This window comes from Phyllostomus hastatus, unplaced genomic scaffold (assembly GCF_019186645.2).
Source record: "Phyllostomus hastatus isolate PE091 unplaced genomic scaffold, TTU_PhHast_1.1 phas_scaffold_585, whole genome shotgun sequence".
NCBI lineage: Eukaryota > Metazoa > Chordata > Mammalia > Chiroptera > Phyllostomidae > Phyllostomus > Phyllostomus hastatus.
This window is the reverse complement of record NW_025334037.1, coordinates 1,331,988-1,392,209: the sequence shown is the minus strand read 5'-3', so window position 1 is coordinate 1,392,209 and position 60,222 is coordinate 1,331,988. Positions and strand designations below refer to the sequence as shown.

The 60,222-nt window shown below is 40.8% G+C and overlaps 1 protein-coding gene, 1 long non-coding RNA gene and 2 pseudogenes across 2 annotated transcripts; 2 read left to right on the top strand and 2 right to left on the bottom strand.

Annotated features, from left to right (window-relative positions):
- Positions 1–2,773: 2,773 nt before the first annotated feature.
- On the bottom strand, positions 2,774–5,587 carry LOC123810157. Its single transcript, XR_006784187.1, has 2 exons — positions 5,532–5,587; positions 2,774–3,452 (listed from the first exon to the last, which is right to left on the bottom strand). It is a non-coding gene; the product is annotated as an uncharacterized LOC123810157 (long non-coding RNA).
- A 241-nt stretch (positions 5,588–5,828) lies between these two features.
- Positions 5,829–30,588, bottom strand: WEE1 (WEE1 G2 checkpoint kinase). The gene is made up of 11 exons (XM_045825393.1): positions 29,865–30,588; positions 28,255–28,460; positions 27,275–27,338; positions 26,908–27,080; positions 26,314–26,435; positions 21,605–21,751; positions 11,891–11,986; positions 11,703–11,788; positions 8,680–8,850; positions 8,444–8,589; positions 5,829–7,151 (listed from the first exon to the last, which is right to left on the bottom strand). Exons 1-11 carry the CDS (start codon positions 30,438–30,440, stop codon positions 6,998–7,000), a joined length of 1,941 nt encoding a protein of 646 aa, XP_045681349.1. The 5' UTR covers positions 30,441–30,588; the 3' UTR covers positions 5,829–6,997.
- Positions 30,589–32,094: 1,506 nt separating this feature from the next.
- LOC123810037 lies at positions 32,095–53,627 on the top strand (annotated as a pseudogene).
- Positions 39,065–40,072, top strand: LOC123810036 (annotated as a pseudogene).
- Positions 53,628–60,222: the final 6,595 nt, after the last annotated feature.

Here is a 60,222-nt window from a genome sequence, read left to right as displayed (position 1 = left end):
CTGCAGCCCCCCAAGTCCTTCTTTTGGGGGGCCTCCCAAAGTGATCGTGCCTGGCTTAGGTTGTTCCCCCTGTGGGGAATCTTACCCGTCTTTGGCTAACCGACCAAGCTTTTTGGGGTTCAGTCATGAATAAAGCAGCAGAAGCAGCATTCCTGCCAGGAAGATAAGCTTTTGTCTCCTTGCTGGCTTATGGTTCCAAGGGCGTTCCCTTAGCCTTAGCCTAGGCGGGGGTTTCAGCTTCTGATACCAGTCAGGGCGGTTCCCAACAATAACCCAATGGATATTGCCACCAGCAGTGCCCCTCAGGGACTTAAACACAGCATGCCCAAATCTGAACTCTGTTCTGTAATCTGAACACCCCTTCTCTTCACTAGAACACTATATACCCTGCGTGAGGAGCAGAGACCATATGAAGACCAGCAGATACTGCCTCTCCTCTGGATAGGAAAGGAAACTTGAGCAGTACTCATTATTATGAATTTAAGATGCATTAAATTGCCCCAAACATTCTTTTCCTTCAGCAAGTTGGTAAACGTAAAAACATTTACGATGCTATTTGGCCTTAAAGTCCTGAGTTGCTCCACTGTGAATTCTTCCCCTACAGATGGTTTCAGGAAGAAATGCTGGGCCTTGGTCAGCTGCTCATTTGGGGCAGGCAGCTGACATGAGTCATGGAGTCTGGAGCTGAGTCTAGGTAAGCGTGTGTAGTGCATATGTCTGCATATTCATAAATGAGTTCTGCTTTATTGCAGATATTAAGCTTTCTTTGAGAAGAATCTAGGTCACATGTAAAGTTAATAATTGATGTCTTCCCCCTGGTTGGGTAGGTCAGTTGGTTAGTGTCACTCCAACACGCCAGGCTGGGGGGTTCAGTGCCTGACCAGGGCTTGTACAGGAAGAAACCGGTTAATGCATGAACAAATGGGTGGAGCAGCAAATCGGTTTCTCTCTCTCCCTTCCTCTGTCTCCCTCCCTCTTGCTAAAATCAATGAAAAAATTAAAAATAAAAATCAATGTCCTCTGAGGATACTCCAGGAAAGTCCGAGGTTTCCGGGTCTCATATCATCTCCTGAACCAGTTCTCCGACACAGGTGTCACGCCTTACATAAGGAGAGCTTTGTAGAAAGGCAGATGCCAGCTCTGGCAATGGAGTTTCTAAAGCTGGCTGGGGGCAGAACAGTCCCTATTGACACAGCTCCCCTTGGGTACCACTGTGACTGAGGAATGCAGAATAATCTGAGGTCTGAGGATAAAGAGAGCTTTGGATAACATTAATTTAAACTACTCAGTTCATCATCAGTGTGAGATCTTTTTTTTCAATTAAAAAAATTAAAATTTATTTTTAGACAGAGGGGAAGGGAGGGAGGGAAGGAGAGAAACATCTATGTGTGGTTGCCTCTTGTACTCGCCCCCCTACTGGGGACCTGGCCCATAATCCAGGCATGTGCCCTGACTGGGAATCCAACCGGCGACCCTTTGGTTTATAGGCTGGCACTCAATCCACTGAGCCACACCAACCAGGGCTATTTTTTTTTTCCAATTACAAAATAAAGACTCGTGTAAAGTGTAGAAAGTTCAGAAAAGAAAAAGTAGAAAATATCTCATAATCCCACTACTCAAACAATAGCCATTGTTAGCCTTCCTTCTGTTTTGTAAAAAAATGTACAATTTTGCTTACTGACTTTTCCACTTTAACATTTTAACACATGTATTTCCCCAAATCATACAACTTCCTGCAACACTGCTTTAAATAGCTATACAGTGTGCTCTGAAAACTTTTAAACCACCTCACTCAGAAAGGCAGTGGAGAGAGATGGCATTTTCAGTTCAGGCGACTCAATTCCAGCTTCCGATGAGAGGCCATCAGCCTGGGATTCTCTTCCCCCATCTCCTGCGTTCCTCCACACTTCCAAACTTGTCTCACCCACACTCATTCTCCCTCTGCTCCAGGCTGAGAGGACTTGCTATGAATTTGGCTCATGGCTCAGCCAAACACTTTAGGTTTGAATACTGACACTTTGTAGCTATGTAGTCTGTGAAGTTTGTCTTACCTATCATGTGCAAAGTGGGGATTTTGTCATAGCTCTCAATAGGATTAAATTTTATTATGTATGTAAAACATGTAGCACATAATAGGCGATCAATAAGTGATAGTAAAACACACAGATTTTCCCTCTTGTTATATAGCCCTCTCCTCCCTGGCTCTCCTTTTCAGCAATTTCTTGAAAATGACTTATACTTGCTGTCTCTGTTTGCTCATCTTCCGTTTACACCCCAACTCAGTGTAACCTGGCTTTTCCTCCCCTGCTGAGGTTGCTCACCAAAGGTCTCCTAGTGCCATAGTGGAGCTTTGAGTCAATTCTTAATCTTTTTTTATGTATAGACACAGTTCATTTCTCCTTCAAACCTCTCCTAGTCTCCATGCAGTCAGTCTTCCCAATCTTCCTCGATCTGCCTAAACTCTGTTCTTTAATTGGTCCCCGTCCTCAACTTTTGAGTGTCTGGAAAAAGCGATTCTTATCAGACTGAAGTCAGAATTCTGCCTCTTCTACTTGCCATGCTGAGTTCCTGAGTTATTTAACTCACCTCAGCCTCTGCAGTCTCAGCTACGAAGGGGTGACTCCCCTCCTGGTTGAGCATCCTAAATGGAGTCACTGTACACTGAACCAGGGTTTCTCATTGGTGTAATGGATTAGCAGTGGGCATAAATTGGAATTCCAGGCTGGAAACCCATTTCATAGCGTAAGAATGTCAAAACTCAAAGCAAATAACATACATTTCAAAATATTTATTAACCATATAAAACTAAGCAATATGAAATATGATAGAAATATTCCTTTGAGGTATTTTTCTTCAAAGGCTGGATTGGCTGAGGTTTCTTAGACTCTTAGTTTAATGAGGTTTGGACAGAACATGCCATCTTTTCCTGGTAAATCTTCCCACAGTATACGCACAGATATTTTTCCTTACTCCAAGAGACCTTCAAACTGCACTGAAAATTAGTGCCATCTGCCACAAAGGAAATAAAAGTTCAATGACGTTCAGATGAATGCCTCTCAAAGTTTTTAAAAGCTAAATGTTGGGAGAGAAAGTTTCAATATCTTACTTTTCCACTTTTATAAAAATCTACTTTACTGAGCTTCTGAGAAATTCCTAACAATACAACCAGGTTTGCAGGAGAAACTTCTGGATCCACTCACTCAGCAATGTCAATCAGTTTCAGTGATGCTCCTTACAGTCATACAAATTCCTTCAAATTACTGATGAGGCAGTTTCCTCCAAATTCCTAGTTCCAGGCTTCACTTAAAATTCTCACAATAGCCAAAACACTTCCAAAATTCCTTTTTGATCCATCCTCCTTGATTGCTTTGACCTTTAAAAATTTCACAAATAAAAATACCTTAAGGATGCAACAACTTATTTGATCTGTTGGCTAAAGTCAATGAGATGCTCTGTGGAGATAAATGGGGAGGAAGAAAAACTAATGTCAGGATATTGCTACTTAAGAATTAGGAGACAGCCTGAAACACTACCCAAACCCAGTTGTTACCAGTTTAAAATTTTTTTCCTAATCCTCACCTGAGGAACGTTTGTTTTTGTTTTTTTTTCTGACAGAGGAAGGGGGAGCGAGCAAGGGAGCAAGAAACATTGAATAGTTGCCTCCTGTACATGCCCCGACTAGGGATTGAACCCACAACCTAGGTATGTGCCCTGACCAGGGATTCAACCTGCAAACTTTTTGGCCTATGGGGCGATGTTCCAACTAATTGAGCCACCCATCCAGGGCTGTTTTTTAAATGTCATTATCTCTTGACCTCTGGAATAAAGCAAAGTAAAAAATCAAAGCTTAAGGACCTTGGATTCTTGGCAAAATAAAGGCAACAGTTTTAATATATAGTCAATTGTAATATGTGGTTCCTCCTACCCAACTACATAGTCAGTATTTAAAAATCTTCCTAATGTCAGTTTTCCCCAAAAAAAAAGGTAGTTTTATAAATGTTAAATTATTTGTCTCAAAGAGTACCAGGCCTCTGCATTTTAATTAAGTTTTCTGGGAAATTCTTCAATGCCTCAGTATTAGCACTTGTAGCTTCTGCCAGATGTTATGCTAACAAGTTCTCTCACTCCATTATAAAAACAAACAAAAGCTGTTCAATGTGCAGCATTCTCATCTAAGGAAATCTACATCCACAGGGTGTCCCAATTCAGGCCCTCCTTACTCTTATCCCAAGTTAGTACAATGGTGGCTTTGAAACCAGTCTGACAAAATTCCCCAAATCAAGTCTCTAATGTACTACCAGCATCCTCCCAAGGTAACTGTGCTTTGAGCCATCAGTCTACTTTGCAGAATCCCTCCAACATTGCACTCATTTTATTGCCATTTCATTTTTACGTGGATCTCCTCTATTTCATCCTTAGTCCCTGGTGGGCAAAGCCTATTTCTTTGGTTTGCAGGCCAGCACTCAATTCACTGAGCCACACCAGCCAGGGTCAAAGCTTATTTCTTACTGGTCTTTGGTCTACGAGTTGGCACATGGAAAGGCACTCAATCTAAGTATTCTGTTGGGGATGACCCCAGCTCTCGTAACAGCTTTCAGATGGCTTAAGAACTCCCTCTTTGGCCCTGGCTGGGTTAGTTCCGTTGGTCAGAGTATTGTCCAAATAAGCCAAAGTTGTGAGTTCAAGCCCCAGTGAGGATACAAAAATAAGTGGAACAACAAATCGATGTTTCTCCCTTTCTCTCAAAAACCAATAAAATTTAAAAAATCATTTTAAAGAGACAAAAAAATTCCCTTTGAAAACCAGATAGTTTTCTAATACTAAACAATGTGAAAAACGTACTGCAAATTTTGATGAAAAATAACACCTGATTTTTTTCTATGAAGCTAGTACACTAGGAAAAAATGAACCTTAATAACTTAAAAAGAGTGATCCTACAAACACCAATTTATAGCTGTCTTTTGTGGCTACTGAAACGTGCAACCAACCTGCTCCAACCTCCAGCATTTTAGGTTTTCTGTCACCCATACCTATGAGCTTTTCTGTATAATTTACCTGTCTACACTAGTTCCTCTCACACCTCAAATTCTGCTTTTTAGCATGCCATAGGCTAGAAAACTTGTTAGAAATGTTTATGGCAGGAAGAAATAGGCCCTAATCAAGAGGAATTATATACCTATGTTAAAAAACACAATGATCTTGCGACATCCACTTTATCTGTTCAAAGGTCTCCACTATTTACCTCTGGCTCTTATCTACACCAGAAAAAGATGTCACAGATTTAATGCTGTTCATCACTTAAATTTGTACTCTCAATTAAAATCTAGCCTAGGTTAGTGAGTTAAAACCCTCCCCACTTGAATGCTCTCTTCTGTGACTCAATTCACATTAGAAAGTTGAGTTGTATAATATTCACTTAAAAAGCTAAGGCTATTTTAAACTACCTTGTTCTACATTTCTAGCAGATCAAAACCATAATATATCCCATATACTAAAACACTGTGGGTTTGATTTCTGGTAAGGGCACATACCTAGGTTGTGGGTTCATTCCCCAGTCAGAGCACGTACAGGAGGCAACCAATCGAAGTTTCTCTCTCTCTCCCCCTTTCTCTCTCTCTAAAATTGGGTGAGGATAAAAAAACATGTTTCTTTAAAAAATTAAAAATTTTTTAAGATTGATGTGTATATTTTTCTTAAATCCCAAAATGTAACTAATATAGACTAAAGGTTAACATTAAATAATCAATGTATCACATTCTATCAAAAATGTGTCCTCTGCATTTAGTACTCTACATCATGGAGACAATAGAAAATAGGCATCACAAAGATTTAAACAATTAAGCTCAGAGTGACTTTTAATATGCCAATCAATGTTAATAAAACACAAGTCAAACAAATACAAACATGTTTTAAACCAAAATCAATAAGAAAATGAACAACAGACAAATTCTTTTTTTTCAACATCTGTTAGCCAGTACTATTAGTCAAATGGCTAATCACAGATAAAATATATTTTATGAGAAGCTTGGAATAGTCAGAAGTCATTCTGGCATTTGAAACAGCTATGTACAGTATCACCAAGATTAGTTTATATACACATATATTGAAGAGAAACTGGGCAAAACAGTTAAAAACAGACTAACGATACAATCAAGTACAAAACAGGTGGAAAAAGAAAACATTTTTTAAAAGTTAGGGAAGGGTATTACCAGAAAGAATTACAAATCCAGTAACAATTACACTACATTAATACAGCATTCCAAAGGGGGAAAAGGGTGCATTTTTCCAATGCACTAGCTTCAATGTTCAAAGGGAAAAAAGGCAAATAGCTGCTTTTTATCAAGAGCAGCTTTGTATTTCACATAATTGTTTTCAAAAGAAAGCCTATTAACAACAATGATTGTTTAATGCTACAATTATACAGCAAAGACAAAACTAAAATAGCAGCAAATTCACAAGGCAATACTTCCACAGAATTATTCTATGGTTCATACAGTGCCTAAAAGTGCTCCCAGTTGGATATACAAGTATAATTCACAATTAAAAAAAGACTGACACACAGTTACATTGATGCCTGGGTAGTAACTGATTCTCTTAGCACTCCCCTTTTCCAAGGGAGAATGCTTGTAATAAGGCCCTTGAGCCCTTTTTCAGGTCACTAAAGGGAAGGATACCTTTCATCACAATGCAACAGCAAACTATAAGCAGCACACCACCACAGTAGTTAAAACCCTGGAAAGGCCGATGTGACATCCAACAGTGACTGACACCCTACAGAAGACAAACTGGTAAAACTAGACGAAAGCCTGATAGAGCACTGGTGAAAATACAGCTTTTAACTGCAGTTCACAAAAAAAAGTCCTAAAAAGTATTTCAGTAAAACTACTGACACCGATTTTGAGAAAGTAATTTGCAAACTACATTCTAGAAGTGATTTCAACCTAGCTTAGCCTCCTCTTGTCACAGTTTTGGGGGAAGGTGGGAAATTGAGTAGAGTTCAGTATATGGTAAGGCTGACAGAGCGGTTCATTTTCTTTCCAATAAGTCGAGATGTTCTATTACTCTGGGTGGTGGACCTAGTGGCCATTCGGTCAGTGAAGAATGCTCTTTCTTCAGCTGCAGCTTTTGCCATCTGGGCTTTCTTGAGTTCTCTACAAACATAAAAATAGGAAACAAGACTTTTCACTTACTATGTTAATCCTAGGAAGGGATCCTAAGAAGCCAAACACAAACTATATTATCAGCTGTGAGATCTTTTCATGTCATCATTATTCTAAGGAAAAATACAGTACGAAACTTTAGGTTCTGCTTAAACAACTTAAATTTATAAAATAATCTTATCTTGTGCTACAAAAATTAAAATATTATATACACTTAGATACAAGTAATAAAGGCACTAGTAATGACTGGGTTTTAATAAAACGTCAAACAGAACTCTAATTTATGTTGTGAAAATATCTTTACAAAACAGATGAAAGGAAAATTCTACTTCCTATTTGTACAGCAATGATATCTATCAATGTAGTGGCAAATAAGACTTTCATTTTTTAAAAGATTTTATTTTTAGAGAAAGAGGAAAGAGAGGGAGAGAAACATCAATGTGTGGTTGCCTCTTGCACGCCTGCAATCTGGTCATGTGCCCTGACTGGAAATCGAACCAGTGACCCTTTGATTTGCAGTCCGGCACTCAATCCACTGAGCACACTATCCAAGGCCAAACCTTTCCATCTTTTAAGTCAGATCAGGTTTGGACCAAAATGGTAGAAATAAAGTAAATGAATTAGAATTGTTATTCCATTCAGTTCTAAAACTATCAAAGGTCACTCACATTAAACATGACAATCAGCTACTAACCTAAATGACATTAATTTCATCACTTCATAAAAATCAGTACAACAGAATATTTCAAGGAATGTTAATTTTGGCTGACAGTTTGGATAGGGGAAAACCATAGAGGCTCATTTAGCTTTTGCTATGATTTAGGGCTTGGGTATTATCACCACTTGCAAATACAGGCTAGTTTTAAAAAACTTTAAAGTCAATAATTTCAAAGTTCAGAAACAACACAAATTTATAGGTCAAATATGAATTTAAGGCAGAAGTCCCCAAATTAACTGTATAACATGCCAAACCACTATATCCTTCACTGACAGAAAGCATAAATCATCTCACTAAAATTTGTGAAATAGCCCTGGCCAGTGTGGCTCAGTGAATTGAGTTCCGCACTGCAAATCGAAAGGTTGTTCCTTCAATTCCCAGCCAGGGTACATACCTATGCTACAGGCCAGGTCCCCCAGTTGAGGGGCATGTGAGAGGTAACTGATGGATGTTTCCTGCCCTCTCTCCCTCCCTTCCCAACTCTCTAAATCTTTTAAAAATAAAATAAAATAAAATTTGTGAATTAAGGAAAAGAAAGTAAAAACAAAACAAACCCCTCACTTACTTCTGCAAAAGTGAATTTTTGAACTTTTCAGCATTCAATTCTATTCGTAATTGTTCTGCACTTTTCCTAGAAGCAGACAGCAATACTGAATGCTTCACCAGTGCCATTGCTGAAGGTCTTCTCTCTGGATCTGGATGAATCATAACCTTAAAAAGAAGTAAAATTAAAGTAAAAACATGCAACTTAATAAAATATTGAACCATGTCAATAAAGTGCTTCATATGTAAAATACTCACTTTTAGCAACTCTGTGAATTCTTGGGAAAGCACTTGTGGAATCCGAGGTAACCTACCCTGTCTGATTTCATGCCACTGGTCTCCATTTCTGGGAAGAGGCTCAGCACCAGCAGCACAGACCACTGTGAGGGCAAGGGCAAAAATATCTGCTTTTGGCAGATGGGAATAGTTCTATAAAATGTAAAAAAAAAAAAAAAAAAAAGGTTAAGTGAATATAAAAATGATCAAAATAAAATACAATTATACCTCATAATGATTTAGATGAAAAGACAGGACTAAATTAAAATGTTCAATGCCACATTCAAGTATAGGATCTATTTAGAGAAAAAGTAAATTTGGGGAAATTATTCTAATTACAAAGCAATACACTGTTCTCCGCCCCACACCCCAAAAACCAAATGCTTCCTCTATCACTAGCCCAATCCAACTCTTAGAAGAAACTCCTAACCCCCTAGAGCATTCATATGAAAACACAAAACATACACACGATAACAAGTTACAAATATACATATACATGTAAGATACAAATATACATAAAAATAATGATCATACAATTTATTTGTTCTACTCATTCAAAACTCCTGAGAAATATTTCATTGCACCCTTTTTGCAACAGTAATGAACTATGAGCCGTAATTTACATAATCATTTCTGTGTTGCTAAATATGTATTTACATTGTTCTTGGTTTATTTGTAAAGGATTACTTCTGTAGGAGACTCTCAGAAATGAAAATTCTGAGTTAAAGGGTACTTGATTTCAAAATGTTGACATATACTAATACTTGACTCTCCAAACATGCTGAATCATTTTAAAGTTCCATCAGTAGTGTATGGGAACTTCTCTTTTACCATACCTCCACCATGCTGAATATTATTAATCTTTGTCTTTACCAACTTTTTCTAAATTAAATACCCCAGCTGATGGTTTAGACTTGCTATTCTGCATTAATACTCTACTACTTACTGGCTTAAAATTTTAATACATCTGCATTTGTATTATTCTATCAAATGGTAAGTGTTGCAAACAAATGGCATGACTAAAGAAAAACTAGCCTTCCCACCAACATGGAGGCATAGGTAGACACACTGTGCCTCCTCGCACAACCAAGACAGGGACAATAACAATTTAGAAACAGAGTAACAACCAGAACTGACAGAAATTGAACTGTATGGAAGTCAGACAACGAAAGAGTTAAAATAGACACGTTCATCCAGACAGGTAGGAGGGGCGGAGTCTGGAAGCCAGGCTGGAGAGGGGTCGCATGGCACAAAGAGAGTTGGGACCGGGTGTGTAAGACCGCAGCGGGCAGACCCTGGTTGCGGGTGACAACTGGCAGACCCAGTGCCTCCTATGAGGTGGTGACTATGAAGCAAGGCACTGCATGCAACCCAGGATCCCAGTGCTGGGAAATAGAGCCTCAGGGCACTGACTGAAAAGACCTGTGGGGGCTGAGGCAAAGGGAGAGACTCCCAGCCTCATAGGAGAGGTCACTGGGAAGACCCATGGGGTGCACAAGCCCACCCACATGGAAATCAGCACCAGAAAGGCCCAGTTTGATTAGGGGAAGCAGCGGAAGGGACTGAGAGCGGCAGAGAGCGGAGCAAGCACCATTGTTCCCTCTTAGACCCCGTCCCCACATAGAGCGTCACAAACCAGTGACTGGGCTACCCACCGTCTGGTGAACACCTAAGGCTCCGCCCCTCATATGTAACAGGCACATCAAGACAAAAAAAAAAAAATGGCCCAAACGAAAGAACATCCAAGATCCAGAAAAAATACGACTAAGCAAAAGGAGATACCCAACCTATCAGATGCTCAGTTCAAAGCACTGGTGATCAGGATGCTCACGGAATTGATTGAATATGGTCACAAATTAGATAAAAAAATGAAGGCTACAATAAGTAAAATGAAGAAAAATACACAGGGAACCAATAGTGATGGGAAGGAAATGGGGACTCAGATCATTGGAGTGGACCAGAAGGAAGAAAGAAACAACCACACAGAAAAGAATGACGAAAGAAGAATTCAAAAAAATGAGGAGAGGCTTAGGAACCTCCAGGACATCTTTAAATGTTCCAACATCCTAACTGTAAGGGTACCAGAAAGAGAAGAGGAAGAGCAACAAGTGGAAAACTTACTTGAACAAATAATAAAGGAGAACTTCCCCAATCTGGGAAAAGAACTAGACTTCCAGGAAGCTCAGAGAGTCCCAAAGAAGTTGCACCCAAGGAGGAACACACCAAGGCACATCATAATTACATTAGCCAAGGTAAAAAACAAAGGAGAGAATCCTAGAAGCAGCAAGAGATAAAGAGACAGTCACCTACAAAGGAGTTCCCATCAGACTGTCAGCTGATTTCTCAAAAGAGACCTTGCAGGCAAGAAGGGGCTGGAAGGAAGTATTCTAAGTCAGGAAGGGCAAGGACCTACACCCCAGATTGCTCTACCCAGCAAAGCTTTCATTTAGAATGGAAGGGCAGATAAAGTGCTTTCCAGATAAGGTCAAGTTAAAGGAGTTCATCATCACCAAGCCCTTATTATATGAAATGTTAGAAACTTATTGAAGAAAAAGAAGATAAAAACATGTATAGTAAAATGACAGCAAACTCACAATTATTAACAACCACACCTAAAACAAAAACAAAAACAAAAACAAACTAAGCAAACAACTAGAACAGTAGCAGAACCACAGAAATGGAGGTCACATGGAGGGTTATCAACAGGGGAGTGGGAGGAGGAGAGAGGGGAAAGGTACAGAGAATAAGTAGCATAGATGGTAGGTAGAATATAGACAGGGGAGGGCAAGAATAGCATGGGAAATGTAGAAGCTAAAGAACTTATGACACATGGACATGAACTAAAAGGGGGGAATGTGGGTGGGAGAGGGTGTGCAGGGTGGAGGGGGATAAAGGGGGTAATGGAACAGCATATATAATAGCATAATCAATAAAATACTTTAAAAGAAAATGCAATCACTTACTATCAAAAAAAAAAAAAAGAAAGAAAGAAAAAGAAAAACTACCTCCTGTAAAACTTCATTTGCAAGAAAACGGCTATCACCCTCTTCAACTTGTGGACTAGAGATCCTTGTTACATGCCCCAGATCACCTACAAGTAATGGGGGAAAAAAAAAAAACCCAGCCAAGAGTTAAAATACAACAGCCCATTTCTTTATTTTAAGGTAATAATCTGGTTATCTTTCCCTCTTACCTATTTTATAGATAACTTTATTGGATACACAGTCATCTTCATCTCCGTCTTCAGAGGCAGCATTTGGGATTGAGGTTCGAGATATGAAAATATTACCTGTCAAACATTTATTTATGTAAGCGATACTAACAATTAATAGTACAACCTAAGTTCACAAACAGGCATATGTCAGAATCATCTAGAAAACTTTTAAGCACACAGAGTCTTTCTTACATGTTCTACCCCAAATCCAATGAAAGTAACAGTCACAGGATGAAAACTGGGGCTTTATTTTCTAAGAATATATTTTCTGGCCTAGCACTGGTCCTTGAATACTTAGAAACCACTACCATTAGTCCCTTCACATTTACACATTGATCTTTGGCGGTTTTAATTACTTAGAAACATACAAAAGGCAATAGCATGTAATTTGTAATGCTGCCAAAGCACAACTTTTTTTTAAAAATAAAGATTTTATCTATTTATTTTTAGAGAGAGAGGAGGGAAGGAGAAAGAGAGGGAGAGAAATGCTAATGTGTGGTTGCCTCTTGCACATCCCCTTTTGGGTACCCAGCCTGCAACCCAGGCATGTGCCCTGGTTGGGAATTGAACCGGTGACCCTTTGGTTCACAGCCCATGCTCAATCCACTGAGCTACACCAGCCAGGGCTTTTAAAGCACAACTTTTCATCTAATGCTACAGGCCGGTGTGAAAAGAATGAATCACACAGCTATTGAGCCTGGCTGACCATACAGCATCTTTATTCTAATGTGACTTTTGGTTCATATCTCAGCTGAACAAACTCTTTTCCTCTTCACATTTGAGTAAGCTCCTGATAAACATAAGTTTCAGTGGCAGATTTTATTTTAATAGTTTTATCAATATAGTACTGAATTTATAAGTGTTATTATAGTCACTGCAGTCATCTCTCAGTTTTGTTTTATTTATAGGACCACTTATTTTGTGGTGGTATTTATAAACCTTAAATTTTAAAACTTAGTATTTTCAATTTTTATACTTACAACATAAGGGTCTAACTATGTTTGACACTTAATACAAGATATGTGTGATTATAGGCAAACCTTACTAATTCACATTTATTGCCATCAGTTCAAATATTTTTTCTTTGAAAATAAAAATTTTAGTAAGCTGTTAATGTATAAATTCTACATACTCCAGAATTAAAACAAATTGTGTGAAAGGACTTAAATTCCCATGAACCACATACATTTCCATAGGTTAAAAAAAAACCCCAAACCTTATTAAATTCAACTTAACAACACCTATTCTAAAATGTTTAACAGGAATCCATCAACCTATTAGTTATAACTTAAAATTTATAGAAAAATATAAGGGGCAAAAAGAATAAGTTAAATAATACAAAAAAACAACCAGTCAAAGCCAGAAGAAAGGACATCTTGCACAAGGTCTACACTATTTTAATTCTCACCCAAGGAAATGCTTATTGATTTTAAAGAGAAGTGGGTGGGGGTGGAAAAAGAAACACTGATGTGAGAGACAAACTTGGATCAGTTGCTCCTGTCCATGGCCTGAGCAGGGGCTGAATCTGCAATCTTTTTTAGTGTATGGGACAACGCTCTAACCAACTGAGCCACTGACCAAAGCTATACTATTGTTTTCAGGAGTAGGACAAAGTAAAACCTAAAAAGAAAAATGTGATGTCATGTATGGTCCTGAAATGGGCGCTAGTTGGGACAAATCAACTTAAGAACCTGGGTTAAGACTTTCTTTAGAAGGTTCTTGAGGGAGTCCTGGCAGCCTCAAGGCAGAGAAGCCAACATGTAGAAGGCAGACCTGGAGATACCTAGGGCCTTTTACTGATCTGTCCTGGCTCAGAGCTGGTGGAAACCAAGAGAACCTTTCTATACAGCTTGGCCCCTCCCACATGTACCAGGCCCGATAGAGGCAGTCACAAACTGCAGACCACTTGGTAGCTCCATACAGGTACCCCAAGGCCAGTCAGTCACTGACAGTGTCTGACAACAACCTGAACTGGAGTCCCTCCCAATTGGACCCAGAAACAACACAACCAGTGGTGGGCTTCAAGCCACAGCAGAGCATGACCCAACTAGCTACACAAGTGGCAAACCCAAAGGAGATCCTAGCAGGCACCAGACCCTGCTGGAGCCAACTCTTCTTGCCAGGTATAGGGCAGCTTTCACAAAGCAGATCATATACTGTGATCCATGTCAACCCACATAGTCAAGCAGCCTGAGGGATAATCCCACACACGGATGGACCAACGACATTCAAGACTCAACTACAACAGGAAGGCTCACATAACCGACACAAAAGACATTCCTGGAACACCTAGGTCAGGTGATCAGGAAGATGAGCCACTGAGCCCCACAGGATACCTATTAGATAAGACCATTATAACAAGCTTTAGAGATATAGCAGATCTACCTAATACACAGAAACAAACACAAAAAGGCAGGCAAAATGGGAAGACAAAATAACATGCCTCAAATAAAAAAAAATTCCTCCAAAGGACTAAATGAAATTGGAGGCAACCATGTTACCAGAGGCAGAGTTCAAAACAATGGTTACAAGGATGCTCAAGGTACTTAGGAGAAGAAGGGATGATCTCAGTGAGAACTTAAGAGATAGTCAGCATTAAAAAGAACACAGAACCCATAAAAAAGAACCAATCAGAAATAAGGAATACAGTAGAAGGAATCTCAATAGCAGGTTAGATGAAGCAGAGGATCAAACCAGGAATTTAGAGGACAAGATAACAGAAAACACCCAAGTAAAGCAACAAGAATAACAAAAACTTTATTTTTTAATATATTTGTTATTACAGTCATTCCATTGTTCCCTTCACTCCCCTCCACTCTGCAACCCTCTCCCAACCATATTCCCCACCTTTTGTTCATGTCCATGTGTCATACTTTTAAGTTCTTTAGCTTCCACATTTCCTATACTACTCTTGCCCTCCCCCTATTTTCTACCTACCATCTATGCTACTTATTCTCTGTACCTTTCCCCTCTCTCCTCCTCCCACTCCCCTGTTGATAACCCTCCATGTGACCTCCATTTCTGTGGTTCTGCTACTGTTCTAGTTGTTTGCTTAGTTTGTTTTTGTTTTTGTTTTAGGTGTGGTTGTTAATAATTGTGAGTTTGCTGTCATTTTACTATACATGTTTTTATCTTTTTCTTCAATAAGTTTCTAACATTTCATATAATAAGGGCTTGGTGATGATGAACTCCTTTAACTTGACCTTATCTGGAAAGCACTTTATCTGCCCTTCCATTCTAAATGAAAGCTTTGCTGGGTAGAGCAATCTGGGGTGTAGGTCCTTGCCCTTCCTGACTTAGAATACTTCCTTCCAGCCCCTTCTTGCCTGCAAGGTCTCTTTTGAGAAATCAGCTGACAGTCTGATGGGAACTCCTTTGTAGGTGACTGTCTCTTTATCTCTTGCTGCTTCTAGGATTCTCTCCTTTGTTTTTACCTTGGCTAATGTAATTATGATGTGCCTTGGTGTGTTCCTCCTTGGGTGCAACTTCTTTGGGACTCTCTGAGCTTCCTGGAAGTCTAGTTCTTTTCCCAGATTGGGGAAGTTCTCCTTTATTATTTGTTCAAGTAAGTTTTCCACTTGTTGCTCTTCCTCTTCTCTTTCTGGTACCCTTACAGTTAGGATGTTGGAACATTTAAAGATGTCCTGGAGGTTCCTAAGCCTCTCCTCATTTTTTTGAATTCTTCTTTCGTCATTCTTTTCTGTGTGGTTGTTTCTTTCTTCCTTCTGGTCCACTCCAATGATCTGAGTCTCCCATTTCCTTCCCATCACTATTGGTTCCCTGTGTATTTTTTCTTCATTTTACTTATTGTAGCCTTCATTTTTTTATCTAATTTGTGACCATATTCAATCAATTCCGTGAGCATCCTGATCACCAGTGCTTTGAACTGAGCATCTGATAGGTTGGATATCTCTTTTTGCTTAGTTATATTTGTTCTAGAGCTTTGATGTTCTTTCATTTGGGCCATTTTTTTTGTCTTGATGTGCCTGTTACATATGAGGGATGGAGCCTTAGGTGTTCACTAGGGCAGGTAGGCATCCTAGTCTCTGGGTTGTGACCCTGTATGTGGGGGTGGGGTCCAAAAGAGAACAATGGCGCTTGCTTCGCTCTTTCTGATTTCAGTTCCTTCCGCCGCTTCCCCCAATCAAATTGGGCCCTTCTGGTGCTGACTCCGGTGTGGGTGGGCTTGTGTACATTCTCAGACCCTGTGGGTCTCTCCAACATACTCTCCTGTGAGGCTGGGAGTCTCTCCTGGCACAGGTGTTTTCTCAACCCCACAGGTGTCTCAACCCCCACAGGTGTTTTCAATAGGTGTTTTGAGGCTTTATTTCCCTGTGCTGGGGCCCTGGGTTGCGAGGTCTGTCTCACTCCTCAGTTTCACTTGGTTTATCTGTGCAGGAATGTGGGACCACGTGGTCCTCCAGCTGTCTTGAGCTCCACGCCTGTCCAAAATCTACTGCCTCACTGGATCTGCCCGCTGCCACCCTGTGCCTGGGGTCCGCCTGCTTTCGTCTTGCGCTCCCAGGGTCTGCCAGCCACCACTTTTTTTAACCACGACCTCTCTCCTCCTGGCCGCCCAACTCTGCCCCTCCTACTGGTCAGGATGAGTGTGTCTATTTTAACTCTTTGGTTGTCGGACTTCCATACAGTTCAATTTTCTGTCAGTACTGGTTGGTTTTTTTTTTGTTTGTTTCTAAATCTTTGTTGTCCTTATTTTGGTTGTGCGAGGAGGCACAGTGTGTCTACCTATGCCTCCATCTTGGCCGGAAGTCAAAAATTTTCTTTAAACGAGTAAAGTCTGCCTTGGCCGGGTGGCTCAGTTGGTTGGAGCATTGCCCAGCACACCAAAAAGGTTGCGGTACAATCCCCAGGCAGGGTGTGCAGAGGAGGCAGGTGATCAACGTTTTCCTTTCTTTTCTTCCTTCTCCTTCCACTCCCCTTACTCTCTTCTAAAAATTAATAAACATATCCTCGGGTGAGGATTAAAAATAAAGGAAAGTTTAAGGGTCCTCTGATACAACATCATACATAACATCTCCATCATCAAGGTACAAGGAGAGAGAAATCAGGGGGCAGGGGTCTAAGAACCTGTTTGAAGAAAATGATGACTGAAAACTTCCCTAACATGGTAAAGGAAAAAGACATACCTGTCTAGAAAGCACAAGAGTCCTAATCAAGATGGACCTAAAGAAGCCCACACATAAGGCCTGGCTGGCATAGCTCAGTGGATTGAGTGCGGGCTGCGAACCAAAGTGTCGCAGGTTCGATTCCCAGTCAGGGCACACGCCTGGGTTGCAGGCCATGACCACCAGCAACCGCACATTGATGTTTCTCTCTCTCTCTTCCTCCCTTCCCTCTTTAAAAATAAATAAATAAAATCTTAAAAAAAAAAAAAAAGAAGCCCACACCAAGACACATCATAATTAAAATGGCAAAGGTTAAAAACAAAGAGTCTTTAGAGCTGCAAAAGAAACAGTTACCTACACAGGAGCTTCAGTCAGTCTAGTTTCTCAACAAAAATACTTTAGCCCAGAAGGGATTGGCATGAAATATTAAAAATGATGAACTGCAAGGACCTACAACCAAGACTAATCTACCCAGCAAGGCTATCATTTAAAATTGAAGACAAAATAAATAACTTCCCAAACAAGAAAAAATTAAAAGATGTCATTACCACCGAACCAGAACTTTAAGAACAATAAAGGGTCTTCATTCAGATAAAGAGGAACATAGTTATAAAGAATAAAATGCCAATAAATACATACCTATTGCTAATGACTTTAAATGTAAACAGATTAAATGCTCCAATGAAAAGACTTCAAGTAGTTAAATAGATAAGAAAACAAGACCTGTATATATGATGTCTACAAGAGACATACCTCAGAACAAAAGACACACAAACTGAGGAAAAAGATATTTCATACAAATAGTAACAAAACAAAGGCTGGGGTAACAAGCTTATATCAGTAAAAATAGACTTTAAAACAAAGGCTATATATAATAAGAGACTAAAAAGAACATTACATAATGATAAAGGAGTCAATTCAATAAGATATAAACCTTGTAAACATCTGTGCACTTGACATAGGAGCACCCATCGGGGTGTCCAATTTTCTGGCATGTCTGGGGTACACCAGAAGAAGAGTTGTCTTGGGCCACCCACACATTGAATACATTGCAACACACATCATCACAAAAAAATCTCATAATGTTTTAAGTGGGCCACATTCATAGCCATCCTGAGCTGCATGCAGCCTGCGAGCTGCAGGTTAGACACCCTTAATAAATATATAAAGCAAATCTTGAAAGACATGGAGAGAGCGACAGAAATAAGTTAGAGTAAAGTATTTTAACACCCCATTGACATAAATGGATAGATCTTCCAGATAAAAAAATCAGCAAGGAAACAGTGGCCTTAAACGACACACTAGACTAAATGGATTTATAATCGATAGTTTTAGAGGATATAACCTCAAAGTAGAATATATGTTCTTTTCAAGTGCATGTGGAACTTTCACTATAAATACTCCACATTAGGACAAAACCAGTCGATAAATTCAAGAAGACTGAAATCATATCAGGCATGTTCTCCAACCACAATGGTATGAAACTACAAATCAATTACAAGAAAAAAAACCCGGAAAAACAAACACACGGAGGCTAAATATGTTACTGAACAATGAATGGGTTAACAATAAGATCAAGGAAGAAATCAAAAGTTACCTTGAGAAAAATGAAAATGAACACACAATAGAAAACCGGAGACACAGTGAAAGCAGTCCCTAAGAGGGAAATTTATAGCAATACAGGCCTACCTCAAAAAGCAAGAAAAATCACAAATCAACAATCTAACCTTATACCTAAACAACCTAGAAAAAGAGCAAAGCCCAAAGTGAGTAGAAGGAAATAATAAAGAACAGAGCAGAAATAAATAAAAGAGAATCTAAAAAAATATATTCAAAAGATCAATGAAACCAAGAGCTGATTCTTTCAAAGGATAAACAAGATCAATAAACCTTTAACCAGATTCATCAGGTATGACTCTGTTGGTTGGAGCTTGCCCCTGTACACTGAAAGGTCATGGGTTTGGTTCCTGGGCAGGGCACATATCTAGGTTGCAGGTTCAATCCCGTCGGGGCACATATGGGAGGCAACTGACTAATGCTTCTCTCACATCAATGTTTCTCTCTCAATAAATGTATCCTCTGGTGAAGATTTAAAAAAAGAGAGAGAATCAAAGGGAGGAACCAAATAAAGAACATCAGAAATAAATGGGGGAGGAGTAACAACTGAAATACAGCTTTAAAAAATATTACTAATAACTATAGTCAACAAATTAAGACAAAATGGAAGAAATAGATAAATTCCTAGAAACACCCAATCTTCCAAAATTGAATCAAGAAACAGTCAATCTGCCCTGACTGGTGTGGCTCAGTGGACTGAGCCTGCAAACCGAACGTTCACAGGTTCAATTCCTAGTCAGGGCACATGCCTGGGCTGCAGGCCAGGTTCCTGGCTGGGGTCATGCCAACAGGCAAATGACTGATGTTTCTCTCACACATTGATGTGTCTCTTCCTCTCCTTCTCCCTCCCTTCTCCTCTCTAAAAATAAATGTAATTTTTATTTTTAAAAAAAGAAGAAACAGAAAATCTGAACAGACTGACTACAACAAATAAAATCAAAATAGTAATCAAGACTCCCAGCACACAGAAGTTCTGGACCAGAAGGCTTCACAGGTGAATTTTACCAAAGATCCAATGAAAAACTAAACACCTACCCTTCTCAAACTCTGCCAAAATACTTTAAGAGGAAGACTCCCAAGCTCATTTTATGAGGCCAGCATTATCCTAATTTGAAAACCAGAAAAAAAAAAAAAAACACTACAAAGAAAGAAAATTATAGACCAATATCTCTGATGAATATCGACACAGTAATCCTCAAAACATTAGCAAACCAAATCCAGCAATACATTAAAAAGATCATACACCATGATCAAGTGGGATTTATCCTGGGGATGCAAGGCTGGTCCAATATTTGCAAATAAACATGCCACACCATGTCAACAAAATGAACGACAAAAACCACACAATCATATCCATAGAAGCAGAAAAAACATTTGATGAAATCCAGCACCCATTTATGATGCTCACCAAAGTGGGAATAGAGGGAATATACCTCAATGTAATAAAGGACATATATGACAAACCCACAGCCATCATCATACTCAATGGGCAAAAACTATACAAGCAGCCGTGGCATTATTTTAACTGTACTTCCAAAGATTAATAGAAAAGTGGGTATTTAATTTATTTTTTAGTCTGGCTTGTCTACATTAAAAAAAGTTTTATGTTCTGGCTGGTGTGGCTCAGTGGATTGGGCACTGGCATATGAATGGAAAGGTCACCAGTTTGATGCCAGTCAGGGCACAGGCCTAGGCTGCAGGCCAGGTCCCCAGTTGGGAGTGTGCAAGAGGCAACCAATCAATGTTTCTCTCACATATCAATGTTTCTCTCCCTCTCTGTAAAAATAAATAAATAAATAATTTAAAAATAATAATTTTATAATGTACTTATCACCACTTCTATAATAAAAATGTTTCAAATTAAGCTAAGATTATTTAAGTTTATACACTGATTAGTACCACGGCACCGTGAATGTGAAATCTCACAAGGCTTTGAAAGAATACTCTGATGCTGGTCTAAGTAACAGTACAGTAAAATCTACTGCACCCACATATATAGAAAAATCTATTTTTTAGCTGAAAAGTAGTCTAACAGTAAAGAGAAAAAGAATAAAACCACAATATTTCTATACTCTCCAGCCCTGATTTACTTGCAACCTTTTCTTATCAAGTAGTAATCATAATACATGTTGTTTTGTTGAGTAATGTAATAACAAATTATTCTTTCTTTTATAGACTAAAAATACCACATTTGTATAGCACGTGTTTTCAAAACATTGTCACACTTCTCATTTTATTCTAATAATCCCAATAGCAGCACCAGCATTAACTTATAATTATGGTTCTATAGTCTAGTGGAAGGGGCTTTAAACATAGGTTTTAGTCTCCCTTGGTCAGTCCTACATCAAGACTATGTAGTTTGCACAAGATATCCCATGTTTTTTCCAGCTCTTAAAAATGAGTTCATTAACTCCAACCTTTTGGGGTAACAAGAGATGAACAGAAATCATAAAACAATATTAGGTCTTTTAAACTAACAGTGACCCCTGACCAGGTAGCTCAGTTGGTTAGAGCATTTGTCAGTGCACCAAGGTTGTGGGTTCAATCCCCAGTCAGGGCACATATAAGAAGCAACCAATGAATACATAAATAAGTAAAACAGCAGCTCTGGCTGGGTAACTATGTTGGTTGGAGTATCATCCTGTACACCAAAAGGTTATAGGTTTAATTTCCAGTCCCATATGGGAAACAACCAATCAATGTTTCTCTCTCTCTTCCACTCTCTCTAAAATCAATAAACATATTCTTGGGTGATAATTAAAAAAACAAACAAAAACAAACAACAGATGTTTCTCTCTCCTAAAAATCAATAATAATAAAAAGGAGAAAAAATGAACAATGAAAAAACATACTAACATGACCAAGATGTATATGTCTCATACTGTTTTAATGAAGTCATTTATTCTCTATAATCCCAGAGAACACAAGTTAGAAGATTTGTAATACTTACTAGGCTTTATATCCATGTGAACCAAAGACATTGAATGAATATACTTCAAGCCCCGGCCAACTTGCAAAAGGAGATCCTTTAACTCTGCTTCTATAAAGTACCTCATGCTCCTGTAGTTTATACTTATGGCATCGGCTAAACTTCCACCTAACAAACACACACACAAGAATTAGCATTTTCTTACTTTCAGAAAACATTCTTATTTTTCTTCTATCTTTACTGAATGACCACAGACTTAACTGAGAAAGTGGTATTTTATAGTACCTATTCCCTTCAACGTGCTTGTGAAATAATTATATTTACTGTTTCAACAGGTAATATAAACACAGGTACAAAATATAAGGTAACGTTTCTGTAATCCATTACCCCAACAACTGACCTAGTTCTTTTCCCCAAAGTAAACCAATGTTATCAGTTTCTTATGCATTCTTTTCAACGTTTGATACAAATGGTAACGTATTTTCATTATCTTGAAGATAGTTCTTTACCAATATACAAAGACTACCCCTTTATTGTGTCTACTGAATTCCACTGTATAAGTGAATGATAATGCATTAACCAGTCCCCGATTTAATGGACATTTTAAAATGCTTTCTAAGCCTTTGCTACTACATATGGTCTAAGATTTTGTACAATGGTCATTTCGCACATATTTAGTGTATCTCCTAGAAATCCATTGCCTACCCTGGCTGGTGTAGTTCAGTGACTTGAGCGTGGGCTGCAAACCAAAAGGTTGCTGGTTGGATTCCCAGTCAGGGCACATGCCTGGGTTGTGGGCCAGGTCCCCAGTGGGGGGCCACGTGACAGGCAACCACACATTGATATTTCTCTTCCTCTCTTTCTCCTTTCCTTCCCCTCTCTAAATAAATAGAATCTTAAAAAAACAAAAAACATCCTGGGTCAAAGAGTATGTACAATGTTAGTTATGTACATGCACAGTATGTGACTGTGTGCAATACTATTTTATTACATATAGAATAAGTTTCTGTAGCTAACAGGGCCATTTCTCTGTTTATCCTCTACAAAAGAGCTTAGGATTGGTACTTATACCATTACTGCCAAGACTTGACTGCCTCTGAAGGTTTACATAAAGAGATAACAGTGCACTCAGTTTCTGATTTCAAAATGACTCATACTTAAACTCTATTAGCAGTTGCCTATGTGAACCTGGAGTGATTACTCATGTCTGTACACACACTGTCCCCACAGAGAAGTCTGTACCAATTTATACTCTCACCATTAATACATGAAAATATTTGTTTTCCCACACCTTTGATTAACAGTCTATAAATTTTACAGGTAAAAAACCAGTACCACAGGAGTTTTAATTTACACCACTCTTGCAATGAATTAGAATAAAACATGTTTTTATAGAATCAGCCAAACCAATCAGCTACTGTTTTTATAAAAAGCTTATACTTTATTAGTTTTACTTAAAAGTTTGTAAAATTTATATTTTATCTCAGAGGAAGCATGTTACATTAAAAAAGAAAAGGAACCCACCACTTCTTTTTAAAGCTTAGTTAAGAATAATACAATCAAACCCAGGATAATAAAATCAGAAAGGTCAATGAAATATTAGTCGGGAAAGGAGGTCCTACAATAACAAATGGATATTGTGCTTTTAAAATAAAAACAAACCACACACCTGGTTATCTTAGGCTTAAGTGTTCTCCATACTTAATTTGTACAAATCTTGAACTATGGAGGAAAAAAGGGCTCTAGAAGGGAGCAGGTCAATAAACCTGTCAGATAGTAAGGCTTGAAGTCCTAGATCAAGTTTAATAAGAAAGAATATGGCTGCTTTTTAAGTGGGTCTGGCTACAGCTGAGCCAGCTAGCTCCTATATCTCATTGCCAAAAGGGCAAGACGGGTGAGAAGAGTAAACAATCATCTGATTTTCAGGTTATCTTCCCTCATTCACCAAATTTTTTCTAAACGCATTTACTATGAGTAGAAATTTCAGTCTACCACCACACTAAAGACAAAAGGCTAAAAATGCAAATGGGCTGTTTGAGATCATAAGGAAGTTTAGTCACTGATAAAGGATATCAGTTAAATAGCATGTACAAATGAATAATAAAATCCATTCCCTGTGAAAACCGTGGAAAAGGAAATGAAGATCAGGCTTATTATTTGTACATTCAAAGCTTTCCAAAGCTTCCCAAAGCTTTCCGAGGAAAGGAGTATGGAAAGGGGGGACAAAAGATAAGAAAAGTCCACAAATAGTATCAAGATAGTCCTATTTTTTTCTTCTACACAGAATAACCAACCATACATAAAGGCAGCGTGTTTCACACAGGTCTAGTTATTTTTTAGAGATTTTTATTCTTTATTTTATACGGCTTCAGTATAAAATATAAACTGCTTCAAAACAATAAACTGTTTCAAAAGACCATTTTATAATCTAATTTTATTATAGGATAAGGTCTTTGTAATCTGAGAGGGTAGCAAGACCACTCACTCTTCCCCATCCGCCAGGCCCTCAAGTTTTCTCAAAATCATCTGAATTATACAACCATGTATTTAGTAGGTTTTTATAAATTTATGATCCCTGGACTGCCAATGAAATACTTAAGAGAGAACCAGACGCATCAAAAAGGTGACAGGAAGAAACTAAAAAGAGATGGTGCCCTGGCAGAGTAGCTCAGATGGTTGGAACAGCATCCCCACGTGCCAAGGTTACGGGTTTGATCCCCAGGCAGGGCACATACACGAATTACCCAATGAATGCATAACTAAGTGGAACGACAAGTCAGTGTTTCTCCCTCTCTTACTGTCTCTCTCTAAAATCAATCAACCAATCAATCAATCAATCAATCAATCAAATAATTAAAAAATAAAATAAAATGAGATGGTTCCTACCAAATATGGAGTGGAAAATACATTAAGATTGAGTTGTATTATATCAAATGCACTAAAAAATAAAGGTTAAGAAACAGAATTGTGTACAGGTCATGAGAGACAGCTACATAAATATTTTGATGATATAAATAGAAACATTTCCTGAAACACCTATTTAAAAGAACCTATGCACCCCAATGTGCATAGCAGTGCAATTTACAATAGCCAAATGCTGGAAACAGCCTAAGTGCCCATCAGTAAATGAGTGGATCAGAAACACAATGGAATACCACACATCAGAAAGAAAGAACTCCTACTCTCAGTGACAGCATGGATGGAGCTGGAGAGCATTATGCAAAGTGAAGTAAGCCAGGCAGTGGAGGGCAAATACCATATGATCTCACCTATTAGTGGAACCTAGTCAATAAAACAAACAAGTGAGCAACATATAACCAGAGACACTGAAATAAAGAACAAACTTGACAGTGACCAGAGGAGAGGAGGGAAGAGGGCAACAGGAAAAGGGGAAGAGCCGTCAAGGAACATGTATAAAGGACACAAAGCAGGGAATGAAGGTGGGAGAGTGGGGTGGGTAGGGCAGAGGAGAGTAAAGGGGGAGGAGGAGAAATGGGGACAATTGTAACTGAACAATAATAAAAGAAACATTTCAAGAGATTTTTGAAACAAACTAGCAGCAATGCTATATACTGAGCACTTCTATTCTTTTAAGTATAGAGAATTAATAAAATCATGAGAAATGAGGTATGGAAATAGATCTTTTACTTTTGTTTTATTCACTCTTTTAAATATGAAAAACCTGAACCCACTACCTACACCACTTACAAGCTATGAGATGGCCAGTCTTGTTTAAAGAAAAAAAGAGAATCAACAAAAATAGTAATATAAAAATAAATCTTTGCTATCACCCCAAGTATTACTTAAATTCTAAATTTTAGTATTTATAGAAGATACACAAAAATAAAAATCCATTATACAGATTAGGGCAAAAGTAGGTTTACAGTCGTTCATATGGAGAATACAATAATTACAAATAAAAATACAATAAACTGTGTTTTACTTACTTTTGCCCCACCTTATAAAGGTTTAGATATTTAATAACAGATGTCTATATAAGAATTGAGACCAGAATACCAGACAGTACCAGATTGAGACCAATTGTGGTAAAGATTTAATGAGAAAAGGACCGAAGCTGAACTTTGAAGGACTTGCTAAAGTTGAAAGCTATACCCAGGCCCAAAGCTGAACCTCTATACTTACTTATTTTGTTTGTCCTAGGGGAAAAGGGAGGCAGGTACAGCTAGAGAACCACTTCCTTAATAGAAAAGTCTTAGTGGATGCTTATAGTAAATTAGATTTGATACATGGGAGTAGGGGCAAGACTACAGAAAGCCTTGAGCAAATGGTGAGGTTTAGACCAACGGAGAGTCACTGTTATGAATAACCAGCACCAGTTTTAGCAGTTCATATAATGAAATGGAAAGGGACGGCTAGGTGCAGAGAACCTGTGTTATTAACTACTAAGGCCCCCCCTACACACTATACTAGGTGCAGGGAATAACAAAATATATATGGCAAAGCCAGTGTCTCCTCAAGAAGATCAGTTTAATTCGAGTAACTGGAATATAAATAATTTGCAATGTTCTGCTACTGAGGTAGAAGAGACAAGGCTTTCAATCTTTATTTAACAGCAGATAGGCACTACTGCCCTTGTAATTCATGTTAGAATTCTGATCTTTGAATTTTAAGAGATAAAAGAGACACAGACTTAAATAAACGTAAGTATTCCCTCAGTGCTCATTCATTTGAGCTCACAAGTTTAGAGGGGATCTTGTTATGTTACTCACCATTACAATACTCATTCTGTATGAGCATATGATCGTCTTCTGCCCATGCAGAGAAATACCGAACTACATGGGAATGTTGTCCAAGCACTGCATGAGCATATACTTCTCTCAAAGCATTCTGCCTAAGAATAATTTGAGATTAATAGAATAAGAATTAATAGAATAATTTAGTCTGAACTAAATTAATTTACCTGAAACTTCATAAAAGAAACCTGATTTCTATGTCTATCATTATGCTGAAAAACAACTTGGTTGAGAGAGAAGGAGCTAAGACTGTGCCAGATTTTTCCAAAGACTTTCACTAAAAAATGGCAGTTAGAAAGTAGGAACCTTACTGGACCTAGAAATCAGGAAAAGATAAAACTTCCATTTAACTGTGAATTCATGGATGCTACTAGAAATCAGAAATTTCTTAGGTTCCAAAATTAGACAAGTCCGATAAGAACTAATGGTAAGAAATGAAAATGATTTGATTATAACTTCTCAAAAGTTAGAGAATTAATTAATTAAATTCAATGTTTGATTACCTAAAACTTTAATGTTTGTAATACCATAGGGAACAAAAAATGAAAAGACAAAATTTTCAATACATACTCATCAACAGAGCCGGCCAATGGCTTTTTCGATCGCTTAATGGCATAAATGCATCCATCCAGCCTCTTCACACATTTAAATACAGAACCAAATTCTCCAGAGCCAATTTTCTCTAGCTCGTGAAATTCTGTTGTATACCGGGACTTCATATTGCTTTCAGTAATTGTAATTCTCTGTAATAAAAAGTGTATCCATATGCATAATACAAAAATATGAAAATTATTTTTTACTGTGCTGACAGCATTTTGTGTGAAAATTTAAAATTATATAGTATGTTTCAATGCTTACTTAACATGTATATATAACTTGTTAAGAAACAGAAAATCAAGTTTCAGAAACAATGAAAAGAAAACTAAACGTTATTTACTTTAGCAGGTCTTGTTTCATCTTCAAACTCATAATCACTGGCTTCCATATCTTCACCGCAGGAACTGAAAAATATTATGCATTTTTTTCATCAACATATCTGAAACATACATCAACTAGAGATCCAAAACTTCACTCATAGGTGCACAGCAAAATTTTAATGAGCAAAAATAGAAAAGCATTTAGTTTTATAATCACAAGATAAAGCTCAGCTGATTAAAATGTGATACTTGCTGAGATATGCTCATGAATCAGAAGCCAACACCACCAAGCATATCAAATTTAAAAAGCCTTTCTAGCCCTGGCTTGTGTGACTCAGTGGATTGAACACCACCCTGTGAGCCAAAGGGTTGTCAATTCAACTCCCAGTCAGTGCGAATGCCTGGGTTGCTGGCCAGGTCCCCAGTAGGGGGTGTGCAAGAGGCAACCACACATGCCTCTTGCACACCCTTCCCCTCTACGAATAAATAAAACCTTAAAAAAAAAAAAAAAGGCCTTTCTTTCTTTTTTATTTTTTAATTTTATTTATTTATTTTTAGAGTGGGAAGGGAGGGAGATAGAGAGAGAGAAACATCAATGTGCAGTTGCTGGGGGTTATAGCCTGCAACCCAGGCATGTACCCTGGCTGGGAATCGAACCTGCAACACTTTGGTTTACAGCCCGCGCTCAATCTACTGAGCTACGGCAGCCAGGGCTAAAAAAGGCCTTTCTAAACCAACTCTCTCTGCCTGCCTCATTTTTGACACAAGTGGATTTCCTAGAAGTTATCTCGATTTTTTATTTCTTCCTTTCTCATGCCACTCCTTTTCCACAGCTGATTACTTCTCACCTATCTCTGCTGAGAATTAGGTGCTGGTAATAGAGAAAAACTTCAGAGCATAATCTTCCATATCATTCAGTTGAAAGTTAAGTTTTGATTAAGTATACCAAACCAATCTTGGGTATTTGGTGAAACAAACTACTAAGTAGTAACTAACTTACTCATTCCAGTATGTTCTCTTTCTTCTACGACATTGTCCTGAGGAATGAAGCAATACAGAATCTGGAGTAAAAGGATTTATATTCACTTGAGGTGTCTGTCGAATGTCAAATTCTCTTTTTCCAGATTTTTCTGTATCCATGAATAGAGAACCACTTCGGAGTTTAACAGAGCTGGAATCAATTCCCCGAGCTTTGGAGAGCAAACTCTAGGAGAGGAAAAATAACATTTTTAGGATCCAGGTCCAATAGACAGCCTTCTCAACCTAACTGGCAACAAGCCTTCCTCCTGGCTGAATGTGTAGGTCAAAGCCAACACACAAGTCTAGAAATACTGCAGTAAATACTACAAAATAAAGTGGTTAACTTAGGAGTCTGAAGCTGGATAGTAACCACCTTTTCTGAAAGATAGCCAAGTAAAATAGGTCTAGAGCCCTAAAGAGTATAAATACATACTAAAATTAAGTTCATTTTAGAGGCTAGAAGTTAACAAACGCTTTCTAAAAATAAAAAGCAGAGAGCCCCATAAAAGCGCCTCTCCCCTCCCACAACCACTAAATAGGGCTTTGAAAGCCGCCTCTGCTACGCTCCTCCCCTCACTTTCAGAGGGATCTTGCCTGGGGCAAGTCTGCTGATAAACACTAAAGGCCTAAAACACACATCTTCCTGAGGTACTGAAACCTATTTAAGACAGTACATTTTTCATTTTATTCCTACAAATGAGATACTTGCCTTAATTTCGAAAAGTGTCAGTCTTAACATCTGCTGTAACTTTTGAAGTTCTATTAGTAGTAATCGGCATAATTTCTTGCCACTTAACAGATGCTGAACTCCTACTTCACGATTCATTATCAATAATACGAATGCATAAGGGTCCAAGTAACAATCCCAATGCTGGTTTTTTAACAGTTCCATATTCCTAATCATCCCACTTAGATGACCAAACTCGGTCACTGCAAACCCAACGGTGTAAACAAACGCTTGCCCAAATTATGTCCGGAAAGAGGCTTAAATGCTACCCAGAGTTATTTACAAGTCTTTAACAAGTCTTTAAGAGTGTAAATGACTGGAAGGCTAACCTTTAATCCCCAGTCGAAGCGCAGTCTCCCTCCCTACTTCAAGCTTTCCCCCTTACGGTGATGAGACCAGAAATGATAAACCCATAATACAGGACCGATCACAGCGTTTAAAAAGCACCACATGGCTGCGGCGCTGAGGAGTGTCAAGTGGTGGGGCCAAGCATCACTCCAGCCTCCTTCCAAACCACGCTATCAGTACCACACTCCCGGGTGACAAGCTCAGGGCAGCCCCCATTCCGCGGGCTTTCAATCGTGAGCCACCTGGACGGCGCCGACCAGCCCCTTTGAAAGATGAAGAAGTTCCAGATGAGGCCCATTGTTCAGTTACATAATCTTAACGGACAACTTCTGGGCAGGGCCAAAAAGAAAGGCTGCCAACTTTTTGTTGCGGCGCAGGAGAGTGAGCGGGGATGCGGCCGGGCGGTTATGTAACCGAACCCGGCCAGCGCCGCGCTCCGCTCTAGGCGCCTTCACGTTTTTAAAAGGACGGCCGGGCGCGGGCTCGGGACGCCCAGGTCATCGCTCCTCCCTTACCTTGGGGGTGTGCGGTGTGTCAAAAAGCCGCAGCTTGCGGAAGGTCTTGTGCGGCGGCGTGCCCGGGTGGTCCCGCAGCGGCGAGCAGGGGCCCTCGCCCGCCATGCGCTCCCCGTAACCTTGCGGGGACGCGTCTTCCTGGCCGCCGCAGCGCACTGGCGAAAACGAGCTGCCCAGAAAGTAGGCTGCCGCCGGCGACTTGACCGGCGACGAAGAACCGAAGCCCTCCTCTTCCCACGAGTCGCCCTCCGCCCCACCGCCGGATGCGTCCACGCTCGGGGAGGCGCCCCGCAGCAACATGTCCTCTTCCAGCTCCCCGGGGCTGCCGGGGGCTGGGCCGGGCGACCGATGGCCCTCGGGCCCGGGCTCGGTGGGGCTCCGCGCAGGCGGCAGCGGCGAGTCGGGCTCCTGAAAGGCCGAGTCCTCACCAGTGCTGTGGCCGCTGCCCTCCTCCTCCTCTTCTTCCTCCTCCTCCTCACAGTCGCTGCAGGGCGAGAAGATCAGCTTCTGCCGCAAGGTGCAGGAGACCCCGGCGCGACGGGACGGCGGCGGCTGCTGACGGCTAAGGAAGCTCATCGCGCCCCTGTGGCCGAGACGGAGAAGAGGACAGCCGGGACTCGTGGAGTCCAGGACACAGCCGGTCCAGGGGGCGGGTCTGCCACGTGCGACTGGGCGCGTCTACTGGCCTCGGCGGCGGGTCTGCGACGCGGTGGGCTGCGGCTCCGGGGCGCTTGAGGCTGCGGGCGGCGGTGGACGTAGCGGCAGCTACGACGCGGACTGTCCAGCAGAGGTGGGGCGGCAGAGGCGGTGAGGTTGAGGTCTCCGCAACTCCAGCCGCGAGTTCGGGCTCCGCGGCTTCCCGCGACCGTTAGCCACGTGACTGACCAGTCCACCAATCCCCGCCCAGCTCCGGGTTTGAAAAAAAGGAGGGCGCGACGTACCCCGCGGGGGAGGGATTAGCTACGTGATTTTGGCGCGAACCTGCTAGTTCCGCCCCCCACTCGGCGCGGGGCCCGGTCTGGGTGGATGCAGTGCCGGGGCCCTAAAAAAGCTGGACCGCGGGGAGCTAGGTTCGGCTCCGCCCCAGCAGGGCCGAGCTGGGAGCCTTGGCCGCATCTCAGGGAGGGGGCTGGTGGAGCCTGACTCGACTCCTCCACGACTAAGCCGAGCCGAGTGCCCCCCTGAATTCCGCCTCCTCGCGGCCTCTCCGGCGCTCCGGGGCTCTGACGTGGGACTGAGGGGCTGGGAGCGCCTCTGGGTCCCTGTGGGTCGCGGCGTGTGCGGAACTGCTGTAGCTCCTGGGCGCTGCTCGAGGAGACCCGCCTCCAGTAAAGCCTTCCCGGGCATTGTGGGCGTGGCTGTAGGCAGTCACGTTCCTGGGTCGAGGTCTAAGCCGGAAATGTGGATTCCGGCGTTAGAGCTCTTACGAACTGTGTGAGCAGATTCCTTAGGTTGGACACCGAAATCAGCAAGACAGAAGCGCTAGCTCTCCGGGCGAGGACTCCGGCTTTGGGGTCGCCTGTGGAGACTTAGTTTTACCCCAGGTGAGCTCCCCCAGGCCGTGGTCCCCTCTGCAGTCCACTCTAGCCTTGTCACAGAAAAAACAGCACAGTTGGCCCTAGCACGGAATACGGTGTTTGTTTGCCAGCACGTGGGAGGTGTTGGCAAAGCAGATTGATCCAGCCGGGCTGCAAATTTAAACGCAACTTTAGAAGAAAAAAGAATTTCCTCTTGTACTCCATCATATTGTGACTAATCTGTCCCTCATTGTCGCATATACAGATTTTTTAATTTGTCGATTGTAAGTAACCCCATGGTGAATATTGTTCTTTCTCCTGTTTTTTTCCCCTCTGTGTGTGTGTGTGTGTTATTCCTTGAGGTATAGAAGTGAAAATTACTGGAAAAAAGATTTAAACTGCTAAATTGCCCTGGGGGGTGGGGGGAACAATTTATGTTTTCGCATTAGAGTACACTTCTTGAATTCTGGGTAAAGTTTGTTAGTGTAGTTTTGTTTTAATGAATGATTTCTAGTGCCTTATTGTAGCACTTCATGAATATTAACAAGTTACTGTGTATGTTGTTCTAACACTTTTCAAAGGCTAAACTAAAGCTGAATTTTTTTTAAAACAGATTTTATTTTTAGAGAGAGGGGAAGGGAGAAACAAGGGAAGAGAAACATCAATGTGTGGTTGCCTCTCTCGTGCCCCCTGCTGGAGATCTGGACCACAATCCAGGCATGTGCCCTGACTGGGAGAGAATCCTCCACCGTTTGGTTCACAGGTCAGCACTCAATCCACCGAGCCACACCAGCCAGGGCTAAAGCTGGATTTTTAATAATGGGATTTTTAACATCTTAGTACTTATCACATGGGGAATTCCCTGACGTCGCAGTGAAGGGTGAACCACTGTTTTCTACAGACAGTTGCTAACTGATGTATAAACGTCTTTTTGCATGTTAATCTAAATTCAATTTTAAACACTTGGAAGACAGGAAATCTACCCCTTTGGTGTGTTTCTAGGAGAAGCGTCCTTTGATTCATGGTGGCCAAAGACAAGGAGTGGTGTTTAGCACTCTCCTGCAATGCCTCCTCTCCCTCAGTCCTCCTAAGGACAAATACAATTTTTTGATATGGATAGTTGACATTTTCCCAATTTCATGTGAACTCTAAATAAAAAGTAAATTTAGAAAACTTTTACTCTTTATTAATCTGTAATATGAGTTGTGTATAACATAGTGTTTGCTTCTTAAGTAAATGGGAATTTAAAGCCCCACAGACACCATCCCCACTTGATTATTGCCCCTAAGCCCCTCCCATATAGGAATTCTTTATCCCCTATTGCTATCACATCCCCTCTTCCCCTTCATAGCACTCTGCTTTCTTTTTTTTTTTTAATTGTTAAAATTTATTGACTAGAGAGAGGAAGGGAGAGGAGAGAGAAACATTGATTTGTTTTGTTGTTCCACTTACGTATTTACTGGTTAATTCTTGTATGTGCCCTGAGCAGGATGGAACACACAACCTTGACAAATCTGAAGGATGCTCTCTAACCAACTGAGCTATCCCTGGCCAGGGCGCCCTGCTTTGTTTCCTTAACAGGCTTATATCTGTCTCAAAGTGTGTTATTTATTACTGTCCGGTTCTAGAAAATGAAACCCCTTGAGTGTAGGGACCTTTCTATTTGTATATTGCAGTATTCTGATGTGACTTAGATGCTCAATATCTTCTTCGTGATAATTAAGCCCTTAAATCTTTGTTGATTTATTTTTCTCTCTTAATATAAATTCCAAAGATACAGAAGTCTCCCACCTACTCCTTCAGCCCCTAGCCCAAGTCCCCTTCCTGGAGGAAAGGTTGTTTTTTTTTTTTTTTTTTCAACTTTTAATTTCACCCCTTGTCTGCTTCCCTAAACTGGGAGGTCCTTGAACTAGGCTGGGGCAAAAGGGCTGGGTTCCCAATAGGAAGGGAAGAGTTCTTGGTCCACCGCCCTAGAACTTTAAATTCTTGGCACCCAGGCCCTCACACAGAACTGAAGAGGTAAATTTCCAACAAATGTACAGAATGACTGGGGGAAAGGAATTTCTTTAAAAGTTGAAAACAAGACTCAGTATAAGAACCATTTCCTGTATAAAGCCCTTCCTTGACTTACTCTACTTCCAAGTAAAAGACAATATTCCACACACCACACTTGCTGTCACACCTGGCATAGACTGTATAAAACACTTTGATTACCCTGGGCCTGCTGAGATCAAGTTTTGTCTTTAGAGTTTCAGCAACCAGCAGTGTCCCTTGACCCCTGAGGAGGCACTTAATACATGTCTCTGGAATAATTTAATAAAACTCTTGTGTTTCAGGGCCCTGGCCAGGTAGCTCAGTTGGTTAGAGCGTCTTCCCCATATGTCAAGGTTCTGGGTTTGATCCTCAGCCAAGGTACATACAGGGAGCAACCAATGAATGCACAAATAAGTGGAACAATATTGATGTTTCTGTCTTTCTAATTAATAAATAAAAATTTAAAAGGTAGCCCCAGAACATTTATTTTAAAAAAATCTCGTGTTCCTTAAAACAAAAGTGCCAAAATGAGTATGAAACCCATGCCCTGCCTCCACCAGCTGAGAACATGGCACAATGTTATGATTTAATTGCAGCAGTGTCCTAACTGAAATTCTTAATGATTGTTCTGATTTTTAAAATGTCTTGTTTCTGAGGAAAGTACTTACTGTACTAGAGAGACAGGGTTACACCCACTTGCCCTAGGACATAACTAATCAAATTTCCTGTTCTTTCCCTACCCAGTGTTGTTTCTAACTATAATGTTGCTAGGCAACTTCTACAGAATCCACGAGCCTGTGGTAATGTTATAATAACAGTAAAAATTTTGCCTCTAGATGTTGGCAGAACAAACTCAACCTGTTTATCCCCATTAAAGACAGATGACTTAGCACTTTAATACCACTATTGTCAGCTCATTTACCTTCCTTAGCACAAGCAGCAAGATTCCTGCTCTAAAGATTTGTTATTGAAATTCTTAAGTCACTCTCTCAAATACTTTTTACACAAGCACATGGATATCTGTGCATATTATTAACATAAGAATGCATCTTTGAATGAAAGAATCCTTTAGAACTGGGAACTAGTTTTTCAGTCTGTAGGAATGTTTCATACAATTAGCCAGTCTTTATCTAAAGCTGAATTTTTTTCTAATTTATGCTTTTGATTCTGGAAAAATAACCACTTTCTTGACACAAGAGCCTACTCTGACTTCTAATTTAAAAAAATAAAAAGTCATATTGGTCCTGGTCAAGTGGCTTAGTGGGTTAGAGCATCATTCCAATATGCCAGGATTGCAAGTTCAGTCCTCAGTCTCAACATATACCAGAAGCAACCAATGAACACATAAGTAAATGGAAAAACAAATCAATCTCTCTCTCTCTCTCAAAACTCAAATAAATGTTTTAAAACTTAAAAAAAACCCTCATGTTGGTCAAATCTGTTTTTCTCTTAAAAACCAAATAAACTTTAAAAAGTTAAGCTATCTTTCTTCATCTTCCTTGTTATCTCTACCTTTTCTCTTCGGCTGGTTCTCTCAGCAGACCTCACTCACTTCCACCCAGCTCTAACTGCCGGTTACCAACTGCCAGCTGGCCCAAGGAATCCAGATCTCAGGCTAGAATGTGGTAACTCCTGCCACTGCTCCTGTTTGACTTCCCAGGTACAGATTTGCCTGTTCTCACTTGTCTTAATACCCTGTGATGGATGACTTGGATGATGTTTGACTATTTCAGCACATGTTCGTTCATCAGCTCACCTTGAGAATATAGTGTGGTATAGTCAAATCCATTTCCTCCTTAGTTCAATGCATTAAATGTGAGACTAGCATTGTTCCTTACAGTGGTCAATAAATGTTATGTGTGCTTTTAATTATAGCACACTATTGTTGGAGAACAATCCACACTTGTTATTGGTTTTGTAACCAGTGAGGATAATCAAATCAAAACAGATAATATTGATATAATAAAGACTTACTTGAAAAGCATAGCTCAGGAAAAGTGATCATTTGAGAGATTGTATTTTAATGAAGTAAACATTTCATGTCTAAATAGCTTTTAAGGACTACTACTGGGTTGGCCAAAAAGTTCTTTTGTTTTTTTCCGTTAAGAAGTGCTTAGATGTCTTGAACTTTACTTGAAACAATTTTGTTAGACTGTATTGTGACAGCTGTCATATCTGCATACATAAAAAAAACCACTTATCAAAATTGGTTAATGTGTAGCCATTAAAATATTGAAAATGGAAGAAAATATACAACATTTTGGCATATTATCCTTTATTATCTCAAGAAAGGTAAAAATGCAACTGTAAGGCAAAAAAAGATTTGTGCAGTGGGTGGAGAGGGTACTGTGGCAGATTGAACATGTCAAAAGTGGTTTGGTAAGTTTCCTGCTGGAGATTTCTCCCTGGATGATGCTCCACAGTCAGGTAGACCAGTTGAAGTTTATAATGATCAAGTGGAAACAATAATTGAGAACAATCAACATTGTACCACGTGGGAGGTAGCCAACATACTTAAATTATCCAAATCAATAAAGTTGTTGGTGAAAATGAAAAATGTGTCTTTTATTTTACAGAAAAAGCTAAATGGACTTTTTGGCTAACTCAGTAATACACTATTGCCATTTATCCTTCTAACATTTATACAAGGTAGATCAAGGGCAGATTTCATTATATATTTTAGGTATGGATTATATGAATTATGTGAACTATATGCAAGAAGTTTGAGGATCTAAGAACCTCATTGAGTTTTTGCTTGGTGTCTTCAGCTTTGAGAAACCATTCTAGGGCACTTAAATGTTGTGTCTTTACATGCACAAAACCTTGACTATAATAAGCCTTATTCGTGAAAGAAGGCTTCAGGCCTGTTCCCAGTTATCTCAGCCCTTCCATAGGCCACCTAATCTTGAAAGACTTGATAGTCCACTGCAGTCGGTCAGCCCTGTGGCAATGACACAAACTTTAAGAATTTCCCAAGAGAAAATGCTGATGATCCCTGGCCCTATCCTTCCTAGCTAAGAGCAGAGTTCTTAACCAACATATTTACAATTATAGTTCTGTGAAGCAGTTAACCAAAACACGGTGCTTCCTACTTGCTTTTTTAAAACTCCTTTCTACTGGAAGGGAACTGAGTAGCCCCATTTTCTCCAATATTCCTTTTTTAAGTCCTTTACAGAGGCACAAAATGCTGCTTTTATCTGTATTCTTAATGAATTTCAATAACTGAAAAGGTCACTTCAGAGAAATGCTATGAATAGGAAGAATCATAAGGGAGTGCCAACAGAAAGCCAGGGCTCAGTACTCATTCAGATCATTGATTAATGGCCTCTCTTGGGCTAGTGGCATAGACAGGAAATGACCTGGATGACCATGAGGACTGCCTGTTGTTTGCTGGCCACACTGTGCTTATTTAAACCAGCTTTGTTCAGATTACTGCAGCACAAAAGATGTGATGACCCTTCTCCAGTGAGTCAAGGGGCCCTGTCTCTTCAGAAGAGTGAAAGGAGGCAAAGCAGACAGCCCATGCTGGTCTTTTGTGTAGCAACAGGAGTGTTTGGGTATTCCTGTGTTTTGATGACTCAGTGGTGAGTCAGTTTTAAAGTTCTGTAAAAGGCCTTGTTCAGCTCAGACAGGACTGAGAAATGAGCTCACCCCGTGGCTTGCCCAATAGTGTGTGATCTGATCAGACAACTGGTGATTTAAATGTGTACATGGAAAAACACCTACTTCCTGAATAAGGATGAACTAGTTCCTGAAGGCAGAAATCAACTTTACTTGGCAGTCATCTACTGAGTGCCTGCTATGTTCAAGCACCACCTGTGTCTACCCACTCCTCATTACCTTTATACAGGTCAGAATATGAGAAATGTCCTAAGTACTACAGTGAGCTGGGTGATTTTGAGGGAGCTAGGAGAGGCCTAGTGCCAGTGAAAGGGTAGGCACTGAGCCAGATGCTTTGCATGTTTATCTAATCTTTACAGAACCCTTCAAGAGAGGTATTTTTATACTCACATTTTACAGATGAAGAAAATGAAACCCAGATAAGCTTGCATCACACAGTCATGGAGCTAGTATTACTCAGACTCTCTTTCTGAGACTGTATTACTACTGGCTTAAACACAAGTTCTTTCTCCCCTGGCAAGAATGGAGTCAGGTCAGGGTGGGAACTAAGGGAGACATGATGAAGACAGAGTCCCTGCACGCCACTCCCCCCACCATGGGCTAGACCCATTATGCAGTGTGACACTCAAGTCTAGACAGAAGGGCGCACAGCTTGTATGGTGTGAATGAGGGAAGTGGGACCCCCCCGAGAGGCATGCTTGCACCTTTACTTTTTTGTTTTGCCATAAAACCTACATGTATTTTAAATTCTAAAATCAAGAGGGAAGGTCATAAAGACTGATACTATCCTGTGTTGCAAAAGTCCTGGGAAATACATTCTTATATACTGTGGGGTTGGGTGTAAATGGGTACTATTTTTTTTAAGATTTTATTTATTTATTTTTAGACAGAGGGGAAGGGAGGGAGAAAGGGAGAGAAACATCCATGTGTGGTTGCCTCTAACCTGCCTTGCACTGGGGACCTGGCCTACAACCCAGGCATGTGCCCTGACAGGGAATCGGACCGGCAACTCTTTGGTTCACAGGCCGGCTCTCAATCCATTGAGCCACACCAGCCAGAGCATATTTTAAAAATATTGTTTTGATGCTTTCTGTTACAATTTAAGTATTGATATTCTTTGACCTAGCAAGTCCACTGAAACATTTGCACAAATTTGCAAAAATGAGTAAGAGAGTGTTTATTGCTATATTTATTCATTCAGTAAATACTTAATGAGATTCTCCTGTGGGTCTGGCATCCCTCTGTGCACTAGGAACACACCAGTGAAACAAAATTTTGTTTTTAAAAAGTTTTTATTGATTGATTTTAGAAAGAGAAAGAAAAGATGGGAAAAAGAGAGAGAGAGAGAAATACCAATTTTGTTGTTCTTCTCATTTGTGCGTTCATTGGTTGATTCTTATATGTGCCCTGACCAGGGATTGAACCCACAACCTTGGCATACAGGGACAATGCTCTAACTAACTAACTAACTAACTAAGCTATCTGGCCAGGGCATTTCAGGGCATTCATTTAAGTTTTTACTTAAATGAAACTTTTGAGGTCTCTGGTGAATACAGAAAATACATAAAAAACCAAATGTACAAAAAAATCAAGTAGTGATAAATTATTTTTAAAAAATAAAAGGGATTAAGAAATGGTAGAGGATTGGAGCGAAGTGCTACTTTAAGCAGTGTGATCTAGGAAGACTTTTCTGGAGCGGTGTCATGTGAGCAGGAACCAGAATGAAGTGAGGAACTCAGCCAAATGGAGAACTGGAGGAAGGGCATTCTACGCATATTGGTTATCATACCAAAAATCAGAAGCCACACAGATGTCCACTAACTACTAAGTAACAGCAGTTCACAAAATAATGAGACAGAGCTATATGTACAAAATGAAAAGATATCTAAGATATAATGAAAAAAGTTGCAAAACTCTATTGTGATTCTGTTAAAAAAATAATAAGAAGCTCTTTCCGTGCCTGGCACAGCAGCTGTGGCCCGTAGTCCCAAGAAGCATCTGAAGCATGTAGTAGCTGCAAAGCATTGGATGCTGGATAAACTGACCGCTGTGTTTGTGCCTTGGCCATCTACTGGTCCCCACAAGCTGAATGTCTCTCTCTCATCATTTTCCTAAGGAATGGACTTAAATGTGCCCTAACAAGAGATGAGGTAAAGAAGATCTGCATGCAGCGGTTTCTTAAGATCAAAGGCACAGTCCCAATGGATATAATCTCCCCTGCTGGTTTTAAGGGTGAGATCAGCATTGACAAGACTGGAGAGAATTTCTGTCTGATCTGTAACACCAAGCGTCGCTTTGCCATCCATCGGATTATACCTGAGAAGGCCATGTGCAAACTGTGCAAAGTAAGGAAGGTCTTCATGGGCACAAAAGGAATTCCTCATCTGTAATGCATGATGCCCGCATCATCTGCTACCCTGATCCCCTCATCAAGGTGAACAACACCATTAGATTGATTTGGAGACTGGCAAAAGTACTGATTTCATCAAGTTTGACCCTGGTAAGCTGTGTATGGTGACTGGAGGTGTTGACTTGGGAAGAACTGGTGTAGTAACCAACAGAGAGACACTCCCTGGTTCATTTGACATAGTTCATGCGAAAAACACCAGTGCAAACAGCTTTCCCCCAGCTCTCCAATATTTGTGTTACTGGCAAAGGCAACAAACCATGGATCTCCTTTCCCTGTGGAAAGGCTATTGGCTTCAGCATTGCTGAAGAGACACTGGTAGCCAAACAGAGCAGTGGGTGAGACAGGCTCTAGGTAGCATGATTGGAAGAGTCTTTGTAATTAATTAAAGACAACATGGCATTAAAAAAATAAAAAAAGAAAAGTAATCTAAAACAAATATATTTACCACAAGAAGATATCTGTAGTAATACACAAAATTGTCAAAAAAACCCCCAAAAAACAAAAAACAAACCAAAACACTTCATTTCTACCCTGGCTGGTGTGGCTCAGTGGGGTGAGCGCCAGCTTGCAAACTGAATGCCTGAGTTGTGGGCCAGGTCCCCAGTGGGGGACACGTGAGAGGCAACGATTGATGCTTATCTCACTCTTTCTCCCCTCTCTAAAAAATAAATAAAGTCTTTAAAAAAGAAAACCCTCGCTACTAAGGGTTATCTTATGGATTGATTGAGAGAACAAGTCAAAGTGCCAAGGTGCTGAATGAAGAGACAGCCAGGAGGAAGGCCTTATCACTTGCTAGAAAAGAATAGGGCAGACGGAAGCATGACAAGTCCTGAAGACCTATTCCCTTCCCTTTTCTGATGCACTAGGAACTCAACTCTCAGGTGGCTGATGCCTGAGCCCTTCTTGCCTTTCCTCCCTTCTCCATACTCCTATCTCTCTCCTCTAGCTTTGCTCTTGGGAAAAGAGATGGTGCTTCTGTTTTCTTAGCCTGGATACTTCATTTGAACTGGTCTTACCGCCTGTCTCAGACAATAAGCAGCTTGTGCTCTGGCTGCAGCCTGTGGTGAGGTGCTGATAAGGAACAGGGCTTCCAGGATTCTTCTAATTTACTATACATCCCCTTCTTTTAAAAAAAAAAATTGTGACCTTGCAAGGTAGCTCAGTTGGTTAAATCATCCCAATATGCCAAGGTTGTGGGTTTGATCCCTGGTCAGGGCACATACAAAAATCAACCAATGAATGCATAAATAGTTGAGCAACAAAGCAGTGTTTCTTTCTCTCTCCCTCTCTCTAAAAAATTAATTAATTAATTTTAAAAAGGTTTTGTAATTTTTAAAAAATTTTGTAAAAAGACTATTTATTTTTAGAGAGGGGGGAAGGATGGAAAAAGAGGGAGAGAAACTTCAATATGCAAGAGATACATTGACCAGTTGCCTCTTGCACACCTCCAAGTGGGGACCTGGCCTGCAGCCCAGGCATGTGCCCTGACTGGGAATCAAACTGGCGACTTTTCAGTTCACAGGCTGGCACCCAATCCATGGAGCCACACCTGACAGGGCTATAATTTTATTTATTTATTTATTTATTTATGTACTTATTTATTTTTAAAAAAGATTTTATTTTTAGTGAGAGAGGAAAGGAGGGAGAAAGAGAGGCAGAGAAACATCAGTGTGTGGTTGCCACTCATGTGCCCCCTAATTGGGACCTGGCCCACAACCGAGGCATATGCCCTGATTGGGAATCCAACCCAGTCAAGCGACCCTTTGGTTTGCAGGCCGGCACTCAATCCGCTGAGGCACACCAGCCAGGGCTAGGTCTGTAATTTTTAAATTACAGTTGACAATATTATATCAGTTTTGGATATACAGCATATAATTTATGAAGTGATCCTCCCCATAAGTCTATTGCCCACCTAGCACCATACATAGTTTTTACGATATCGTTGACTATATTCCTTATGCTGTACTTTACAGCCCCATGACTATTTTGTGACTGCCATTTGTATTTCTTAATCTCTTCACCTTTTTCACTCAGCTCTCATCTCCCTCCCATCTGGCAGCCATCAGTTTGTTCTCTATCTCTACAAATCTAGTTCTGTTTTATTTGTTCTTTTATTTTGTTCTTTAGATTTCACATATAAGTGAAATCATATGGTGTTTGTCTTTCTCTGTCTGACTTACTTCACTTAGGATAATACTCTCTAGGTGCATCCATCTTGTCACAAATAGAAAGATTTCATTCTTTCTTGTGGCCAAGCAATATCCCATTGCATATATGTGCCACTTCTCTATTCATTCGTCTGTCAGTGGATACTTAGATTGTTTCAATATCTTGGCTATTATAAATAATGCTTCAATGAACAAAGGGCTGCACATATTTTTTATAGGCTCACTTCTAAGTATGAAAGAAAAGGCTTCATCCCTGGTTATCAGCTTCAGAAGATTAAGTGAACCAGGAGTTGAGTTTAGGAGATAGAATGATCACACACACTCCTGCCAGTATTGATGGAATCACCTGTCTCCTTCAAGGTTTTTGAAGCAGCCAAGGATTAAGTGTCTGGTGCCCACCTCCACTGCCTCCCACCACTGCCAAGCTCTGCTGACTTCCAGAGCCCTGTGTGTCTATATGCTTGTCAACCAATTGTTGGAAATAACATAAGACCACATAGGAATGACCAGTATAAAACAAATACACACAAAAAGTTCTGTGCTCTTATACTGTTTATAACAATTTTTCAGTTGATTAACTTGGATTTCTATGTAGGCAATCATATAGTTGATAATTCTCTCCTTCCAGAATTTATGAATCTTATTTTGTTTTATTGTCTTATTGCATTAACTAGCATTTCTAGAACAACAATAAAAAATAGGAGAGGTGTTCAGTGTCCAGATAGCTCAGTGGGTTAGAACATGGCACTAAAAATAGGAGAGGTGATGAGCATCATTGTCTTGCTGCTGACTTTAATGGGAACATTAAGGATAATATTGGGTCATAAGATGTGTATACATGTATACATCACGTACACAGGATTTATATCTGTTATACTAAAGAAGTATTTTTTTATCAGAATATAAAAAATGAATATTAAACTATCAAATTTTTAGCATTTCTCTGAATTCTGTTTTTTCCTTTTTATTCATGTGGAAAATTCAATTAATGAATTTTCTTAGATTTTATGACTTGATTCTTCCCAAAATAAATGTACTTAGTAAAGTTGTTTTTAAAATATACCGCAAGTAGCCCTGGCTGGTGTGGCTCAGTGGATTGAGTGCCGGCCTGCAAACTAAAAGGTCATAGGTTCGATTCCCAGTCAGGGTATATGCCTAGGTTTCAGCCCAGGTTCCCCACTTGGGGACATGTGAGAGGCAACCAATCAATATATCTCTCACACATTGAAGTTTCTCTTCCTCTCTTTCTCCCTCCATCCCCCTCTCTTTAAAAAGGAAATAAGTAGTTCTTTTAAGATGAACTCTTGGGAGTTCTGGCCAAGATGGAGGAGTAAGTAGAAACCCGTCACTTCCTCGCACAACCAAAAGGAGGAAAACAACCAATTTAAAACCAATAAACAATCAGAAGTGCCAGAAAATGAAACTGCATAGAACTCTGACAACCACGGAATTAAAGAAACATTCAAACAGAGCAACCAGACTGTGGGGTGAGGCGGCAGGCTGCATGGGAGGGACTGACTTAAGGGGAAACTGAGGCTCGGAGCTGACTGTGGACTATGGCAGGGCTTGCCTCATTGGGAGAAACTGCCAGTCTCACACAGAGTTCATTGAAAAAATGCACTAGAGCTGAGCAGGTGAGCTGCATTGTTCCCTCTCTGGCCCCTCCCCTGCAGTACAGCCAGAAGTTTTGCCCTGCGGGGAAGGGAGAAGAATACCTAAGGTCCCAACCCCTTACAACTTATCAGGTACACAAAGACAAAGAAATAGATCCAAAATAAAAGAACAGAGTAAAACCTCAGAAAGAGAGCTAAGCGATGAGGAGATAGCCAACCTATCTGATAGAGAATTTAAAGCCCTGGTAATCAAAATGCTCACAGGATTGATTGAGCTTGGTTGCAGAATGAAAAAAAAACAAATGAAAGATACCTAAAATGAAATAAAGCAAAATATTCAGGGAACCAACAGTGACAGGAAGGAAACCAGGACTCAAATCAATGATTTGGAAGAAAAGGAAGAAATAAAAATCCAACCAGAACATAATGAAGAAAAAAGAATTTAAAAAAGTGAAGAGAATTTTACAAACCTTGGGGACAACCTGAAATATTCTAATATCTGAATTATAGGGGAGCTGAAAAGAGAAGAACAACAGCAAGAAATTAAAAACTTATTCGAACAAATAAGGAAGGAAAACTTCCCCAATCTGGTAAAGGAAACAGACTTTCAGGAAGGCCAGAGAGTCCCAAAGAAGTTCGACCCAAAGAAGAACACACTAAGGCACATCATCATTAAGTTATCCAAGATTAAAGACAAAGAATCTTAAAAGCAGCTAGTGGAAAGGAAAGAGTTACCTACAAAGGAGTTCCCATAAGACTGTTAGCTGATTTCTCAAAAGAGACCTTACTAGCAAGAAGGGGCTGGAAAGAAGTATTCCAAGTCATGAAAGGCAAGGACCTACATTCCAGATTCCTCTACCCAGCAAAGCTATCATTTTAGAATGGAAGGGCAGATAAAATGCTTCCCAGATAAGGTCAAGTTAAAGGAATTCATTATCACCAAGCCCTTATTATATGAAATATTAAAGGGACTTATCTAAGAAAAGGAAGATAAAAAATATGAACAGTAAAATGATGACAAACTCACAACTATCAACAAATGAGCCTAAAAATATAAAAGAAAGAAAAACAACGAAAACAAAAACTAAGCGAACAACTAGATCAGAATAGGAACAGAATCAGAGAGATGGACATCACATGGAGGGTTTTCAGTGGGGAGGGGGAGGAGAGGAATAGGAGAGAAAAGTACAGGGAAGAAGAAGCATAATTGGTAGGCGTTAAATAGATCGGGAGAGGTCAAAAATGGTATGGGAAACAGAACTCAAAGAACTTATATGTACAACCCTTTGGACATGAGCTAAGGATGGGGGGATGCTGAAGGGTTGGGTGCAGGGTGGAGGGGGGATAAAGAGAGAAAAATTGGGAAAACTAATAGCATAGTCAATAAAATAATTTTTTAAAAGTAAATAAATGAAATACTTAATTAATAAATAAAATATACCACAAGTATACCTGAAACTAATACAAAATAATATTGAAAGTTGACTTCCGGCCAAGATGGAGGCATAGGTAGACACACTGTGCCTCTTCGCACAACCAAGATAGGAACAACAACAATTTAGAAACAGAATAACACCCGGAACTGCCAGAAAATTGAATTGTATGGAAGTCAGACAACCAAGGAGTTAAAATAGACACATTCATCCAAACTGGTAGGAGGGGCAGAGTCGGGAAGCCGGGCAGAGAGGGATCGCGAGGCACAAAGAGTGTTGGGACTAGGTGCGTAAGACCGCAGCAGGCAGATCCTGGGTGTGCAAGCGGTGGCTGGCAAACCCTGGCTGAGGCGTGGCAACTGGCAGACCCAGTGAGGTGGCAATTGTGAAGCAAGGCACTGAGCGTGACCCAGGATTCTAGCACTGGGAAATAAAGCCTTGGGGCACTGATTGAAAACACCTGAGGGGGTTGAGGCACAGGGAGAGACTTCCAGCCTCACAGGAGAGGTCACTGGAAAGACATGGGGTCACAAGCCCACCCACATGAGAATCAGCACCAGAAAGGTGTAGTTTGCTTGGGGAGAGTGGCAGAAGGGACTGAAATCGGCAGAGAGTGGAGCAAGCGCCATTGTTCCCTCTCAGATCACGTCCCCACGTAGAGCATCACAACCCAGCAACTGGGTTGCCCTGCCATGGTGAACACCTAAGGCCCCACCCCTCATATGTAACAGGCACGACCAGACCAAAGACCGGGGCGGGGGAGGGGGGACAGATGGCTCAAACAGAAGAACAAATGAAAGCTCCAGAACCCATCTTTTTAAGTGACCAAGAGATAGCCAACCTATCAGATGCACAGTTCAAAACACTGGTGATCAGGAAGCTCACAGAATTGGTTGATCTTAGTCGCAAATTAGATGAAAAATGAAGGCTACAATAAGTGAAATGCAGAAAAATACACAGAGAACCAATAGTAATGGAAAGAAAGCTGGGTCTCACATCAATGGAATGGACCAGAAGGAAGAAAGAAACAACCACACAGAAAAGAATGAAGAAAGAAGAATTAAAAAAAGGAGTGGCTTAGGAACCTCCGGGACATCTTTAAACATTCCAACATCCGAATTATAGGGGTATCAGAAGGGGAAGAGGAAGAGCAACAAGTGGAAAACTTATTTGAACAAATAATAAAGGAGAACTTCCCCAATCTGGCAAAGGAAATAGACTTCCAAGAGGTCCAGGAAGCTCAGAGAGTCCCAAAGAAGTTGCACCCAAGGAGGAGCACACCAAGGCACATCATAATTACATTAGCCAAGGTAAAAACAAAGGAGAGAATCCTAGAAGCAGCAAGAGATAAGGAAACAGTCACCTACAAAGGAGTTCCCATCAGACTGTTAGCTGATTTCTCAAAAGAGACCTTACAGGCAAGAAGGGGCTGGAAGGAAGTATTCCAAGTCATGAAAGGCAAGGACCTACATCCCAGATTGCTCTATCCAGCAAAGCTTTCATTTAGAATGGAAGGGCAGATAAAGTGCTTTCCAGATAAGTCAAGTTAAAGGAGTTCATCATCACCAAGCCCTTATATGAAATGTTAAAGGGACTTATCTAAGAAAAAGAAGATAAAAAACATAAAATGACAGCAAACTCACAATTATTAACAACCACACCTAAAGAAAAAACAAAAACAAACTAAGCAAACAAGTAGAACAAGAGTAGAACCACAGAAATGGAGATCACATGGAGGGTTATCAACAGGGGAGTGGGAGGAGGAGAGAGGGGGAACAGGTACAGAGAATAAGTAGCATATATGGTAGGTAGAAAATAGACAGGGGGAGGGCAAGAATAGTATGGGTAATGTAGAAGCTAAAGAACTTATGACACATGGACATGAACTAGAGGGGGGAATGTGGGTGGGAGACGGTGTGCAGGGTGGAGGGGGATGGAGGGGGTAATGGGACAGCTGTAATAGCATAATCAATAAAATATTTTTAAAAATAATGTTGAATGTTAACTAATTGAAAATTTAAAAAATAAGATAAACTGTGTTTTGTGTTCATATGTTTTGTTTAGTCATTTTGCATCTATATTTATAAATGGGACTGGTTCATAGTTTTCCTGTTGTATAATCTTTATAAGAATTTGGCTTCATGAAACACTTGGATGTTTACTTCTTGTTTCATGCTTTGGAATATCTTTACTAGTATGAGAAACACTGATTCCCTAAAAGTTTGAAAGAAATTGTTCATTAACGTATATAGGGTCAGCATTTTTTCCCCCAAGGTATATAGCTTTTAACAGTTTTTGTTCACCATGATTTGTCTGATTAGATTTTCTACTTTTTCTGAGTCACTATTGGTAATATATATTTCCTTGGAGTATTATCCATTTTGTTCAGATTTTAAGTTGTATTTGCATAGGAATGGGCAAAGTATTCCCTTGTATTTCTTATCATTTCCTCTGTACGCATGGGTATAATCCTTTCCCATTCCTAATTTAAATACTTATGTTTTGTCTTCCTTTTTTATTATGTTAGCTAGTGGCTTATCATTTTTATTGTTTGCTTCTTCCTATGCACCAAAGAACTAGATCTTAGATTTATTCATCTATTATATTGTTTTTCTGATTTTGAAATAATTCATTTTATCTTTATCTTTATTAATTTTTCCTTTCACTTTCTTTAGATTTTGCTTTGCTGTGACTTTCTTCCCCCTTCCAATTTCTTGTGTTGTCTTCTTTGTTAATGGATTTATATTTTTTTATTCAGATAACAATGTTTAAGGTCATGGATTTTCTTGTGAATACAGCTTTGGCTGCATTCCATAAGTAGTGTTTCATTGAGTTCGTTTTGAAGTAGTCTATATATAATACAGTTTTTTAAACTTTGTACTGATGTATAATATACATACAGGAAAACAAACATATCAAAATACGTACAGTTTGGTGAATATTCAAAATTTCAACACCCATATTAAGAAACAGGATCTTACCGACACTTGAGGACCAGCTAAATAATTTATAGGGAGCAGTGAGAAATGAAAATACAATGTTCAAATTTTATTAAGGACTTTAGGATGGTGACAGCAGATCATTACATCAACTACAGGGTCTCTCTAAGTTCAGTGCCCTGTGCCCATGAAACTGACCCCACCAATGCCCCTCACCCCTCTGGGCTCTCTTCCTATCCCTAATGCCACCTCCCCACCAAGTGTATCTGGTATCTTGACTCCAAGTGGCAGGTATAGTTTTGCTTGTACTCTTATCTTTCCATGTCTAGCTTTGTTTGCTCAACATTGTATTGTGAGGATCATCTATACTTTTACATAGAGTTGAAGATCATACATTTTCATTCCTTTATAGTTAATCTTAGTCTGTAATTCAGTTTTAGTTTGTCACTGATTGAAGAGTTATTTAGGAAACCTTGAAAAATTTTCCTAGTGGTTGAGCACATTAAGCCTAAGGTGAGTAAGGACTACTTCCTAGTTTCAGGCTCTTTTTCCTCTGAATGAGTGAATCCTTACTCATAGAACATGTAGTATGAGTAAGACACAGTGAGATTTATTCACTCCTTATGTTCTTCTGCTACCCAATAAGGAAGAAAGAGGAAGAAAGCTAGCCAAAGAAAGTATGCAAGGCATGTCCATTACTTTAGGCTCTCCTGGAAAAGTGAGTGGTGGGCCCTTTTTGTTAATGGAGGCAGCTGAGTGCAGTCTTTTTTTTTTTTTAATATATTTTATTTATTTATTTTTAGAGGGGAATGGAGGGAGAAAGAGGGAGAGAAACATCAATGTGTGGTTGCCTCTCACATGGCCCCCACTAGGGACCTGGCCTGCAACCCAGGCATGTACTCTGACTGGGAATCGAACTGACGACCCTTTGGTTTTGCAGCCCATACTCAATCCACTGAGCTACACCAGCCAGGGCTGAGTGCAGTCTTGACGCTGAGAATGTCTGGACGCATGACACGTGCGAGGGGCCACTGCCCAGACCACCTGGCTAGTTGCTGGCAGAGGGAAGGGAGGGAAGAGAGAAAGAGAAACATCGATGGGCTGCCTCCCACATGTGCCCTAACTGAGGAACAAGCCCGAAAACTGGGAAAATGCTGACTTTCAGTTAGAAATTAGTGAATATCTTCAGTTAGAAGATTGCTGGAGAGCCCATGGGCCTTGGGGAAAGAATGCCTTGCTTAGGCTCTATACAGATTCAGAGACTTCTGGCCAAGGTGGAGGCATAGGTAAACAAGCTTTGCCTTCACACATAATCACAGCAAAAATTACAACTAAACTACAAAAAGAAATCACCCAGATTCATCAGAAAATTAGCTGTATGGAAGTCTGGCAAACAAGGATTTAAAGAAGCCATATTTATCCAGACAGGCACCTTTTCTACAATAGGCCACACTGCTAACAAGGGAGTCAAAGCAGCTGTACCTAATACACAGAAACAAACATGGAGGCTGCCAAATTGAGGAGATGAAGAAATATGGCCCAAATGAAAGAACAGAACAAAACTCCAGGAAAAGAACTAAACAAAACAGAGAACCAACCTATCAGATGCAGAGTTCAAAACACTGGTGATCAGGATGCTCAAAGAACTCACTGGGTACTGCAATAGCATAAAAAGGATGAAGGTTGCATTAAATCAAGGGTGTCAAACTCATTTTCACCAAGGGCCACATCAGCTTCGTGGTTGCCTTCAAAGGGCCAAAATAATTTTAGGACTGTATAAATGTAACTACTCCTTAACTGTTAAGGAGTTGAAATCACATTCGACCCTTTGAAGGCAACCAGGAGGCTGATGTGGCCCCCAGAAAATGAGTTTGACACCCCTGCATTAAATGAGATAAAGAAAAATCATCAAGTGGGGATGAAGCTGAGATTCAAATCAACAATTTGGAACATAAGCGGAAAAAAAGTCTTCAATCAGAAGAGCAAGAAGAAAAGAGAATTCAAAAAAATGAGAATAGAATAAGGAGCCTCTGGGGCATCTCCAAATGTACCAACATCTGAATCATAGGGGTGCCAGAAGAAGAAGAAAAACAAGAAATTGAAAACTTATTTGAAAACATAATGAAAGAAAACTTCCCTAATTTGGTGAAGGAAGTAGACATACAAGTCCAGGAAGCACCTGAATCCCATACAAGTGGGACCCAAAGAGGACCACACCAAGACACATCATAATTAAAATGCCAAAGGTTAAAGGCAGAGAATCTTAAAAGCAGCAAGAGAAAAGCAGAGAGTTATCTACAAAGGAATTCCCTTAAGACTGTCAGCTGATTTCTCAAAAGATACTTTGCAGGCAAGAAGGGACTGGTCAAAAGTATTTAAAGTGATGAAAAGCAAGGACCTACAATCTAGATTGCTCTATCCAGCAAAGAGATAATTTAGAATGGAAGGGCAGACAAAGTGCTTCCCAGACAAGGTAAAGCCAAAGGAGTTCATCATCACCAAGCCATTATTATATAAAATATTAAAGCAACTTATTTAAGAAAATGAATAAGATCAAGATTATGAACATTAAAATGGCAACAAATGCACAACTATCAGCAACTGAATCTAAAACACAAACTAAGCAGCCCTGGCTGGTGTGGTTCAGTAGATTGAGCACAGGCTGCCAACCAAAGGGTCACTGGTTTTGTTCCCAGTGAGGGCACATGCCTGGGTTGCCAGCCACGTTCCCCAGTGGGGGGGCACGCAAGAGGCAACAGCACATTGAATTTTCTCTCCCTCTCTTTCTCCTCCCCTTTCCCTCTCTAAAAAAAATATAAATAAATACAATCTTTTTTAAAAAGTTAAAAAATAAAAATACAAAAAGCAAACTAGGCAAACAAGCAGAACAGGAACAGAATCGTAAGTATGAAGATCATTTGGAGGGTTATCAGCTGCGAGGGGGAAAGGGGGGAAAAGGTTCAAGGATTAAAAAGTACAAATTGGTAGGTACAAAATAGATGGGGAGATGTTAAGAACAGTATAGGAAATGGAAAAGCTAAAGAACTTATATGCATGGACATGAACTAAGAGAAGGGGTTGCTGGAGGGAATGGTAGTACCAGGCAGAGGGGGGCAAAGGAGAAGAAATTGGGACAACTGTAATAGCAAAATAATAAAACATTTTAAAACTTTTTAAAAAACAGAATGGCTGGATATTGAGGGATGAATAGCCCAAATAAGTAGTACACCAATCCTTAAAGAATACAAGGCCTTTCCAGAAAAAGTCCAGCCATTGTTAATGTAATTACGGTTTGCGTGACATTGATGTAAACTGGCCACCAAGGAGAGGGAGAGTGGACTGGAATGTGCATGCATGAACAATGACAACTTCACTGTACTAGTCAGTGTGGGTGGTAGATGCCATTGAATGAGCATGTGTACTGTGTAGCTGTCATATTCAAAATGACTGAGCGAGTAGAGCAATGAATCTGTATCAAATTTTGCATTAAGCTTGAACATTCCTCCATGGAAACTATCAGATGATTTGGAAGGCCACAGCTATGGGCAACTGGTGGTTGGCAGCTTCATCACGACAACACACCCACTCATGCAACATATCTGGTGTGGATTTTTTTTTGTGAAACATCAGGTCACTCAGCCCCACTATAGCCCAAGTTTGGCACCCCGTGACTTGGCTTTTCCCAAAACTAAAATCATACCTTTGAAATGGAAGAGATTTCAGAACATCGATGAGATTCAGGGGAATATGAGAGGGCAGTTGATGATGATTGGGAGAACTGTGTGAGGTGCCAAAGTGCCTACTTTGAAGGGGACTGAGATGTCATTGTCCTATGTACAATGTTTCTTATATCTTGTATCTTCTTCAATAAATGTCTCTATTTTTCATGTTACATGGCTGGATACCATCTGGACAGACCTTTGTATATCACTAAAAGCCAATCATACTTCTACATTTAAACCTAACGTTGAAGCCTAAATTCAAACTATTTATTGTAATCAACTTGTACCAGCGAGCCTATACCCCAAATTTGATGACCAAACAGAAAACCTTTTAATAAAATGCAATTTGTTTGAAATAGAGGACCTCATTAATGTCACTGGGATTCTTTCTTGAAAACAACCATTTTATTTCTTTTAAAATAGATATTTAAAAAGCTCATAATACAAAATTCAAAAGGTACAAAAATGTATACAATGAAAAGTAAGTCTCCTTTTTACCCCCAGCCTCCAGCCTATTACCTAGAGGCAACCAACATTATTATTTTCTTGTATATTTTTTCAGAAGTAGTTTATGCAAATATATGTAATCTTTTATACATTTTTATAAGAAATTGTAACATAGATGCATACTGTTGCAAAACTTGCTTTTTCACTTAATATTTTGGGAGATTGCTTCATATGAATGCATACAGGACTGCCTCATTTTATTTATAAGATGAACCATAATTTTTTAAAAAGGTTTGTCTTCTTTTTTAGCAGCTCCATTGAAATAAGTTTATGTACCATAATGTTCACCTATGGAAAGAATACAATTCAATTATTTTTAATTTATAGAATTATGTTACCATCACCACAATCCAGTTTTAGAATATTTCTATCCTAAAAAGTTTTCTTATACCCATAATTTATCTTTTCATCATTTAATTAGACTTTGCTTTTCCCTTTTCAGTAATTCATTTTAATGTTCCCCGGAGCCGTGACACTTTGTTTTCCCACCCAGCACCGCACAGCATTTAGAATGGTGAAGATACGCAGGGAGAGCATTTCAAACCTCATGTAGTACTGACTCTGTCTCTCAAAGAGTAGCTATTCTCCTTTTCATTCAAAGCTGCTGTGGATTTGGAGAGTGAGATATAGGAGATCCTGAACATGCTGCCAGTGAGCTGCTTGCTTTCCCTTTCTTTCTCTCTTCACCGAAATTAATGGAGTCTTAAGAACAGATTGGTTGGGGGAGATGGGCAGGCATCTGCTCTCTCCTCCAGAACATGGCTAGTCATGGTGGACAGTAGCTATGTCACCATGGCTGTGAGAAGTGGGAAATGGAAAGAAAGCATGGGACCTCTCCATGTTTACTAACACCCTCTCCGACAGGACCCTTCGTGTGGCTGATGGTCGCCAGGACTGATCAGAGTGTGTCTTGTTCTACCTGCAATGGAATAGATGGCAGCAGAAGGACACATACCTGGGAGAGAAAAGATGGTAGCAGTGTCGTCACCTGGTCCAGAATGGGAAAACATTACAGGACGGCCCATTGCTGTGGTTTTGCGTTTCTCTGCATCTTGCCTCAGTTCTACTCACTCGTCTCTTGCCTCAAATCAAAGCTTGTCCATAGTCAGTGCTCCAGAATGGGAAGTATCATTAAAATAGACAATGTAAATAAAAAGTACTTCTTTCTGATCCTGTTCTTTCAAAACTAGAGCTTTTTGTTGTTGTTCTTGTTTTTCTCAGGTCACTTTTTTGTCATTTTAAAAATAAGAGTCATGTGCTCTCTCTCTTCAAGCAGGCAGGGAGCAGCCCCCTGGCAGATGCAGACATGCAGATCTTCGTGCAGATCCTGACAGGCAAGACCATCACCCTCGTGGTTGAGCCCAGCGACACCGTTGAGATGGTCTCAACGGCTTAAAATCCAAGACAAGGAGGGCATCCCGTCTGACCTGCAGCACCTGATTTTTGCAGGCAAACAGCTGGAGGACGACCACATTCTCTCAGACTACAGTATTGAGAAAGAGTCCACCCTGCACTTGGTGCCTCACCTACAGGGTGGCATCATCGAGCCTTCCCTCTGCCAGCCAGAAGTACACCTTCGAGGAGGTGCAAGCATTAGCCCTACCTGTACCGTGGTGCTGTCCACTGACTGAAGAAATGCGGCCTAGCCAGCAACCTGCGCCCGAGAAGATTAAATAAGGCCCCTCCGCCACCTCCTCCACTGCGGGTTCAGCCTTCTGCCTGAACCCCGTGGCCCTGGGCCTTCAATAAAGTTTCCCTTTTGTTGACTGGGAAAAAAATTAAAAATAAAATAAGAGCTATGCACCTGTTACTGTTAAAATACAGCCTCATTTATAGTTCTATTTTCTTTTTCTTTTTTAATCTTCACCGGAGGATATGTTTATTGATTTTGCAGAGAGAGGAAGTGGGAGGAGAGAAAGAGAAACATCAATGTGAGAGAAACATCGATGGGTTGCCCCCCATACTTCACACCCCATCCCCTGCATGCACCCCTACTGGGAATTGAACCCACAACCCAGGTATGAGCCCTGGAAGGATTGAACCCCACAACCTTTTGGTGCACAGGAGGATGCTCCAACCAACTGAGCCACCTGGCCAAGGCTATATTTCTCCTTTCAAAGTCAATATTTCTGCAGTCAGAAACTAAGTAGGTGGACCCTGACTGGTGTGGCTCAGTTGAGCATCTTCCCGAAAAGCTAAAGGTTACAGGTTCAATTCCCAGTCAGGACACATGCCTGGGTCGTGGGCCAGGTTCCCCAGTGGGGGGCCTGCAAGAGGCAACCCATCACCCATCTATGTATCTCTCGCATATTGATGTTTCTCTCCCTTTCTCCCTCCCTTTCCATCTCTCTAAGAAGTAAATAAATAACATATTTTTTAAAATAAATAAAACATTTGTTAAAAAGTAGGTAGATCCTGTTCTCTCCATCTGTAACAGGAAGCAAGGAGAGCAGATACACAGCATGATCAAAATTGAGTCCTAGGGGCAGGGGGGAAGGAGGACTGGTGTGCCTTCCCCACTGTTGGGGCTGCTAGCAGGTATCCACACTCCTGCACTGGTGGGGGGAAGTGTCTCTGCTGGAGAAAGTCACTTCCTGGCCACCTTCAGAGTCCTCCTTGTGAGGGTGCCCTCCCTCCTGCCCACAAGGTCCCTTGTGATTCAACTTGCCAAAAGAGGATGACTATCCAGCCAGAGCATCTACGTACACTGGAAATCTAAACTCAGGGGCCAGAAAGGAGCCCATGGAAATCTTTGTCAAAGTGGAAATGCCAACGGGCCACTTGATACTGATGCCTTTGTGAGACCCACCAGTATGGATGGAGGCCTTTTAGTGCCTCTTCATGGATTAGTTAATCTCTAAGGAGAAGATCTTGGCTGCCATTTCCTAGGCGCCTAGACATCTGTGGTATGACATCTCTGTAGACTACCTGGCTCTTGAAGGAGGTCAGACTCCAATGCTAATGAACAGATGGGGACATGTAGAACCAGAACAAGGATGGGGTTTCCCTGTCAGTGGGCACTTCCTTCAGAAGCAATCCTTGGGAACAAAGTCAGAGTCCATTTGTTAGACTTGAAGCCACAGGCAGGGTAGCAAAGGGCATTTATCCCAACAGCTGCTGTCTAAGCACATGGGACAGGAGCTACTGGAACCTGGTTGCATCCCATCAAGGTCCACACTGGGCCCCTGATCTGGGCTCTGCCTTTGGGTGAGCAAGTGACCTTCCCTGTGGGGATGGAGGAAGGTGGCCCTGCTCACCTCCCCCTGAGACTGTAGAGTGTAATGTAGATGCCAAAAACTGCCAGCAACCTGTCCATCCAACAGGACTGGGCTTAGGAGTATTGTGTAGTGACTAGGGCCTAAGACTCAAAGCCTGGCAGGGATTTGCCCTGTAAGTGCACGAGTGACGATGATATTTAGTCCACAGCACCTCCCACTCACAAGGGTTGCAACTGGCATTTCAGTACTGCATGTGAGATGCCCACTGGTTATGAAGCCAAAAAATGGTTGTCTCAGTCTGGTGTGGGCATTTATTTCTTCCTTGGTATCGTTCCAGCAACCTGAGGAGGCAGTCACAGTCCTTCTATCCTTCTATTCGTGTAACTCATGCTGTGTTCTCCCAGCATGAAAAGATTTCCTTCAAGGTTAGAGAAAAGATTTCCCCTGCCTAGGCACAGCTGGTTAATTTGTTCTAAAAGGAGGTGGTAAAACAAGCAGTGTGTGGCTGTGGATGGCTCCCTGAACCTACACAGCGCCTCCTGCTGGTGGCTGACCCCAATGCTCACCAATAGTGCCTTTCAGTCCCTTTCTTTTCTACTTGGAAATACGCACAAGATTTTACCAGTTTCACAATAGCAAAGATCACCTATGCAAAAAAGAGTGGCCCACTTTTCTGTTGTTCCTGATTTTCTGTTTAAAAGAACGTGAAACAATTTCAGGATGCTAGAAAAGCCCAAAGGCACTGTGGGGGAAGAAACACTCACCCCGTGACTTTTATCTGCATAAAAAGATGTGGTGTGTGTAATAGCTGCTCCCAGTTGAAACTTATTGCCCTCCTCAAAAAGCCCTGTCACTGGCTTGGAGAAAAATGTTCTTATTTACAAAGATTTTTACATCTTTGATTTTTCCATAGAAACTGCAGGATTTGTCTGCAGGGCAGGCAACTGCGTCTGTAACCCAGATTAGAGCTGTTTTCTATGTCCCTTTCTCAGGCTCTTATCTGAGCCGGGGCTTTTGGACAGATTAGTGAAGGTGCTCAGAGATTTTGGATGTCTCCTGTGTGTCGAGGGGAACCCTGGGGAGGTGAGGGCAGCTAGGGAGAAATTTGGAATTGACATTAGAGCAGGAACCCCTTTTTCTTTCACTTGAATGCAGAAAGTGAAAAGAAGAAGTTTTGCCAGGTAATTTTCATTTTGACTATTCAGGCAGTTAACCTGAATCTTGAGTGAGTCTTCTCTCAGCATGCCTTTCTGTCTTTCAGTTTTAGCTGTGCTCTGGAAACATAGAGGATTGTGGATTCTCTGTGCCTCTCGAGCCAGGGGAGTTCAGAGCCAGAGGGAACAGCTAGAGGGGACCAGCTGCTCTGCTAGGCTTCCAGGAGTCATGGGAAAGTTGAATTCCCAGTTATCCTAAGGGAGCCTGTAATCTAAAAGGAGAAGCAGATATGTGTTCCTAAAACACAAGTCATACCTCTTGTGAGACAGTGGAAAGAGAATGGCTAATAGAAGAGCTTTCCTCAGTGGGGCAGGCTACGCAATCCGTGGGGCTCAGTGCAAAAAGAGAATGTGGGGCCTGTTGGTCAAAGAGCAGGAAAAAAAGTGTTGTTAAATGTATACACAAAGCCGGACACACAAGGACAGAGAGCGTATGATTCCATTTATACAAGGTACTTCGAGCAGCCAAATTCAAAGGAAGCGAAATGGGAACGGTGGTTGCAGGGCTGGGGTCAGGTGATGGGGAGTCGCTGTCTGAGAAGCTGCTGGAGCTGGATAACAGCGATGTTTGTACAACACTGTAAAGGTACTTAATGCCCCTGAACTGTAATGCAAAAATTGTTAAAATGGTGCATTTTATGTTATGTATATTTTATCCCCCTCCCCCTCCCACACACTCTGTGGTGTTTTGCTATTTAACATCATTCTAAAAAAAAATTATGGGGGGGGGGGCAGTGGGTAGCAATGGGGGAAAATGGGGACAACTGTAGTTGAACAATAAAAAAACATTTAAAAATTAAAATTAAAAATTAATGATAAAACTTTAGCATGACTTTTATTCTGCCTCTTTATACTATGCAATGTCACTTTTAAATGAAACCATCAGAGTATTTAACTTGTATTTGGCATCACTGAAATTATGCAATTGGAATTCTGTGGCTCATTCCAGAAGGAGGGTACCTGGAGCCAGCTAGAAGAGATGAACATGAGTCAGGATCAAGAAAGGTAGAGGGAGGAAGCCAGGATCCTCCAGGCACAGAGCCTGGAGAAATAGCTTCAGAGGGCATGGGCCCTCACAGGTGCTTGGGGCAGATGCTCCCTTGAGCCTGACAAATGCCCTCATCCCTTCCCAGGCCTGCCATCTGAGCCCACAGCAAATGGGCTACTCCCAGTTATCTTCAAAACTCAAAGCTGGGATTGGGACTTCTGGCCAAGATAGAGGCATAGGTAGACACACTGTGCCTCCTCGTACAACCTAAAGAAGGACAACAGATTTAAAAAAAAACAGAACTGTCAGAAAATCGAACTGTATGGAAGTCTGACAACCAAGGAGTTAAAGAAGAAATATTCATCCAGACCGGTAGGAGGGGCAGAGTCAGGCAGCCAGGCAGAGAGGACTCCCGGCAAGGTGGGGGTTGGAGGACTGGGGTGGGCAATGCGGCAGCTGGTGGGCAAGGTGGGGGCTGGCAAACCCAGTGAGGTGGCAGTTTGCAGACTGGGTGGTCCCACATTTGTGTGCAGATAAACCAGAAGGAACAACTGTGGAGCAAGACAGACCAAGCAACCCAGAGTTCCAGCGCAGGGAAATAAAGCCTCAAACCTCTGAAAACACCTGTGGGGGTTGCGGTGGCAGGAGAAACTCCCAGCCTCACAGGAGAGTTTGTTGGAGAGACCTACAGGGTCCTGGAAAGTACACAAAACTACCCACCTGGGAATCAGCACCAGAAGGGCCCAGTTTGATTGTGGGAAGCAAGGGAAGTGACTGAAAACCGGCAGAGAGCAGAGCAAGCGGCATTGTTCCCTCTCAGACCCCTCCCCCAACATACAGAGTTGCAATGCTGCCATGTGGGTTGCCTGCCCTGGTGAACACCTAAGCCTCTGCCCCTTACTACATAACAGGCACGCAGAGAAAAAAAAAAATCGGCCCAAATGAAAGAACAGATCAAAGCTCCAGAAAAAATACAACTAAGCAAAAAAGAGATACCCAACCTATCAGATGAACAGTTCAAAACACTGGTGATCAGGATGCTCACAGAATTGGTTGAATATGATCGCAAATTAGATGACAAAATGAAGGCTATGCAAAATGAAATAAAAAAAATGTACAGGGAACCAACAGTGACGGGAAGGAAACCAGGACTTAAATCAATGGTGTGGACCAGAAAGAAGAAAGAAACATTTAACCAGAACAGAATGAAGAAACGAGAATTCAGAAAAAATGAGGCGAGGCTTAGGAACCTCCAGGACATCTTTAAATATTCCAAAATTAAAATCATAGGGGTACCAGAAGGAGAACAGAAAGAACAAGAAATTGAAAACTTATTTGAACAAATAATGAAGGAGAACTTCCCCAATCTGGCAAAGGAAATAGACTTCCAGGACGTCCAGGAAGCTCAGAGAGTCCCAAAAAAAGTTGGACCCAAGGAGGAACACACCAAGACACAGCATAATTATATTAGCCAAAATTAAAGATGAGAGCATCTTAAAAGCAGTGAGAGAAAAGGAGTTACCTACAAAGGAGTTCCCATAAGACTGTCAGCTGATTTCTCAAAAGAGACCTGACAGATAAGAAGGGGCTACAAAGAAGTATTCAAAGTCATGAAAAGCAAGGAACTGTATTCAAGATTACTCTATCCAGCAAAGTTTTCATTTAGAATGGAAGGGCAGATAAAGTGCTTCCCAGATAAGGTCAAGTTAAAGGAGTTCATCAGCCCTGGCTGGTGTGGCTCAATGGATTGAGTGTTGGCCTATAAACCAAAGGGTTGTTGGTTCGATTCCCATTCAGAGCACATGCCTGGTTTGTGGGCCAGGTCCCCAGTAGGGGGAGCATGTGAGGCAACTACACATTGGTTTCTCTCCCTCTCTGTCTCCCTCCCTTCTCTTCTCTCTAAAATAAATAAAAATAAGGTCTTTAAAAGAAAAAAAAAAAGGAGTTCATCATCACCAAGCCCTTATTATATGAAATGTTAAAGGGACTTACCTAAGAAAAAGAAGATAAAAAATATGAACAGTAAAATGACAACAAACTCACAGTTATTAACAACCAAAACAAAAACAAACTAAGCAAACAAATAAAACAGGAACAGAATCACAGAAATGGAAATCACATGGAGGATTATCAGCGGAGGAGGGGGAAAGGGAGAGGAAGACAAATGGGGAGAGGGAGAGGGAGGGGGAGGGGGTGAGGGAGAGGTACAGAGAATAAGTAGCATAAATGGTTGTTGCACGTGGGTCACCGGCCAGCAGTGACCACGGAACGCTGTGGATGGCTCGACGAAAACATGCGAGAGAAAACACATGCACAGAGACAAGCTAGTTTCTGTGGGGAAGTAGGGATGAAATGGCCACCACCCCTAGTGGGGAGCGCGCCGATTTACAGTCCATACCTGCTTTTATTGGGCTCATTCTGCGTAATAATTCAGGTAAAGTACAGTACTCATTAGGGGGAAGTAAGGAACCATAGAAAACAAAGAACTCTGCCGGTCTATTGAGTTAGGGGGTCAAAGAGCTGTAAGACTGAGGAACAAACTAACTTCCTCCTAAGACCCTTCTCATTCAACTGAGAGCATTCTAAACAAAGAAGGTTTCACAGTAATTTACATGTTCTTTCTTAGGCCTGATCACCCCGGGGAATCCGCACTTCTCAGTACAGAGCTGCACCACCCTGTCATTGTTTCAGGCTTAGGTGGAGCAAGGGAACTGAGAGACAAGGAGGTTTTTCCCCAGACGCTGAGAGCTCAGGCTATGTCAAAGCCGAGGAGCGAGGGTCCATCACCCCCTTTTGCTGCAGCCCCCCAAGTCCTTCTTTTGGGGGGCCTCCCAAAGTGATCGTGCCTGGCTTAGGTTGTTCCCCCTGTGGGGAATCTTACCCGTCTTTGGCTAACCGACCAAGCTTTTTTGGGTTCAGTCATGAATAAAGCAGCAGAAGCAGCATTCCTGCCAGGGAGATAAGCTTTTGTCTC

What these genes read in the sequence shown, in the direction of transcription:
- WEE1 (XM_045825393.1), bottom strand. Translation starts at nt 30,440, where the DNA reads ATGAGCTTCCTTAGCCGTCAGCAGCCGCCGCCGTCCCGTCGCGCCGGG. An exon ending in ATGAAACAAGACCTGCTAAA is followed by an intron (nt 27,081 to 27,274) that starts GTAAATAACGTT and finishes TTTTTATTACAG; the next exon opens with AGAATTACAATTACTGAAAG. An exon ending in AATTCACAGAGTTGCTAAAA is followed by an intron (nt 8,590 to 8,679) that starts GTGAGTATTTTA and finishes CTTCTTTTTAAG; the next exon opens with GTTATGATTCATCCAGATCC.